At 38.6% G+C, this 66,295-nt stretch overlaps 1 long non-coding RNA gene across 1 annotated transcript; it reads left to right on the forward strand.

Annotated features, from left to right (window-relative positions):
• Positions 1-36,873: 36,873 nt before the first annotated feature.
• LOC118163388 lies at positions 36,874-39,903 on the forward strand. The gene is made up of 3 exons (XR_004749018.1): positions 36,874-37,000; positions 37,533-37,672; positions 38,144-39,903. It is a non-coding gene; the product is annotated as an uncharacterized LOC118163388 (long non-coding RNA).
• Positions 39,904-66,295: the final 26,392 nt, after the last annotated feature.

Raw genomic sequence — 66,295 nt, forward strand, 5'->3', positions numbered from 1 at the left:
ACTTTTTTCTGAGATTGAGCACACCCCATCCTCTCCTATCTTCTATTACTAACTTGGGTGTAGGCAGCGCTTGCTGGGAGGAAGTGAGCAAGACTTTCCCTGAAACTGCTTCTCTTGGAAGCATTGAAATACATCAGTGACATCTGCTCTAGTTGGATGCTGAAGTTACAGATTTACCTGTGGTTTTCAGTGTTCTCACTGCTGCTGTCAGGAGAAGAAGAAGCATATGGGAAAGAAATGCAGTTTGAATGCAGAGCTGAGGAGAGAGAGAAAGAAAACAAATAGAGCATGAGCTTAGGGGAAATTTAGTCAGGATGTGGAACAAGTGGTTCCAGAAGCGTGGGTGAGAATGGGAGGTTTGAGCAGAATGGGACAGGCAGTTGAGGAGAATGGGATGTAACCATAGAAGAAGCATTTTGCAGACCCCAGAACTGAGAAGATTCAGTTAAAGTCTGCCTGTCCCTGAGGCAAGCTTATTCCTTCTTCTTTCATTTCCTCTGAACACTTTATAGTGTTCCAAATTACCCAAATTACCAAATTACTGGCTGACTTTTTTTTTTTTTTTTCCCAAGTAAAGTTTTTGTCATTAAAGAAGAAAATCATTTGCATCTAACATTTAACAGGCTCATTGGATCATTTTTTGGATAGCTGGTAAATTTTTATGTGGTTTTGGAGGAAATATCAGCTTAAAATTTACATAGAGTGATTTGCATCCATATGACATTACTGTTCAAACAAATACCTACAAAAAAACATCCAAAATTGTTTTTATTTTGGTGATTCTTATGTTGAGAAAATTTGTTTCTTCCTGGTATTCTTTTAAAAATTATTTTACTAGGTTTATGAACTATGGTGTAAGTATATCCTCTCTTTCTTCAAAGGGGTGCTGAGAAGAAAGAACTTCTCAGTTGTTTCCAGTAGCAGCATGACCATGTATAAAACTATTTTCTCTCCATCACAGTCAATGACATGTTCATGCATTTCTTGCATATGCATTTCTTTGTCTCTGCTTACATTTTTGAGCAGTTCCTTTGCTATGTTGACTCATAAGAGGCACGTTACCTTTGCCTTAATGTTAAGATACAAGTTAGGCTTCTCCTTTGCATCAGCCAGTGCCTGGTTAAGCCACATAATGCTGCTGCCACTGCTTCATCTTCATACAGCACAGCTTCCCTTACTGCAACTGTTCTGTTCACACCCCAACACAGGATTATCCTGCCTCTGGTACTGCACCGTGGGGATTATGAAGTGAATGTGAAAAACACACAGCATGCAAGATCCACCCCCTTCCCACATCACTACTTGATCAAGGGGTTTATTATACTGTGTAGGGAGTTTGCTTAGTGGATAGCCACACCTGCAGTACTATTGCTGTAAGCAACCTTCAAGGGCTTGGGTGACCTAACATATGCTGCTTTTTTGAGAGTCTCATTAACTTTTCTCTGCAGTGGCACATTGTAAATCAAATTCACTATTTTTCTTCTCACTCATTTTGCTGTCAGGTTCACCTAAGAAGTAAATAGAGAGTGAAGTCTTCAACTGGCTTGCTTCATGCAGGCTAATATAATTTTCTTCTTTAGCCTGTGGTCAGGCATATATGTGGGTCATACAAACAGGACAGTGAATCATAGTCTAGGAAGTCAGCTGACAAATCCAGCTGAGTGCTTTGGGCTTTTTGCCTGCATGTAGGCACTTAGCTGAATCAGGACCTGGGGTAAGAGCCTCGGATCTCAGCAGGAGGAAGAGCTATGTTTCGGTGCTTGGCTTTTAGCTATGGTTTTTTATTTTTTATTTTTTTTAGGCTGAAGTTAATTTGATTTTAAGTTAATATTCACACTTTTAAAATCAGATATTAGGGCTTGGATAGCTCTACTAATGTGTTTTGTAAACTCCATTTGCACCTTGCAAATCTTAGTGGGAGTTCAGTGTTCACTGTGAAGCATAAAATGTTTGGCTAGCTTGCTCACTAATTTTTGTGCTTTGCCAGAGGCACTTTAAACCCAAACAAAGCTCCAGAAAAATACCCAGAAAGTGTTTTTGTTCCTCTTAGTGCTGCTTTCCAGTGGCTTACCATCTTCTCCCTGTAGAGTGGAGAATAAAAAGGACTGTGCATATAATATTCTTCTTGTCCTTGACTGACCTCCAAGGTTCTCTTATTTTGATCACTAACAGCTGAAGCAGGTAGATGAGCTCTTGGCTAAATTGTGTTATGGCAGAGTGTAAATTGTAGACATGCTGTCTTCTGTGTCAGACATTTTGGGTGTTTGTGGCTGGCTTAAAGAAAATTTCAGGTGTCACAATGATGCTGTGCAGTTTCTTTCATCTGGGTTTAGATTTGTTCCAGAAACATTTGATCTGTAGTAAGCTTTTCCTTGCATAAATGTCTGTTGATATTCTAGAGGGCACAAAATGTCTCATAATTTCTCATGAGGTGCCTAAGATATTTTGTTTAATGTATCTTATGCATGCATGTGATTTAGAGCATGCAGAGTGGCATGAAGATACAGGAAGAACTGTGAATCCTCTGCACCTGTTGTCACAGGTAAGGGCCAGCTGGAAAATGTCTCATGTGCTCAAGGACATGTGTCCTCTTGATCTTAAAAAAAATGAAGTTTCACTCTCCTTTGGGAATGCCAAGGATTGATATGCAGACAGCAATGGAGTGTCCATCTCGGTATGTTTACCTATAGGCACCATTTCAGCGTAAGCTGGACACAGATGTCTTCAGGCTTTACAGATTTTGCTCTTGTAGGTAGCAACAGGGAAACGGGACCTGTTTTCTGAGAAGCTCCTTTGTTTTCCTAAACATTATTTTTAGATAAATTCAAATGTCTAAGTTGGAACTATTTGTTTTGTGAAAGAAACAGTGCAGGCCATGGATGAACTCTAGGAGTATGTGCTTGGAAAGTGATGGCCTGTGCTACTCCCCTGGGCTCTCCTGCTCGTAGCGGTTTTGATAAACAGTCTGTCAAAATTGTAGTGGTAGTACAAGAAGTGGAGTTGAATAAGCCAGGAAGATTGCTGGCTTGCACCAAGGCTGTATTGATTGTTTCTCCAAGGTCATGAGATGTTTCCATCTCACCTCTGAACTATCCTCCAGGGCTACATGAGCAGTAAATACTTCCCAGCAAATTGGGTAACTCTTTCTGAGCTCATACCCAGAGCTGCTGCTGTTAAGAGGAACAAGACTGGAGATGCTGCTTCTCTAAGTAGCTCATGAACTGTTAAGAGCTGCATCTACCTCAGAGTCAATGATCCATTATCTAAGTTAGTGTAAGAGCGTGCAGATTCCCTTGGCTGCCAAGGTTAGGGCACGCAAACAATGTTGCAAAGATCTGGAAATTGTCTCTTTATGTGATCACCCCCACTGTTTTTTTAAACACTAACAAATAATAACTTTCAGCAATTAATTCCAAGACCAGGCAAATGCAATAATTGTCATTCCGGAGGCCAGGCAAGAGCATGACTTCACATTAACATTTGACTGGTTCCCCCTCACCTAGACACAGATAGTTACGGGGAGACCAGGCTAAGATCTCCAGTCTTTTTCCTTGTGCTCTTAAGTTGTTTGCTGCCAGGGTGAATTTTCAGATTGTTCACTGTCTCCTCCTCCACTGAACTATTTCAACAGTTGAAAACCTATTTGCTGGGAGAGCTTAATGAAGACTGTCCAGCGTGTGCCATGGAAAGCTGATGCAGCTGATGCTGAGGATGCTGTAAAGCAGCTGTAAAGCAGCTGGGTGGCTGCTGTTTGCAGGGGCTCACATCACAGGCTCTCATGATTGTACCAAAATAAGCCTTTCCCTAATGAAAAATACTACAGTTAGACCGAAAATCACAGATTTTTGCAATATCTTTTGAGCTGGCACTGGTAAAATGCAAATTTTCTTCTGAGTATTTTATACTAAATTACAGTTACCTGCATACATGCTGTTCTAATTCCTGTGGTTGCCCTTAAAACAAGGTGCAGAATGCCTTTAGATAAGATTTTTCACTGTTCTGTATAGCATATATTTCCACACAGATAAAAAGGTATATGGACATCAAATAAAAATATCTTTCAGAAAGATTTATTAAGGAGAAGAAATCTGGATAAAATTTTACTATCAAATCTTCTTGTATTTGATTTTACACTGTGTTAGCAATAGCTAAATGATTATTTTGAAACTTCACATTTATATGGATTCTCGAATACAATCTGACTTATGCTGCTGATGGTTAACCAAAACAACAACAACAACAACAACAACAACAACAAAAATCAGATGTCTGTTGAGTATTCTAGACCTCTGGTTTGGTTACTGCTATGTTACTGATTATGTTACTGCTATGTTACTGATTATGTAATGGTCCCTGCTGTTTTTCCTATTTTCAGGTAAACAGTAATGTAGTATAGTGGTAAAAATGTCCTGGTTTGATCTCATTTTCCAAGACGAATTATTTTTTCTGTTTAGAACAGAAGTGTTCTGCAAGAGAATCAAAACAACCACATTTCTTTAATTAAAAGTAATATATTCACAGAATTTCCCAGGCACCCTTCAGCTGAAATGACAGAAAGTTAAAAGGTGAAATTTGTCATGGAAAACTCCAATCTGTATTAATTTCCTCAAGCAGATCGTTACAAAGACGTAAGGCTTGTTTGCATTAAAAAAAAATCAACTCAATTAAATAAAACAAATTATTAGGCACCTGAATTCAGCTAGGAATATTTTCTTGAAGCAGGAATGTTAATGAAATCCTTCACTGTTTTTTCATACCAAGCTGACTTTCAAACTCATCCACCTCACAGCGTAGCCACATTAGTGCAAGTCCAAATTCTGGTATCATGTTTGGCTTTGCAGATAGACCACTTAATTACCACCTGAGAATATTTCACAGAATCACAGAATCACAGAATAGTCTAGGTTGGAAGAGACCTCCAAGATCACCGAGTCCAACCTCTGACCTAACACTAACAAGTCCTCCACTAAACCATATCGCTAAGCTCTACATCTAAACGTCTTTTAAAGACCTCCAGGGATGGTGACTCAACCACTTCCCTGGGCAGCCTATTCCAGTGACTATTTATATCAATTCAGACTTTGTTCACACAAAGAGAACTCTGCTTTAATCTGTGCTTTGCATGATTATATATAAAGTTTTCCAAAAGTTTTAAGTTATCCAAAAGATTTAAAACTTTCATAGCACAGATGATGCGATTTCTTAATTTGTATCTTGTTTGTAACTTAGTTAAACTGTTTATGTGTTTTCACGCTAATCAGTTCCAGCTCAGGACTCCTTAGTTTATGAAAGAAATAGCTGCTAAATCTGACACAGGTTGTACCAAGTGTCACACAATGTTGTCTTTCGGGACTCAAGCAGCATGTGAGTGACAAGCAGCAAGTGAGTGGCAAGCAGCAGAGTAGACAAACCTGTCAGTGACAGTGATCAGTCAAAGCAAAATATATGGTGTGTATGTGCAGACAGCATATTTTGTTGAGAACTGCCCTTCCCTTTTAGTGCTTTTTGTCCCTTTGATAGCTTCTCCTGAATGGTCACTCATTTTTTTTTGTAACCTGCTGAGACTTTTAAGTCCTCACTTTCATGCTATGTCTGCAGCTCATAGACTTGTTCCATACAAAGCCTCTGAGACATATAGACTTTCCTATCCATTCACACACATGCATTACTAGTGCAGGTTTTCTCCACTTCACATATTTATTCCTGAATTCTCTTTCTCTGACATCTACCTTCTCACCTTGCTCATGTACAAAGAAAATTTCTCTATTAATTATTACACTACTCATTTGAAATCATCAGTCTCTTTGGATTCCTCAGCTGGTGCACCTTTGCTCTCAATAAAACCACTCACTTGTCTTTATTTCCAAGGCCCTTTCTCATCTCTCTTATGATTTCTGATTTACTACTAAAATGCCAGCTTAAATCCTTGATTGGTTGTGATGCCTCAAAGAACTGAACATGGCTGTAGACATGATTTTGGTGTCTTGAATCATCCTTTGATTTCCACGTATGTATTGCAAAATGCTATTGCAACATGAGCATATTTGTAGGCTCTCTCTCTCTCTCTCTAATTCAGCAGTTACCTTGGGTTATGGAAGTTACCTGTGGGTTATGGAAGCAGAAAAATATCCACTGTAAGTAAATCCAATACAGTTTTCCTTATTCCAATGAAGACACTACAAATTCAAAGACCAAGAAGCTGATGCAAGAGAGGCCTGAACTCAGGTGTCTAATGACTGGCTGGGGTGTGAATCTCTCTCAGGTCCTCATCTTAACAGCAGCCTGCTATTCCCACAGACTGGATCACATTTTTCCTCAGTCATTTTAGGGCCCAATTGGCAGCTGTGATGGGTCATAAACCGTCTGTGTCCCCCCTTCCTTCTTAACCTCAAGTCAGAGAGAACAATCCAGCCCAAGCCTCCACCACTGCACCAACCAGCGCATTTGCTTTCCAAACCAGCAGGAATGCACTTGCTAATTTAATCTTTTAAAAATGATTTATTCTGTAGAGCTGTCTGCTTTAATTACTATTTGAGCTTTTTAGAACCACAGGACTGGCTAATTATTTTCATTGCCTCCCTTTGGTTGCTTGTGCTGTACAGATCTGCAGTTTAATGAGTCACTCGGAGGCCAGAAGGCACGCTGAATTCCTGAAGTATGCCGTGTCTAGACAACAGTGCAAAGGCACATATTTCCACTGTAAGCAACGGGATGGTGTTTGTTTGTGATAAAGGGGTTCTGAATCATTTATTTCTAAGCTTGAGGTATAGAGATGAGAGAGGGGGAAAAGGAACATGATGATGGGGTGTGTGTGATTTCATCCATTCATTTAATTATCATTATTTATAATGCCCTGACTGAGAGCAGAGCCCCACTGTGTCAGATACAGCAAGCATATAGTAACAGACAGTTGCTGCAGTTTAGCTTCTAAGCAGGTCAGCAATGGCAAAGTTAACATTTAATCTTTGCCAAAATTTATACATGTATGCACTCTTCTCAGATAATCATATTTGGCACGGGCTTTTAAAACAAGATATTGGCTGCAGTTTTTACAAAATGTTTGTATGACGAGCTGCTGATTACCACTTCCCACTGCAAACACAGTCAACACAATTATCTGTGCAGGATTTCCTTGGTTTGTGGATCACGCACGGGGCACCGTGCTGGCTCTCCGTGTGTGCAGCCAGCCATAGCCTCGGGCGCGATGCTGCCCGAGCAGCACGGCCGTGCTGTGCCCAGGGCTGGCTGAGGGGCAGCACGAGGAGCCCTGTGCCAAGGGGACTGACAGTTCCTGACATTGGCAGCAGCAGGCTCGGGGCAGCCCTGACTGGGCACCCGCTGAGCTGCATCCTTCCTATGCCTCGCAGCCTGGGGAACATTTTATATAGATAAACTGCAGCGACTGCCAGCATAAGAAGAAGAAATAATCTGGAACTAGGTTGCTGCTAATAAATTCTTCTGTACAGGAGAGTCTCTGAGCTGTTGCTGCACTCTGTCCTTTAGAGCTTCCCTTGAACCTAAGATTTCTACTTTTTTTTTTTTTTTTTTTCCAATAATATTTCATCCATCTGTTCTCTCAGATAGTGTAGGATTTGCTAAATGTCTGACTAGGAAATAGTTTTTTTTGTTCTGTAGAAATTTTCCCTGCTGCTTCTGTCTGATAGACTGATTTTTTTTGAAAGGTTGGCCCAAAATTATTTCACTGTTTCCAAGAGTCAGGTTAGGGGAAAGTGGCATCTCTTATTGACACCAAATACCTTCCTCATTGTATTTATTTGAATAAAGTATTTAGAAGGGGTCTCTGATTGAGGGACTTTGATGAAGTGTTGATGTCATGGTTGGAGATAAAATGATAATGTGTTTCATGGTTTTGGGAAGAAACAGAAGAGAGGAATTGAAATGGCAGGCCTGTGCATTTTATGCAGGTCTACATATTTTGTGTAGCTACTGTACAAAAAGAGTAGTGTTTGTAGGCACTGAGCTCTATACTGACTGAGCAATGCTTACTAAAAGGAAGATAAATACATAAGTAAGAAAAATAGTTTATTATTCTCCCATCACCTGTGGATACTTTCCCCCCTCTCCGGTGTCAGGCCTTGTATTCTAAAGTGTGTCTCTTCTCTGGTAGTTAAAATAATCTCTTTTATCATGTGCCATGAAATGATAGCTCATTCTCTTGCCTCTAAGCTATCACACACACTTAAAGAGAAACTCATCAATATAAATGTTTGTGTCTATGTCTGATTGGTTTCTCATGTTTAAAAAGGAGGAAAAGGGAGATTGATTGCAGAGGCCATAAAAGTAATGATGCATTTAATGAAAACATACATTTTATAGGCAAAACACGCTTAAAAATTACTTGAAGCTGCTGCATTTGCGTTAATGAAATTAAATGACCTTCAAAATTTTGCTAATTTGACCTCGGGTTATCCCTTTGAGCCTTCAGCCAGTTTTACATTTATTTGCACATATGGCAATTGTTTTTGTGTATTTGGTCTTTCTCTAGAACTCATCTCAGTGCTCCTTGCCACATACTGTAGCTACACAGCCATGCTGTAATGGTTGCACAGTGTGAAAACCAGGCTGCTGGCTCTGGGGTTGTCCCTGAAGAGACAGCTGCCCTTCCTTCCCCTGATCCTTCACTTGCCCTCTAAACTGTTGCTTCATATCAGAACCAAACTACGACCGACTCCAGACTGTTATGTGTCTGCATAGCTTACTTTCCTATGGGAAATAATGTTAGAAATCTTTATGGGGGCGGATAAGGCATCATTCCACCTCCTATTTAGTTGAACAACATTTTTATTCAGATTACATCCATTGTTCAGCTACTCTACCTCTCTGAAGTGGTGCTCTTCATGGGATATATTAGAGAGATATGAAGTGCAGAGTATGGCCATATCTACGTCATATCTGGTCATGCTGATGGCATCCAACCTAATGACCAGTCTCGTGTCAAGTGATACTGAAGGGCTGATGTCCATGTTGCTCAGGACTATTCTTGGCAATAAATTGATCATTTCAACTCTGCCTAGCACTTTGACAACATGATTATCATGTTATTCTCAGTTGTAGGTGTCATAAGCAGAGAGAGGGCTGTGTTGCCAGAAAGGTGTTTCTGTAGCGTGACTTCCCAGAGACATTTGTGCGCCCTAAGTTGTGACTGAGATCAGATACAGCTGGGGGACTGTGTGAGGCACAGTGATGTGCATACTGTACAGAAAACAGTCCCTAGAAAGTATTATCTCCTCAGCTTTGTTTGCTTTTCTTCTCAAAAGGCTTTTTTCTCAAAGTGACCTAGAGCCCAAAAAATGAGGTAACACATGCATAATGTAAATAAGCAAAGCCAGGAGGGCACAGCGGGGAGCAGGCGTAACCCTTCTATCTCACAGTGCTGTGAGAGCTTCCACGGATCCTGCCTTGCCCTGCTGGTGCAAGCGGCTGTCTGTGTGCATTGTCTATCGAGTGGGATGGATGTTGTGTGAGGTGTGGCACCGGGGTGGGTGGTCTCCTTCTCAAAACAAAGGCTGTGTTGTTGCTATCTGTTTTGCTGGTGTCCCACCCCCTTGCATCTGAAGATCTTCCTCATTCAGTTTTGCTTGAAAGCACTCACATTCCTATTTTGAGATCAAATTAAATTTACAAGCAGCTGAAAATTTTCCAGATCACATTGTTTGCATGCTTTTCGTAGACAGATTTCCTGCATCAGTGTGAGGCAGCATATTTTTAAGATGACTCTGGTAACTTGTCAGAGCTATGTTCATTTCCTAAGGAAATAAAATAAAATTTCTGGATTATTTTGTGTCAGCTACAGAACTGAGCACTTGGCCTTTAGTATTTTTGTGAGTAATTGGAAGGACATTACAGACCAAAAATCCCTCTACCCAAGGGAGAGGTCTTGACTGAAGATTCAGTTAGATATCTCTGCCACCATAACTTTGGGAAGGTAAAACTGGTTATTTACAGATGCATATGAGAAAAAGCTGCAGTCATCCTGAAACCTTGACACAGCTGTAGGCACTTATGAGCTGAGGTATCCTGCACTTTCCTCTGGCCATGGCAACATCCCCAAATACCACAGTATATTTGCCCCAACAGGACATCTTGCTGGGAATAGCAAAGAAACAGTTCACTCTGTCACCCTCTCACCTAACTTTGAGCAATTGCCTCTCTCAAATCTGCAGAAAATATGCAAAGGATCTGGAGCAGAAGATGGCAGCTATCTCATTCACTTTTTTCTACCCCTCAGGGCTTTATGCGGCCAAAATTGTGTACAGCTCTGTGAGGCTCTATACCTGGTGCCCTGTGAGGTGCCACCTCACCTGTAAGCTCCTGAATGGAAAAAGAACATGGCATAAAGCCATAAGAATCTGAAACCAGTCCACTGGTCACACAGAAGGAACTAGCAGGCATTTAAGGGAAAGTGCAAGAATGAAGCACATGTCCCAAACTCCTTCCTTATCATATTCTCCTGGCTTCAGGAAACCAGATTGTATGAAGACAAAGGTAGTGCTGGGCCCTTTGTTTTGCCCCCCCCCCCTCTCCCCCCCTTTTTTTTTTCTTAATTTAAGATAGAGAAAATGGAGTGGAAAACCTTGTTTCATTTCAGCTACTTTTAGTATCTTTGAGTACAATGGAAAACAACAGTTCAGCAGTTTATTTTTCTGTTTCTCTCTCTCTCTTTCTAAGCTTTCTTTATGGAGGAAAACAATAGATTATTTCTTTAAAGTGGGACCATGATACCCGTCCCTTTTTTTAAGATGCATCTTGATCTACTGGGAGAACGCTTTATAGCAGATCAATGGTATTTTACATTGCTCTAAAATTATAGTAAGATTATTTTTTTTCTCTGTATCACTGAAGGCAAACCTTTGCAAGAGTTTATAGAGGGACTATAACGTTTTATGTGTGGTTATAAACCACATGAAAATTTTCAGATTTCTACCACAAATCCCAGTTTATTTGTACTCAACTCTCCCCTCTACTGCTAGCGTAATTAAGAAATAACGGCAGAGGTTGCTGCTGTGGCTGCAGTGTGTTCCCTCACTGCAGCTGGAGATAAATAGTGTACTGTGTCTGGCTGGGATGGAGTTACCTTTCCCTGCAGGTGCTTGTATAGAGCTGTGCACTTGTAGCTAGAGTAATGTTGGTATCACAGCAGTGTTGTGTCAATTGCTGCACAGCGCTGGCACAGCACCAGGGCTGCCTCCAGACCCCCAGAGCCAGCAGGCTGGGGGAGGGCAAGAGGTGGGGAGGGGACATTGCCAGGGCAGCTGGCCTAAAGGGACCAAAGGGATATCCCATGCCATGTGGTGTCACACTCGGCAATAAAAGCTGGGGAAGGGGAAGGAGAGGGGGGATCTCATTGTAGAAGCGTGTGTCCTCCTGAACAACTGCTACATGTACTGAGGCCCTGCTTCCTGGAGCATGGCTGAACATCTCTTCTTGATAGGAATTAGAATTTTTTTTTCTTCTTTCTCTGTGCTTCCACATGGCCTTTGCTTAAATTATCCTTATCTCAACCTGTGAGCCTTTTTTTTTTTTTTTTTAACCTTTCCAGCATATTTTCTTCTTCCCGTCTTCTTCTGAGGAGAGGGAGTGATAGAGTGGTTGTGGTGTAGTTCAGCTGCCCAGCAAGGTAAAGCCACCACACACAGAAATGCTGTTTGTCCTCTGGGAGGTTCAGGTGTCACCTCCGAGCCCAAGGTCCCACCTGTATTTCAGGACGAAGGCAAATGATGCCACTAAACTCAGCGTAGGATGAAGTTGGTGCCCTTGTCATTTGACATCCCGCAGTTGCTCCCTAAAAACTGATTTTCTTTTGTTTCAGTCCCTCTCCTCTCCACCACCTCCCCCACCTCCAAGTGCCTGTGCCCTCCCAGGCAGTTTTGATTTCTGCCTCACTTGCTGGAGTTAAGCTGTGTCCGTGGTGCTTGGGTCCCTTGAGTGCCTTAAGGTGAGCTGAGGGCTTCCGATATTTGTGATCAGTAAATTTCTCTGTGCAAACAAAACTATAAATCTGCAGTGTGTGGGTAGGGTTGGCATATTTCAGAATGGAGCTGCTTTTGTTCCTGAGTTACCTATCGAAAAAGCAGCATGGATTCTCCATTCTCCAGGCTCTTTCATCTTCTGAGAGTGAACTATGGACCCGGAGTATTTTATTCTGGCATCCATAGAATTTACAATGCCTGTTTTGAAGTAGTCTTCCTGATAAGATATAGTGAGAAAACAAGGAAATAAAAGTAGGCAAGATACTTAGTTTAGGCATTTTTCTTCACAGGCTATAAGACTGATACATTTTCCGGCTCGCAGAATAGCACTATTATCCTTTTAAGAAACTTTAGAACAGAAAGAGGCTGAGGCCCATCTAGGTCAATCCCCTTTAAATCTTCAGGCGTTAGGGGATTATTTTTAAAATATGCAAATTGAAACAAATAGTTTGAAAAGTATTAGAAATTTAGCAGAGAGTGTTAGAGAAGAGCTTTTGAGAAGTTTGTGCTTCCAATATACCTGTATCAGTCTTTGCTATTGGTTTCCTCTTTATGTTACCGGGTGCAGACAAACTACTATGTAAAAAGCTGTATAATTATGGGGTAAAATTTGACCGAGAACCTACACAGAAGATTCCATGTTATTACAGAATAGGCACTAGACACTCATTTCTGTCTTCTACACTACAATCTTCTTGTAATGCTGCAAATTATATAGTAATTACAGATGGAATAACATAGTATCTTCAACCATTAGTACTCTGCAATTTGCAGTGGCAAATGACTGGTCATGTTCCACCCAAATGTCAGTGGGATTTCTGGGTCTAGATCAAGTTGTTTGGACTGCATATTAGCAAGAAAGATGGATGTAATAACTTAAACATCAAATGCAAGAACTGTGATGAGTGTCATTTTGTGTATGTTTTGGTGTTTTCCCACATTTGTTTCCAGATATACCTGCAGGGGGTATAACACAGATATTGCCTTTGTAACCTCATCACCAGCAGGTCCTGTGAAAACACATATTTTCTTTCTCTAACATCTATTTAAGAGATTTCTATTTTCTTCTGATATATATATATATATATTTTTTTTTTCACTTTTACTATGATTACCATTTTCTTTCCTGTGCTTGGACCTACACCTTATAAATCAGTCCCATGAATTCTTCCAGATTTGTTCCATCTCCTGCAAAATGCCCGATGCTCCTTTCCAGAGAGCGCTGAGCAGGGGATGTCTGCAGACTGAATATTTAAAAAGAAAGAAAGCAGAGTTACTGCTCTCTTTGCTTCACAGCTGCAGTCAGTCCTCTCTCTGAAGGACTATAAACTGCTAAGTACTGCTCACAAAGAACAAGGTGTAGCGAAAACACTGATGAAAGCACAGGTTATTAAGAAGCATTTAGATATATCTGATAAAATCTAGTTTTGCTTTCCACGTAAGCTACACACAATTAAACAGATTATATTAGGCTGCACTGAGCTCTGGGCTGCCACACCAGGCTGCTTCTGATACCCAAGCTCCTTGTTTAAAGTTAGCTCAGAAATCTCTACATCCTATTGTAGCTTTCAGTCTGCAGTGCATTCCCACAGACTGATAACATTGTCCCTGTGAATAAAACCACACGCAGTCTCTGCTCTTCTCTACAATATGATTAGAAAGTGCTTAAACTGTCCACACAAGGAGAGCTTGCACATGGCTAGCATTATCAGCTTGCCCAGTGAGAAAAGCTTCCCGGCTTTCACAGCTTCACTGAAGCTAGCTAGCATGGTCATCGCTAGGAGGCAGCCAGCCCCAGATGCTAGATGCCCCTACACAAAGTGTATTTCTATGAAAACATAAAAACACCCTGATTTTTCCACTTCTGTGTGACAGAGCTAAGCTTTGTCAACTGCAATCCCTCTGGCAGTTGCTTCTGCCCTATGTGTCATGTTTGCATTGGGCGCCAGCCTGATGCTGGTTTGACCAGCCAGGGAGCTCACTAACTCCCTTGGATGAGGAGGCTTGAGATGGCCAAAAGGCTGCTCCAGATGGCTCGCTGATGCACCTTTTCACAGTATGGAAATGCAGCCAAAGATCCCATGCAGGGAGGTGAGACCCAGCTGCTTTAACGTGCCTTCCAATGCAGGTCCCTGCAAGTTTGTGATACCAGAGTTATATTTTACTTTCTGTCTAATTTGTGGTTTGAACCATTGGAGATTATGACAGTCAAGGCAAATTGTCATAGGCTTTTTCATGAAATGTCTGTAAGACTCACTCCCTGCTGCTGAAAAGCATAGAACAAGGCCAAAAAGATGCAATACCCTCTCTTTCACTCATCTGGGGTGATCCATGAACCTAGAGCTCTCAGGACTCCTGTGCACCCTCTTCATTCTTTCTGGAGGCAGAAAATAAAGAGAACCTATTTTTGTTTAAAGACATGGAGCAGAAATGGTTATGGCTTTCCCTATTTAAAAGCATGTTTGCTCTTTAATTCACTCCTGTCTCTCTCACTGGAACAAATGAAGTCTCTTGGTAGGCAGACAGGATTAGTTTAAATGGGGCAGACTCAGAGTGGTATTTTCTACTAACAGAGTCTCTGCTATGTGCAAAACCAACAGAACAAACAAAAGTAAACCCTCTGGAATGTCTTCAACCAGTAATGACAAGAATGAAAGGATGCAATCAAAACAGCATATAAAAATCAGTATGCTGACTGATGTGGATGTATACATCTAATATATGTATATACACACATTATTCTAGTCCCATAGATTTTTTTTCTTCCCCCTTTTTTTTTCTGGTTTTAGACAGAACAATGAAGAAAAGACATGCAAAGAGTAAAGAATGAGGGACCTAAGAAAGAGGCAAAATATGTTTTATCAAATCAAATCTGTAATTTTGGGCACCCTAGTATTCAAGTATGTTCTTTTAAATTTTCTAAAAGTGCCCGGTTTTCAGAGCATCTATCCTCCCAGAGTGATGGCTTCCTGAAGTGTCAGTGCCAGCCAAGCATCTGACAGCACTCATTATTTTGGGAAATCTAGGCTCCCGGCATTTACCCTCCTTCAGGATGCCATCCTCTTTCAAGGAGTTGGGGAAAGGTTTACATTTAGGCTGTTTTTAGTTGTCTGAATGGCTTTCACATTCTTATCATTGTTTTTCTCAGTGTGAGGTAGTAACAGTCATCCAGATAAAAATAAGAGCTTCATACATTTTAAAAGGGAGTGACATTTAATCATTGATGAAGGTACAATATTCTGAGTAGGTTTTAAAACCATCTAAGGTCAAAGCTGGATTTCTATCCTTCCCCTCTTTTTCTTTATTTTATTTTATTTTATTCTGATGTCTGTACAGCTGAATCTTTGATACTACAACGTAGCTTCATGGATGGAAGACACTGAAAAACAACACCACTTAATGTTCTAGCAGCTCTAAAGGGTTTCTAAACACTTGTTGTTGTTGTTGTTGTTTGTTTTGTTTTGTTTTGTTTTCCTGTAAAGATTTATGATGTGCCCAGAACATGAGTTGATATTTCTTTGCATGACTTGGCAAATCTATAAAACATAATTTGAATCACAAACAGGAGAAATTAAAAGTATATAGTCTTTTTATTTTTAGTTTTTTAAAGGTGGATACAGTAATCAAAACATTTGGAGAGATGCTTCATATTGAATGTTATTTGGGTAATGGTAGCTAAACACAAAACCTCTGTTGGCACAATGATCTTTTAGAAACTCCTCCTATCATAGCAGATTCTGGAATTAGTCTGAAAGGAATATATCCCTTATCCTGCTTTGAATTTACTAGAGAAATACAGACTTGATATACTGTATTGTTTCTGCCTTCTAATTTCAGCCTGTAGCAGCATCCTCTGTGTGTGTGTACAAATATTGTTATCTAGAATAGTTAAGTATGCATTAATATTTGTTAATTCATACAGTTTTGGGTTGTTATGTCTTGCAATTTGTTGAGACATGTTTCAACTCTAAATCAATTCCCAAACAAAAAATAATTGAGGGTACTTAAAAACTAGTTGGAAGTAGATCATCAGACTCTTCAATTAATTAGGAAAGAAATCAAAGGGATGATGCGTTGCAGAATCACAAGTAACTGCACCAAATAAGCTCTAATCAACAAAAGCTAATAAGAAATCACATAATTACCTATGATGTACTGGAATAAAAGAGGAGCACAAAGTATCTACTACTTCCAAAACTGAGGAAGATGAAACAGTAGAAGATATTTGAGTATTCCAGTATGCATCCCCATCAGCAATGAAGCACATCATATGCACGGCTGTGAGGTCAAAACAAAAACTTTCATAAGAATATGCATATTAATTGATTTTAAAAAATCATAATGGTTCTTTTCCTGCACAAAGTCAAGATGACCAGACTGGTATTCAAATGGAGATCGTGCTTAAGTGCTTTTTTGCATGTAGATGTATATGAAGGGGATTGTAGATATGTCAGGTCTGATGGTAAAATTAATTTTTGTGAATGCCAAAACTCACAGCATCTTTCAAGAAAATGATAGCTTTTCCCCAAGGAATAAAGTCCATGGTCATATTTATGTAGAACAAAGGAAGAAGCACGGTCTGAGAAAGAATAAGCTGGCAAAGCTTTTAGGGAATAAGCAGTGATCACCCGCATTTTAACAAACTGTCTGCTCATAAAAAATCTCTCTCATTTTTATTTGGACGGTTAACAGCAATACATCAAGAGGCAATAGCTCTAAGCCCCAAATATAAAATGCAGATCTAGCTCCTATCTGAATGTCTTATCCAATACAACAGCAAGCGAGGAAATAAAATTCCCACTGAAGCATGGGTATAGCAAGGAGAAAAACACCTTCGCTTCACTACATTAGCAACGGTGCACTCCATTGCCTGTAAAGATTCCCAGTGTGGTTAAGTGTCCCTGTTTCTGAAAGCCTTATCAGAAACAATCTCTTGAAATCAGAAAAACATGACAGAGAGTAAAATTAATTATATACATATGTTATTTTTTTCCCTTGCTGGTCTCTAATAGACAACATTTCTGGAGCAGAAGAAAAATGCTTTTGTTTCCATGGCAACAATATCCACCGTTCTTCTTTCTGTCACAAAGCATGGTTTCTGAGCATATTTAGGAAAATTGAAATGTGGCTAACTCAGAATGATAAAGCCAAGTGCAGTAAATTTTCATATAAATAAATATTTGTATTCGTTCTTGTATCCATTGGCTTTGAAAATTTTCAAGGTCAGGGTATTTGTTTACCATGCTGAGCTCCCACTAAACACTCGTTCCTGTTCACAATGAGAAGTCTCATTTAAATGTGTCTTGAGTGTTGCTGATGCCACCCTAAAATAATTGAAATAATTAAAAGGGAAAGGAGCATTTTACAGCATCTTTCAGAATGGCGAAGCACGAGGCTGCAGCACCAGAGGACATAAGAAAACAGCTGTACACAGCACACAAGAATAAATGCTGGAATGCTCAAGTTATTGATTTATAAGAGGCTGGAGGGTTTCTCTCTTTGCTGGGCAATGCTAACTCTGCAGTCAAAGTTCAGCAACAGTCGGCACAGACAAACGTTGAACGAATCTGTTTGGTCTCTGCTTTCTTCTTTTCAATTCCTCCTTGGTACAAACCTCTTGGCTACAGACGCTTTCTTGTCTGCTGGAGTTGCTTCTCTCTGAATAATTTTTTTTTTTTCCACTCATTGGACCAGACTTTCAAGTCTGTGCTCCAGAAATATTTATTTATAGAAAATGAAAAGGTTTTAACATGAGAAACTGAGATCAGAGCTAGAATATACAGGGTGGTAGGACTTGGCTGTATAAAGCTGTATGCAGATGTCAAGCCTCAGCTTCAAAACAGAACTGAAGTGTTTATATCAGAGTCATTTCCACCCGGAGCAAAAATATGGTGGTTGAATTTTCTGATGGGGGAAAAAAACCACAAGAGTGTTGTCAAATTCAAAATATCACTTAAAGGAAATGTAATTCAGTGACCACATTTTCTGATAAAAAAATGTGGACAGAAAATTCTCCAGTAGTTCTCTCCTTAACTTTGATGAAGTGGTTTGAACGGGCAAGCCACAAGCTATTGAAAGGGCTGGGGCTGGAAGATGCTGGATTTTAGGCTTACAGTCCTCCCACCTGCATCACCATTTAGGTTCCTGGTGAGTCAGGAGCAGTGCACACTTGCCGTGCCCTTACTCCAGTGCCACAGTGTTTGCAGGGCTCTTTATGGGGCATGGCAGCTTGATTAACACAGCTGCAGGTGCAAGGTGACAACAGAAACCATGTGGCTTTTGTAACCGGACCTGGCCCCATGGGTTCTGTGCCGAGGGGCAGCAGCTCTGGAAGCACCACGGGTGCTGCAGCTGGGATACACGCATGCAGCTAGTAGGAGAGGTGGATATTTTTCTCTCCTCTGATCAGCCTCAAGCTTTTTTGCTTGTTTGCTTGATTATTTTTTTCAGTTTACATTTTCTTATATAAAAGACATCTTAGTCACCAACCCCAGCACTGAGTTTTAATGAACCACCGTCTAAGGATGTTAAAGCGTGTGCTCAGACAAGGTAACAGATCATCTCAATTGAAGCAAGAAAACAATTGTACTGTTGCAGGTGGGCCCCAGCACCTGCCAGCTTTTAAGGGCAGCTAGCTGCTTTGCATGCTAAGAGGCCTGAGCTGTCTGTGAGGTTGGGCATTAAGCAAAATATGCCAATAAGGCCATTCATTCTTATGAGGGCGGTGATATTTTTTACATGCATGGCTTTTGAGGTTGTTAATGCCTCTTCTATAACAAACTTATTTCTAATGTTTGGAGGGATTGAGATCCTTGATAAGGCTTGTCTTTGTTACCACAAAAGCTGTGTTTTACCTCAGGGTACTATGTATTTCAAGTAGCCTGAGGTAAAAATACAGGGAAGGCAATGCAGAATGTAACTTTGCACAAGGGTACAGACTTTGTCTCGGCTGTGTTTTTAGCTTAGAATAGCTGATGCGTGCTAGCTAGCCTCAGGTGAAAAGGGAAGAGTTGCCAGCAGGATGTTTGAGGCCTTATCCCATTTCTTTTTCAGCACTTGAGAAATGAAAGAAGCTCCACTTGTTCCAATTGCCAGAGTTCTTTAACTGCACCTCTTTTATAATATTTTGTGTTTAGTGCTGAAAGTGAATCAGTAAGAAAAAAAAAGACAATGTGATGGATGCAAAAACTTCACCATTGAGTTGAGGCACTGAATGAAGAATTACAGGTGGATTTTATCTCAAGGCATAAAAGCCCCTGAAAAATGGGGGTTTGTAATGGAAAGGCTATTGCTGACACAACCTTAATTTGAACATTGCCAGAAGTCACACTATCACTTTATACAGCAATTTAATGGCTAGCTTTTGCCTTGCCCGTGGGAATGCAGCCAGTTGAGGTGATTGGGATTGCACACTATAAAACAACTCAACCTTGGAATGCACTGGTGTAAAAGCACTTGTTCTTCATTAGCCAGATTTGAAATAATGGTCTGAAAATAGATGCATGTGACTTGTGTGTTCTATTTACATTGGAGTTAGGTTCACACAACCTCACCTCCTGAGTTTAATGGACTTAATGAACAGTTAAAGTGTTTTAGGCACACAGTGATGGGCAACTGCAATGTCAGTCAACAGCTGAGACAGGCATTTCCTGCTTCTTAGTAACCTATGTGAAGCAGCGCCTGGTCCACAGGAACAACTGCCTTTTATATCTCAGGCAGTGCTCTTCTACTTGCTTACTTTATTTTGCTGATCCATCAGGTCTAAACAAGCCATTGCCTTTTGAAAAGCAATACCTGAACTATAATCAAATGGATTTCCTTTGGTTATTCATCTTCTCCCTGATCTAAAATCATCAGAATCTGGAACTTCACGTCTATAAGCAACTTAGTTAATTTTAAGAGTATTTTCCTGTTCACATGCAAAAAAAAAAAAACAAAAACAAAAAAACAAAAAAACACATAAATAAATAAATAAAATATTGCATCAGGACCATCAGCTTGTGTGACATAGGATCTAACTACACCCCTCAGGGACACCCCACAGGATGCTCCCATCCTATGACTGTTGCAACCTGAGGTGTGTGACTATGCATCATGAGTGCTGGCACACCCACTATGAGAAGTCAGCACCAATTCATTTTTCCTTCTCTTTCATTCATCAAGATTCCAGTGTGGCTTAAGTTTGAAGAACTGTATTAAAAGTGAAAGTAAAAATGAATATAAAAACAAATATATATATATATATATTTCTGTCAAGCATGTGCAAGTGGAGATTTAACTGTATTTATGCAAATGCAGCTTTTAAAGAAGCTTTTCTCTTAGTCTTAATTATGAAAATCCTCTTGAGCCTTTCAGTCCACAGTGAGCTATGTCGCTCTTTTTCATAACTGAGACAATTTGAGTTATCTTGGAAATCTTGAGCTGCCTTCTGCTTGATGCCCATAAGACTTTGTTGCAGCTCTGCTCAGGGTCAGTCATTCCTTAGACTTCTTTGAGACTCTATTCAACATGACAAGCAAATCAATCTTTTCAATTCAGGGGCTGATGAAACTCAACATTTTATAAAACATTGCCATGAGAGTATGAACTGAGTAGATGGCTTTCAGGCCTGTTCAATGTCACTTTACAATACTTTGCTAGGATTTCTATAAATGCAGGACAGTTGAGGTTTTTAAGCACAAATAAACAGATCAAGCCAAATAATAAGATATCCTTTTTATAATGATATGCCTAAGTGACATACTCTTTCTGGCCCCTCTCTCTCCCCTGTTTGCGTATACATTCACACAAACACACTTTGCATTTAAGAACTATCATATGACTCTATATGACTCTATATGACTCCATATGACTGGACATAATTAGTGGATTTGATATGGTGAACAGGTTTGAATGAGATCATGTGATCAATAATTATATCCAGTTAGATGACTGAAAACCATATTATTTTATTAGAAATTTTCCAAATAATAGCATCAGATGGTGATATAAATATATACCCTTGTATTAGTGATGTGAATTTCATCACCTGTCTGTCATTAATACAAAACCCTCTGTGCTTAGTGAAGCGATTTGTTATCACATTTCTGCAAAGAATGTACCTGAGTTATTCTTTCATTACTGATCCCTTTCAATACTCTCTCTCCTGATAAAGTGGTGACTGAAGTTTTGCTTCATCGGGACTACAGACTTTGCAGTGACTGCTTGCTTAAGCTTTGAGGTGTGGGATGTGATGTAATCTCATGCTAACCTGTTTGAGTGGGGTGAAGTAGAACAAGATATCAGAAACATTTTATGATTTTAGGAATGTAGTTTTTGTGCACCCAAAAAAGCAAGAAAATGTTATTTTCTGAAAATTAGACACTCAGGGCATCTCAAGTTGTGCACTGAAAACACCCTGTATGTCCTTAGTTATTTCTGAAAACAGTATTCTGAGGATTTGCACAGTTCTCTTTCCATACATGTGGCCAAACATTATGATCAGCTGTGGACTGAGGATCTTTGAAGAGTATGATGAGCTGAGCCCCTTAGCTGTGGAAGGGTTTCCTTGAGAAGATCTAGGCATTTGGAAAATCTGTCCTAAACCTTGTTAATCCAGAATAACTTTGTTAATCCAGAATAATTTTGTTATAAACCTTGGCATTTGGAAATCTAGGCATTTGGAAAATCTGTCCTAAACCTTGTTAATCCAGAATAACTTTGAAGTTATTCTGGATTGAAACATGGTGGGGTTTGAAATGGACAGGAAATAAATAACCCTGGAAATTTGTGTAGTTTTGAATTAGAGGAAATTAAAATTTCAGCAAAAAAATATCTATTCCCTCCACCAGAGATCCTCTCATCTGTTCATCTGTTCCATTCACCCCAACATGCACCTGAGATTTACTGTTTGGTTTTGGTATTTTTGGATGACATTTTACCCTCCTTTTCTCTGTCGTTAAGTGCTAGCCTCAGGTGATTCCCCTTCTGTTCCTCCCCTATTTCTGTCCTTCCAACTGGCAAAGGTGTTATTTCAGAAGAGAAAAATGCCATGCTGGATGACTGTATTCTCAAGTCTTAAATATTTTGAGAGAGAGATTGAGGGAGAGACAGCAAGTGACTTCACTTGTATTTTTGCAGAGCATAAATGAAACAATAATCCTTTTCAAGAGAGCGATTGCTTCAGTTTGAGACAACACTAAAGTTTATATATTTTCTGTGTTTCACAAATAAGAATATTTTATTTAAAACTGATTAATGTACAGTATTAAAATTACTTGCGACTTTGAGTTCTGCTTAGTTTCATTTTGGAAATAGATTTATCATCAGAAAATATATCTGATGTACTAGCAAATTTCAGATTTTATACTCGCTCTACTAGCCCTCTAGTTAATTAGAACTTCTACTACCCTGTTTTCCGTGTATAATCAAAATTCAGATTAGCTGATTTTACAATAACTTGTAACCAAATTCATGTGAACTATTTGGTCTTATCACAGTTTAGTCCAAATTTTTTTGTTTGTTTGTTTTGTTTTGTTTTGTTTTGTATTTACAATCTTACTGGATTTTTATATAAAAAAAAAAGAAATAGGAACAGGCAACACACAATTAAAATGTAGTATTTTCCAATATTATGTAAAGCTTACAAGGCTATTAAATAAGTTCTTTTTCATAGTGTAAAGGGAAGGTTTCACCCATCAGGAGCAACTCAACAAATGCTAGCACTGGGTCTTAATTAACTTAGTAAATCTGGGTTATTTTTGATTTCCAATAATACTTTGCTACATGATTACCGTCACTAAATATATAACAAAATTCCTAGATTATTGCTAATGGCAAAGTTCAAACTCCTGGTTTTGATATCATATATATATATCGAGAACCATCAGAATCCTACACTGAAAATCCATAATATACTCTTTTTACAATTTATTTATTCCATTAGGTAAGTGTCTTTGACAAAACATGCCTATTGCTGAGTATTCAAACATGGACAACAGTATCAGACCATTAAACTTTGTGGTACAAGATAAGACAGAGGAGAAAATAATTAATCTTCCACAGAGTCTAAAGACCATCAGAATGTTTTCATCTCTTGTGGTACAGACTATGAAAAGGACAGAAAATAGCGCAGACTAAATTAAGCTAATGACAATGATTTTGAGAATGACGACATCGTGAACTTATAATGTTAATATTGCAATATACTAAATTCTCTCAGATATTGAACATTGCAGATAATTAAGATACTGTTTCCTCTTAAGAAAGTTATTGGAAAAAGTGAAGGGATTGTAATATAATACTTGATAGAAAGACTTCTGAATGCACTTAGCTGTAGTAGTTACGTATTCTCAGGTTGTCTTTATCCATATGCTTATAATCTCCTACAAATTTGTCAGGCCCAATAATTCAACTCCCAAAGACGCTTATGCTCAGTATGTGTTTAAATAGATTTATATCTGAATAGGGCTTGAAGCTAATGCTTTGCAGAGAGGTCATTGGAAGGTTTCGGATCAGGTTTTGTTATAAAATTCTGTTTTTATACTTTCATTAATTCCTGTAACATTCACCTTTATGACATAGCTTTCCATGCATGAGAGAGTAGTTGGATTCAGCAGAATCTTTTCAGCAGCCTTTGGGTTACAAAGAATCCTATTTAAATATATGAAGTAAATCATACTTTTTTTTTTTTTTTTTTTTTTTTTTTCCAGATAGAAGGAAAGGGAAATGTTTCAAACCAAACCAAGTTTTACACTTTAAATTGTTCATGCACAATAGGCTCATAATGAGCAGCTGAATCAATCTGAAAAGATTTAAGGAAGTGTTCACATCATCCAGTCTTAGGCAGCGGATATGATCAGCCTATTACCCAAACTCTTCCTATTGTCAGGCTCTTCAGAGAGCTCTGATTTACATGGTCTGAGTCACCTCCAGAGGAAAAAAACAAAAAACAAAAAACAAACAAAAAAAACAACCACTGTTTCTCTCTCTCTGTTGGTCATTGCAAAACTGTAGAGAGAATAATTGTTTAAATTAGATGGCTAAAGCTGGATGGTATGAATACCCTCTTTCATCACAGGGCAGAGATATTGCCAGTCTTTATAACTGTGCCCTGATATTTGCATGAAGTGGAACTGGTCATTCTTTCCCAAGGTTTCACAGAGATAATGTAGAATGCCAGAATGTGGACCTAGAGTTTAGCATTTAGACTGTACTGGATTTGATAATATTGCAGTTTAAAAATGTTGTTCAGGTAGCTGTTCTGATATATTTACAAAGTAAATACATGTCTTTATTCTTGTGGAGTGCCCATCAGAACTGGGCTTGTCAATGAAGCTGAGGAGCTCAACTCTTCTTTCCCTGTCGTATCGCCTGTGGTTGCAGTACTCAGTTGGCATCCCATGGTGAAGGAGCACCTCTACAGCATTATCTTTATTTCGAGGAGTTCTGTAGCTCTGGTACAACCTTATCATTATTTTCCTCCTATTAGATACTGTCCAGTGTTTCTTGGCCATTGTGTTGGTATGATGTTTGTCACGGTCTGTTTAGTTTGTGACAAACACATGGGCATGTTATTAAGAATTTGCCTGTTAGGCTCAATTTGAGCTGAAGAAACTTGAAAAGCAAGCAAGATTCAGTACTCTTGCTTAAAAATATTGTATATAGTATTGTTGTAGGTTATATATGTCAAGTGATTTTAGCCACAGTTTCTATCACAAGGCAAGAAATCTTGACTGAACTAATTACTGGTTTTAGTCTTGCACCATTTTTATACTTTCAAATGATTTTCCTCAAAAATACTTGATTCTTATTTGTTGTTGTTGTGGTTTAACCCAGCTGGCAGCTAAACACCACACAGCCGTTCGCTCACCCTCCTCCCTCCCTCTCTGGGATGGGGGAAAGAAACGAGAAAAAACTGAAGCCTGTGGGTTGAGATAGAGACAGTTTATTAGGACAGAAAATAAAATAATAATAGTAATAATAGCAATATGTACAAACAAGTGATGCACAATGCAATTGCTCACCACCTGCTGACAGATGCCCAGCCCAACCCCGAGCAGCCGGCCCCCCACCCCGGCTAGCCACCCCTAGATATTGTTCAGCATGACATCAGATGGTATGGAATACCCCTTTGGCCAGTTTGGGTCAGCTGTCCTGGGTCTGTCCCCTCCCAGCTCTTGCTGCACCCTCAGCCTGCCTGCTGGCAGGACAGAGCGAGAAGCTGAAAAGTCCTTGGCTTGGTGTAAGCACTGTTCTGCAACAAGTAAAACATCAACGTGTTATCAATATTAGTCTCACCCTAAATCCAAAACATAGCACCCTACCAGCTACTGGGAGGAAAATTAACTCTATCCTAACTAAAACCAGGACAGTTGTTAACTACAGAGACATGTTGATTTGCAAATAAATGTAAACTACATGTTAAACCTATGCAATGCTACTCCTTAATTTAACATTTTATCATTAAATTGTCAAATAACATTTCTTATTTATTGTCTGATACTTTTATTAATCTTTGTGTTAAACTGCTGTGGATGGAAATGGAAATTTTCTTAAATTGGAATGCTATTTAATTGCAGAAATTTCATCTTTTAAATCCCTTTATTAATGGAATAAAATTATTTTAAATAGACTAGGGACATTTTAAAATTAAAACATTTTGTGTTTTGAACTAATTGTTAATCAGAAAGTATTCATTGTAGCAAGTGAATTAAATGGGTATTTATGGTTACAATTTATGGTTACAATCTCTCCAGGACTTTAAAATTATTAACTTTTAGTCTTCCATGGCTTGTTTTTGTTTGTAGTCTGGATGAGGAAGACAAACTCTCATTTTTAGTCCCACTCAGTTTCTATACTTTGAATGAACAAAATACTGTACAAAATTGCTAAACTACAATGAAGGGGAAAAAATCTTCCAGCACTCAAGGAACAGCAGCTAAAAGAGTTTAAAATTTCAGCTTCTTTTTTTTTTTTTTTTTTTTACCCATGATCTAACCTGATGCCCTCCCATCAGCTCCCTGTGTTTTCCTTCTGCAAAAACTTAGTCACAAAAATATTCTGCCAGCATACTATTTTTATATAATTAAAAATAGTATGTAAATAGTATATAAAAATGCTTTTATAACATTTTAATAACCTTACTCATTATTGCAAGTTTAACTTTAGAAATGAAATTCAGCTATTTCAGTCCATTTACTTAAATAATATTCTCTTAAATCTTAGTACCAGAGCATCACCTGAATGTGATACTCACAATATTTTTTTCCTTCTTCAGAGAGTATAAACCAAACCTGAATAACTTACAGGGTAGGTTTCGTGCTGAGGATGTTAGAAAAACAACACAAAGAGATGAAAGCAATTTTGCCCAAACAGTCTAAGGTACAAACCCAGCTCCTCAAGCATGTAATTGAAATTGATTTAATGTGAAATCAATTGAATAGAATTGATTCCTATTGAAATCAGGGAGACTACAGACAAAAGTAAGAATTAACTACTTGAGGCAGAATGTCCAGTCTTTTGCAAATAGTTCCTAGCTACACAGATAGAGAAACTGAGTGCTGTTTCAGAAAAAAAAAAATAAATAAAATAAAATCGCAATATTTCTCCTATTTGAATGCTGAAGTTTCTACAAACAATACGCTTTTGGATAAACTCAGACTATGAAGTCTTAACCATGGGTCCAGCTGCAAAAAATCAAGGTAAGGTACTCAACAGTTCTCTTTATCAGTTTGAGTGCCTAAATTCAGGTTACACTTCAGGTTAAAGATTCCACTCTGAATATAATGAATATGCTGTAAAGGTGTGTACTTAGTTCCCCACACTGTCTGGGATAATGCTTCCTACATCCAGTGAGAGTGTGTGTGTGTGTGTAAACCTATCACAGTTGATTATCATCTTAATTCTTCTCTTTGATCACAAGCAATTTTTAAGAGCATGCAGAGCCAGTGTGCCACTAGATGTTGCTAGTGTCTAACAAAGTAAGACGGCACCCAACAAAAGAAGAACCCAAAAAGCATGCAGTCTCTGATATTTGCATCAATCACCACAATACTCTTTAAAAATAATTCACAGATAAAATCTAAAATCTTTAAAACGAGCTCCAAAATGAAAGAGGAAAAAAACATCATGAACTGCTATTAAAACTTACAGTATCAGGGCTACTGCATTTCTGGGAATAGAATATGAATATGTTATTTTATCAAAAACCTTTGGTTTCTAAGACTTTTTAAAATCTAATTCATGAAGTGCTTTCTGTTAAGTAAATTCCCAACTTTTAAAAAAGCAGAGTGCAAATTCCTTAATCTTTCGGTTCCAAAATCTTAGGCTTGTGCCTACTTGAGGTCAATGTTTAAATGAGTTTCCTGTTCTTGGCTGAAATATCATGGATGCTTCATGGTATTTAGTTCAGTTTATCTTGGCTTACGGACACTTAGAAGTTAAATAGAAGAAATGCTAATTAGGTCAATATGGAAATAAATCTGCAGAGCTGTTAGAAGATGCTTGCACAGTGTCTACTGAAGCAGGTGTAGTTTTCATCTAGGCTTGCAGTATTTCACTTTCAGAAACAAATAGATTAATAAAAGAGCAGGAAAAACCTTTGAAAAGTAAAGACCTGGCTCTTATGGGAATCAGTGAAGGTTGGCACCAAGGTCCTTAGTATGATAATTCAGAATGGGAGGAGGTATGTGTAGAGAAGAGTTTTGCAAGGTAACAGGCTCAAATAGGAGCAGAGCAGATGACACAGCCACGTACTCCCTGGAGTGAATAATCACCTTTGCTTTGGCCTCGCTGAACAGTTTAGCATATGTTTAGCTTTGAGTAGTTACACTGGTTTGATTTCAGAATCTTCTCTTCTATACTTGATTCACCCAAATGAACAACAGAAGGATATGATCAACATCAAATACTTTTTTAGCTTGTTGATTAAATATGAAGTGGCCATTGAGAGGTCATTAACACTGTGAAATGGATTTCTGACTTGTTTAAAAAAGCAGCATGTACTTCTGTCTTTAGCTCTGTGGTGGGTCTTAAGTGAATAATGTCTTTGCTGATCATTTTATTTTTGCATTTGGAGGTGATGTATTCTACCAGTTATGCTCTACAGGAAATGGTTGAAATTAGTTTTCTTTAGTTCATTTATACTGTACTTTTCTGCAGATTGTAGCTTGACCTCAGTTTACCATCAGAATCTGTAAAAACTTTAAGCCAATCATTTTCAAATATGTAATTTAAAAATGAATCTCAGTAAAACAGCATTAAAATAGAATTCTGTTCAAGCCTTCTACACACTGCTGTCCATGTATAATAAAATATTTTAAAATTGTAACTATTTTACAATAGTTTTTTAATCCATAATATATAGAAATAAACATTAATGTTACCTTCTATACATTTTTTTTTCTTCCTTTTCCTTGTGACATATGCACATAGATATGTGCATACACATACTCATTTACCATGAAGCTAATAAAGATGTCAACCACTGCACACTGTTATGAGCTGTGACACATAACACAAAGCACCCTGCCTCCTCCTGATACTGTCATTTTATGTAAGTGCTGGCTTCACTTCTGTTTTTATTAGCTGATGCATCAGCACCCTGTACCCAGGAAGAGATTCAATAAAGCCAGTTAGCTAGGTTACCCTTTTAGGCAGCAAGGAAACTGGAGTACAGGAGCTGTCTAGGACCACAGTCCTGCACAAGTTGCATTATACTTTTCCCAGATAATGCTTTTTGTGGGGTTAACAGAGGCAAAAAAGCATACTGAAGTTCTCAGCTCCTTGCTGGGCTTTTGTAGGAGGATTAGTTTGGGTAACACAGCTGAGCAGCAGGACGTGTTCCTGTGAGCACGCTGACAGATCCACGTGCCTCCTGAGCCCACTGCCATCCACCACAGCGTGCAAGAGGAGGGGGGTGAGGGCTGCCCGCCAGCAAACTGAGCCGAGGGAGAGCCATGCCCCATTTTCCAGAGAAGCAGTGAAAACCACCAAGGAGACTTCTCCATCTGCACAGCTATTACATACCAAAGCCAGTATCTGCATTTTCACTGGATATATAAAGCTACTGTGTTTGATATCTAGCTGGTAAGAATGGGTTTGTCTTCTTTTGGCCTGAGTATGTTAGATGGCTTCCTTTCTCTCTGATTCAGTAACAGCTTCATTCTTTACAAGCAAAACGTGCATATCACTGATGTTGTTCCAAAAAATAGATGGTCCAGGGCCACCTTTGGGGAATGCTCTAAACGGAAGAATCAGAAATGATCGTCTCATGCTGGGTGTTGAAGCACTCTATTTGCATACTGAGAGTGCTGAGGGAGGACCTGGAAAATTCCCTGTGCATGTATTTACACAATAGACTACAGCTGCTTTGAGTCATCAGCATGGTGGTTCAATAATGTTCAGTCTCAAAAGCCTTCAGTATGTATTTACATACTGGAGTTTGCATTGTAAAAGACCTGTAAATGTATGCTGCTTATGGTGAGGAGGTTGGTGCCCTCACAGCTTTGTTGTGTGAGCAGGAATGCAGCTTTGCTTCCATCAGAAATTTCCCCCTAGCTGCCATGTGAGCAAGTATGGAAATCTATTTTGTAGAAATGCTTTCTGCTCCCAAATCTGAATGCAGCAGAAAGGGTGTGTGCTCACACATGTTCTCTGTATACCTCAGAAATGTCAGAGAATTTCTTCTTTTCTCCTTCTAAAAGAGAAGCCCTCCACACAGTGCAGAGGCATAGGATAGATGGGGGTGGATAGATAGATGGGTCATATGGAAAGTACTGTGAAATGATCATGAAAAGGCCAGGAAGCAGCATGGCTTGATCCACATGGCAAAGGCACAGCAGTATGCCCTGGGGGTGCTATCTCTTGTGGGTCAGCCAGAGTGAGGAAAGCAGTCATGCATCCCCTCTGCCCAAAAGTGTTTTGAGAGCAGCAGCAGAGGGGGGACAAGGAGTGGTGTCTGCAGACATGGGGCTTCCATAGAACTGGTGTGTGCCCTACTCAGTCTCTGCCCTGCTCTACCTTGCCCTTATAAAATGAGGAGATGGGGTGGGAAAAAGACCCTTTAGCACTTTGGTAAATCTGCACTTGTGTGTTAGGACCAGGGTCTGATCTTGGAGGACAGATATTGATCTGAGGAGGGCATAATATGAAAGGCAGACTACAAAACCTGCTCTGAGCCCCTGATGGTTCTGCCATATCACTCTCCATGAGGTCTCATACCCTCCTGAAGCCCCCACATCAGGAAACAGCTGCCAGGCAGGGACGGGTCACAAGCAATAGGTTTTTTAAACTAAAAAGACATTTTCTCTTTGGCAACACCTAATTCTAAAGGTGGTTTTTCAACAGGACCAATGTTAGAACTTCAAATGCATAGTTTATAGTAAGAATTTACACTTACTTTTGTGTTTTAAGAATGGCTTGGTGGGGTAAGCACAAGGCTGAACGGGAGATTGGGTGGTTCCTCTTCACTGCTCTGCCCTCCCCATTTTCTTTGTGACCTTGGTGGGACAGATTTCTCTCTTATGCACAAAAATACATCCAGAGCATTTTTGGTGACATATAATATAAGTTATCTGTGGTTATGCATGAATGGAGCTAGAAAAGCGTAGTCATTTGCATTATTTTAAAAACTAATAATTATAACTTAGAAATTCACCCACTGTTACTAGTTTGTATCATCTGTAAGAAGTTATTATGCATTGCAGGTGCTTGTCAGTTACAAAGTAGGATAGGCCCACCATGTAGATAAAATAAATCCATCTCATTTTACGTAGTCAAGTAGACTTCTGATGATAACTCTTGGTCACTGCCAAAGTGAATCAGCCTCAAACCACAGGAGAAAAAGAAAGTTTCTCTTCAGTTCCTATGGATCTGCACTGTGGATGTCTGAAATCAGCTTGCAAATGTGGAGTATTGCTGTAACCCATAGTTCAGTTTATGCATTGCATTGGGTTTATATGTCAAAGATTTGGTAGCAGTGGGCCACAGGGGTGGCATCTGTGAGCAGAGCCAGCTCCAGCTGGCTCCAAAAGGGACCTGCTGCTGGCCAGAGCTGAGCCAGGAAGTGATGCTCTGTGGGCCTCTGGGAGAGCAGATTGAAGAAAGGGGAAAAACCTGCTGTGCAACAGCAGGTGGGAGAGAGGAGTGAGAAGCAGACCTGCAGCCCCCAGGTCAGTGCAGCAGGAGGGCAGGAGGGGCTCCAGGCAGGCAGCAGCAGTTCCCCTGCAGGCTGTGGAGAGGCCCTGGTGGAGCAGGCTGTCCCCCTGCAGCCCATGGGTCCCACACGGAGCAGATCTCCACGCTGCAGCCCGTGGAGGAGCCCCCAGTGGAGCAGGTGGATGTGGCCTGGAGGAGGCTGTAGGGCATGGAGAGCCCCCGCAGGGGCAGGCACCGGGCCGGAGCTGCAGCCCATGGAGAGGAGCCCACACAGGAGCAGGGGCCTGCGGGGAGCTGCCGCCTGTGGGGGACCCGTGCTGGAGCAGTTTGCTCCTGGGGGATGGATGGACCCCATGGTATGGACCTGTATAGGAGCAGTTCTTGAAGAGCTGCTGCCTGTGGGCAGCCCCCACAGGCTCCGTTCAGGAAGGACGGCATCCCGTGGGAGGGACCCCACGTGGAGCAGGGGCAGAGAGGGACTGAGAAGGAATGGTGGAGATGAAGTGTCAGGGACTGACCGCAGCCCCCATTCCCTGTTCCCCTGCACCGCTCAGGGGGAAGAGGTGGAAGAGGGTGAATGGGGGGAAGGTGGTTTTATTTTTATTTTAGTTTCTCACTGTTCTGGTCTGCTAGTGATATACAGTAAATTATATTAATCTCCCTATGCTGAGTGTATTTTGTCCATTACAATAATTGTTGAGGATCTCCCTGTCCTCATCTAAACCCTTGAGCCCCTTTTCATTGTATTTTCTCCCCCGTTTTCCTTTGAGGAGGAGGAGTGAGAGAATGGCTGTGGTAGAGTTCAGCTGCCCAGCTGGGTAAAACCACCACATGCATGCCCTATGTGCCTCTGCAATTCCTGACTATATAGGGAATATCAGAAAGTTTGACTTCAGTATTAGCCATAACTTTAGGGGCATTGTTGATTTTTATAACAGTTGCAAAGCAGATCTAAACAAAGAAAAAAACCCTATATGCTTTACAGTGGATGTTTTTTTTCCATTTGTTCTTTATTGGTACTAGAAACACCTTCAGTTTAAGTTAAAATAAAACAAAAACAGCAAAATAAATAAGCTGGGGGCATTTGGAGGAGAACGGAGGCTGTGTCTTGGTCTGAATACCTTTATTGCTACAGAGCTTTAAGTGTACAGCAGCCTCAGACAGAAAATGTTATAACCAACCTGAACAATGCATCTAGGGCAGGGAGAACCTGGGAAGAGCACAACAGATGGATTAAAATAGGAGTGCAGTAAATATGCATTTAGTTATTTATTACAGAATAAATTATGTATTGACACAAGAAATTACACTGTAATTTTCTGTTTGAAATGTTATAGAAGTAAATGGGTTTCTTTTTAAAGGGTACAGTGGAGCGTTGGTCTTGTGTTTCTGTCATGACATTTAACTCATTAGCATGCAGGTGCACTCCCTGGGTCTCATGCAATAACTGTCTCCTTTCACTGTGTTTACAGATAATCCAGCAAGTTTGCAGGCCAAATGGCTCTCTGAATATGAGTCCACAAAGTGCTGAATGAGACGGCACGCTGCTCTGGGAGATTCCAGCACAGCTAACCAGAAGGTGGGTTTAACAGTGCCATTAAAAGCAAGAAATGGCTTGAAGTTGTTTGTAACTGACCGCTGTGATAATTAATTGCAGGTAATGTTGCAGTCACTCATTCTTCTTCCCTTTCCTTAAAATCAGCTCTCTTGTTTTCAGCCACTGATCCATGGTTAATAGCAGTTAGCACTATGCATCTGAGCTCCTGGCTTTCTACATGTAATGCATTATTCTGCTTCATGGGGAGCCAGCTACGCATTTGATGTCTGGAACAGGGTCTCCTTTGCTGAGAGCTGCAGGCGCCTGAGAGCTCTGGTGGCTGCCGTTTGGGATTGAGCACAGTCCCAGAGGACTCCCTGGCTCCTGTAGCTATGTGGAGCTGAATTTTTGCCCAGTGATGCCAGGGCCAGGAGAAGGGCTTGTAGCTTTGTTGCTAAAAGGGTCTGGGCTCAGGTCTGGGACTAGCACACAACTCAGCTGATGGTGACACCCTTGTGCCTCACCTCTCTGTCAACCAGATAGGTGTGATGTCCCTGTTTCATGTTCTTGTTGGGACCTCTGTTCCCACGAGGACTGGGTATCTAGCTAGTTGTCTGGGTTCCCCCTGTGTTCATTGGAGGGGGAGACATTCACCACAGGTAAAAGAATTGCCTAAGACAGGTAGGAAAATGCTCCTTCTATGTACCTGACACTCACTCTGACTCTGAAGCAAGCCTAAGTAACCAGCTTAGGCTCTAAAAGGAGTTTTAAGTGGTTGAAGTTAAGTGAGGCAGTTCTACCGGCTGCATCTGCCTCTTGTCAGCTCTTAAGACAGAGACCATCTTCTGCCATGATGGGCATTGCTGTATGTCTAACACAGCAAAGCCATCATTGCAGGTGGAGCCCCTGTACGCAGCAATAATACAAAGAATTAATAAAAAGTCTCGTAGAGCTACTGACCAATGCTTAGTAGCCTGACAATGTCACCTTACTCCCTTATAGACAGACAGGTAATGGAAAATCTCTGGATTAATACCCAGCACAGGTTACATAGCCTGGCTCAGACACAAAATCATGCTTTGGCAGTTTAACAAGCTGCTGTGTGTCTACTGAGCAGCTCTTAATATCCCTGTGCTGATCTCACTGATCTCATCCTCATAGTCTTATCTATGCTCATTTGAGAGGTGTGTACACAAATGGATGCCTCAGCCTGATGCAAGGCAGCCTGTTAAGCCATGGTTATCATATGCGGTAGGCCACACAGAGCCCCCACACCATTTTTTATTTTTTATTTTTATTTTTTAACTTGGGCTTCATGCTGACACGGGGGATTTATTAAAATCTACTGTGCAACTATAAAGATTTTTGCTAAATATTCAATAAACATCTTTGTATGTGGTATAGGAAATGGAGCAGAGTGGCTATTAGGAAAAAAGTTTAGCATCTTCATTGAGTTTTCATGCATGATTTGGTAGGTAAAGGTTATCAGAAAAGTCAATACAAGTGAGCTCAGAAAACATAACATCAGTTAAACCTCTTGACAGGTGCATTACAAAGCAGCAGAAGATCATTTGAAACTGACCAGGAAAATTCAGTTGCTCCTGAAAGTAGAAATGCCTTGTCATACTTCTCGGCTGCTTTATGAACCCGCTGGTCTGCTAGGCTGAAAGGCATCACTCTGCTCCCAGATGGTGTGAGCTGCATTTGAAAAGGCAAGCAGGGTCTCTCATCCTGTGATGTGTCAGTCTAGCACTCTTTGAAGGCAGGTGAATGAACAGTGTTTAAAAAGAGGATTTTTATGCTCAGGAAAGATGCCAGCTTTAGACTAATGGAAACTCAAGTCCTTTGCTTACCCATGGAATTTGCACTACATGGGTGCTGGCAATACTCACAGCACCCACATGGACATTTCTCAGCTCTCTTTAGCTGGAAGCCAGAATAACAGGTATCTCAGGATCCAGTTTCCTGCTCTGCAGCATGGAAGAGCAAAAGTGTTAATGCTCTCCAATCTCATGAGAAAATGCTAGGCAGCTGTGAAATGGGGCTAAGAGGCCCTTGCCATGCAGCTATGCCAGCTTGCTAGGAACCCTGTGTTCCCTGTGTTTGGCTTCCAGCGCAAGAGAAGTGCAGATCTATCTGAACACATCTATGTATGTGCAGTGGCAGCTTCCTCCTACCCATTTCTGACCTTGGCTCCCAACTGAGAAGTCTCCTCCCTCCCTATAGTGCTGTATGTTTCTTATTTCTGCTCCTGGCCTTTTCTTTTCCTGCTTTAATACAGCCAATGAGATACTCCTATTTTATATGAACATCACAGCCTTTCATCAGGTAAGTGTCTTGAGTTTGGTCTACCAAACCATTAAAATATCACAGCAAATGATCTGTTCCTTGCTGTATTGATGAGCAGAGCTGAAAACTTGGTTTACTTCGAGTGCGATCTCTTGTCTGAGGCTGCTCCATTCAAAGACATGTCCTGCTACTGTTCTTTTTATGCCACCTAAAACCCTTTCCTCTCGCCTTCCTTATTGCTCATAAATGAATCTGAAAGCAAAAGACAGGTAAAAATCATTCCCTACATTTAAACTGGGATTCATAAATGGTACTCAGATTCTCCCAAACACTGCAGCTGTATTTCAGGCCATTAAACTGCCAGTGAAAAGATTTGTGTACATTTCATTTCAATCCCTGGACAGATCCAATTGCTAGATGTAAAAGTTTTTAATTAGATATTTAGAAATCTTTATAATCTGGTGGGATTACTAAGCAGAAACCCAGCACTGCGAAGGCCACACGGTCTGCTCAGGAAGAAAAATCTTTATAAATAAGCATGCACTGAAAGAAAAAGCAAAATAACCACTACCTCAAGCTATGAATCAATGTGTTCCTGAGACTTTAAGGCCCTGAAACAGAAAAGTCTTTAATAATATCCCTAACTTTATGTGACCCCATTGACTTCAGTTATATATGGATCAGTAGTTTGCTCAATTGGGACTTTCTTTTATGGGTTAGAATAAATTCATTTTTTATTCATGGTATAGAAAAATCATTCACAGGATCTGGAAATGTGGCCCCTATGCAGTATGCACAGTGTCTGGGAAAATATAAAATCAAAGTAGAGAAGTGTGGGAGAAAATTAGTAATACTACCCCCTTAAACTGCTGTTGGAAACTAAGGCTTAAGGACACTTACCTGCTTAAGTAAACTGAGGCTTTATCTAGGGCCATGCAAGCAGTATATGGCAAAGCCAAAGAACAGATCCCAATCTGCCAGGTCCTGCCCTCTATACCTTAATCCTCCAGTGTATATTCTATGGAAATTCCAGCCATCCTATCTCCTACTTTAGACCTCTTGCTAACACGTGCGCAAGTGGAAAGGACAGCAAAGTGAGATCTAGCTAATTCTTTACCTTCTAGGGATCAGGAAATATATCTTCTTCCTGCTCTAATATGTATTTATAGTCTTCAGTATGATCTATTGGTGAAATGAATTTCTGGGTAATAATCTCTGTATGCATTTAAAAAAAAAATGATTTTTTTTTGTCTTATTTATTCAGATAATTGTAATTGATACTATTTTTCTGACCGAGTGCATCAGCCAATCTGTTGCAGCTCACTTCATAGCATCAGAGTGCAAACAGTAAGAAGCAGACTCTCCAAAGCTTGAGTAATTAAATACAAGTAGAGCAGTGGGAATAAAGAGAAAGAAAACACTGGATAAGTTTTCTGAAAAGGAAAAAGGTATAATTACTTCAGCTGAAGGGCAGCAATAAGATAGACATTGACAAAATATAAGGATTTTATGTGCTTATTGACTCAGCCATTCACAAAAAAAGTCATTATTGTAGCAAATGCCACATTACACGATAGTAATCAACTACTGTACTGTACCTCTGAGATACAAAGGACTTTTTTTTGAAAAATCAAAGGCAATTTCTGAACAGGTGAGAGAAGAGCTTTATGGTTGTGTGATGATATGGCCACATGTTTTTCTTTTTGCTTTTCTAACATTTAGCAGTGCTTTTTACTCTCTTTGTTTTATCACAAAATGCTCTGAGGTGCTTCTGCTGGCTTTTGGTAAAGTAGCTGCAGAGTTAGTACAGAAGCTTTGAACATGCCCAGCTGAGGCACATATGACCACCTCAGCTGTGAATGATAAGCTTGCAGTGTGAAAGGAATGAAAAAGATAAAGGTAAGCTTATCTGGAAACCCTAACTCTCCTTTTTTCCATCCATCCTTACTGCTTGCAAGGTGTCTGTTGGACTATTGATAGGGATCCTCTATTTAAGACCAAAGGGATTACCAGGCTGTGGAAGAAGAAACTGATGAATGCTGACAGGGTATCAGAATTTATACTTACTTGTGGGTGATGACCGCAGCATTGAGCAGGGACAGACAGGATGTTTTTAGATAAGCAGTCCTAACCCCATTTTTGGCATCTATAACTGGACAGTAATAATTCAAAACCTTTCGTTGGAAATATTGGTGGCCAGTTATGTTTCCAAAATATAGATATCACAGTCATGAGAAGATACCTCTTCTTAGTGTAGAGTGGGTCAGCCTTTATTTATTTATTTATTTATTTATTTATTCCTTCCTCTCCATTTCTGCTTTTGTATTTTTGGGGACGGATAAATATTGGTATAATTTAACTGAGTATGATCCTTATTTGGTCACTCTGTATGAGGGCTATCTCAGTCTCCTCAGCATAGGAAACTGGGAAATGATCCTCCTGATCACTGGTAGGCTGGGGAACCTGAAAATGCCATCCAAATTCAGAACATTACCTTCATTTGGAAGACTGATATTCCTTCACTTCTTTAGTATTTCTGTTTTTGTCCTAATGACTATAATCATCTCCATCTTAATTAGATTTGGAAAAAAAAAAAACATCCTCTGAAAATTGAGGAAGAACAGAACAAAACACCTCCAGATGCAAAAGGCTGATGTATCAATCTACTACCAGAATATGGATTTCAGGTATCTGAGATGGACTACTTCAGCTCTAGAAAGTCTGTGATGTTTTTAAAATCTGTTCTTGTATTTTTTTTTTTAAAAAAAAAAAAAAAAGCCTTAGATATACTAGTTTACCCAAGAGTGTGGGCCATAAGAAAATAATGTTACCTTGGCTCTGTAACTTCTGTTATAAATCATCTGCAAATACTAAAGCAGCTTTATTTGCTGAGGTACTTTTATTTCTGAGTTGATATGATATGACAGAAAAAATCACAATCTCTAAGTAATTTGGGATGGCCAACGTGATAAAATTGCCTGACTGTAACTGTGCTGTACATTATGTGAATGAAATTGTTATGGGTATATATATTATTTTGGATGTGATGTTACTAATTAGCATCTAGTATGATTATCTATTTCATCAAAAATACCCCTATTTCCACAAGACCTTTTAAGGTGAGGGGCAGGCAGGAAACAAGTTCTTTTTCTGTATCAAGATTAACATCTGCTGTATCTATGGATAACAGGTTCTGAGGTGAACTGCTGAGTGTGTCACAGTACAGCTGGTAGAGTTAAGTGTGGAAAGTCAGTCTGAGCACATGCTGTAATGGATTTGACCTCGAAGAGCACAACAAAGAGAAATTGCAGATAACCATCTGAACTGACTTCAGAAGCCTGTAGCCCTAACTCCCTGGATACCAGGAGAAAAGAGGAGGACTAAATAGATTGGAATGAACAATCAGAAATATAAGAGTGAATAAATGCTTCACTCTTCCAAGAAAACATAGAAGAGCAGTACATTTCCCTACATGATTCCAGTCATATTAAGAAAGTGAAATTCCTTAAAAGACAGCTTTGTAAAAGTAAAATATATATTGAATAGAAGTGAGATGTGAAAGTAGTGTTGGAACAATAAAGACATGCAGCTGAGGAGATCCTAAGCACCTTTTCATGGTGAGCAATTACTGATTAAAAATTCGAAGAAGAAAGGAGAAACTACTCTCATGGAGAGTAAAACTTGCATTCCTCTGATGCAGTATATTTTAAATTCTTAGTCAGCATGGATAAGAAATTCAGGTAGAATTATGTAAGAATATGACACAGATAGATGTTTCTCTGGTCATCGCAAAACATGATTTCCAATTCACAGGACTCAGCTGAATGCTTATATGTGGTTTTGGTCAGAAGTACAAGGAATTTTGCCATGAGCTGCGAGTTCTGGGGGTGTTCCTTCTCCTGGAAACACTGTGCCTCCCATTCAAGATATGCTCCCTGGACCACCATTGTGCCTGCAGCAAGATCTATTACTTGGTCCATCCCAGCAGGACCCAGTTTATGGGTCCTTACAGTTGGCAGTGGTGGATTTTACAGGGCTATGCCTCAAAAGGTCATCAAATGACAGAGCATCTGGGATATAAATACAGCCATTTTTGGATCAAGTTTTTCTGGGCTGAAGTGCTGTACATTTTTGAGCAAACCAAATTCAGAGGCTTCAATTAAAATACACGCTGGTTCCCGGCAGGCAAAGTGTGGGAAAAAATGGCCTTAAGCACGAGAGGTGTAGGTATGCAGAAATGAAAGCAGAGGGTGAAAGCACAACTATTTGATTTATTCAATAGTATAAAAGGGCAAATATCTGCAACTTGAACGATTCCATCAGTTTGACCTTCCTAAAGTTAACTTGAGACTGCAAAAATCACTGTACTGTATGCTTCTGTTCTAAAACAAGTTGATGGAAGATAGAAAAGAAAATGGAGGCTAAGAGAGTCAAAGAACATCTGTGTTTGTTGTCCCAGAAAACATCAAGACAGAACTGGGAATAGAGCCCAGCTCACATTGTATCCACTACTTGTTATAAGGATGGGCTTTCCACTTGGTTATTCTTCATATCACATTTATTAGCAGAAGTAGGATTAGGAGGAGCTTTGTGGATGCTCTGGGACTGGAGACTGCTGTGATCAAGTGCTACTTGTTTTCTGTCTATTGTGTTTAAAAAGGGAGGAAGAGTAAGAAGATAGAAAGTGTGCACATGTTCACTGCTGCATCTACTCTACAAAGCCCCGAGTCAGAGTAAAAATAAGCCTTTGAAGAGAATATAGACAGCAGTGTATTTAGTTTTGATTTATTAAAATAGTTTTCAGACTGCAGTCTTATTTGTCCTGTGAGAACTGTGCTCTCTGGTAATGGGAGCATTGAATTTTCATGTGAAACATTTTAGAGAGCATATTTTTTTTCACGTACAAGAGTGTGACAAGAATTTGTTCTTGTATGATGATGTGCAAGTTATTACAGCTGCTATGCTAAACATGTATTTATGATCACTGCTGGCACGGCTGCTGTGTATTTTGTTTATATTGTTAGAAACCTAGTTGTGACACATTATAAAAAATACATTCTTTTGTGATAGTCTTACACTAAGGCAGAATAAATCATGCCTCCTACCTCTGTTCTTGCTTTTATGATATTGCACCTTTCCTTTTCCCTACCCCAGAGGAGAGAGCGCTTGTGTGATTCTCAGTCCCATACCAGATGATGTCGAAGGCCTCATGAAAGGGTGAAAATAAATGCCTTAATATAGCTGTCAGAAAGATGAGCCCCAAACCTCTGCATGTAGCAGCTATGGTCCTTCAATCAGAATAAGTTGCTTTCATTAAGTGCTAGTTTGGGAGCAGTCTAGAAAAACTTTACACATGTGAGGAACAATGTAATGAATAATTTCAAAATGGGGAAAACAAAGCTTTCAAAATACAGTAGAGTTAGCCAGATCCAATGCTAGGCAAGTATTCCTCATGTCATTCATTTACCCTGTTCTTTAACACTAACATGGATAAAAGATACGACTACCTCCTCTGTGTGCATTTTTTTTTTTTTAAATGAAAGCACAGTCAGATTGCGGCACAATTTAAAAGCTCAAATTTTGGTACTTTTGAATTTGATTTCCTTGTTTCCTTTCATTTACCCAAACTGGATATTTCAGTATTGTCTAACTAGCAGCATTCTAAGAGCGTTTTTGATATCATCATATGCATTGTATATGAATGTCCTTCATAGGCCTCCTTCTGGTTGCCTGTCCATGTTGCCACTGAAATCAGTGATACAAATCAAACCCTATTGTTCTAAGAATCAGTCTTATTGAAGCTTAACTATGTGGATATGTAGTTATACATCAACATATATATATGCAGATGGTTATACCTACAGTGCTGTAGATATTTAAAGGACATGAGTTTATGCAATACCAGTAGAGAAAAATGCAACACTATTTTTTGTTATTTCTAATTCATTCACATACAATTAATTATTTGGAATTTTGATTTATTTTGTTCCTTCTTTTAAAAATGTATGTAACATGTAGCAAATGTTTCACTTACTAATTCTTAAAAAGAGAATTTTATTTTACATTATTAAATGTTTTAGGACTCAATTTCCAAATTATTATCATTATTATTATTATTATTTTTTCACTGGAACATAAGTGAGTACAAATATGAAAAAATGTTATTTTATTCATATTTAATGTGTGAAAAGGATAGCAGGGAAGGAAAAGGTGTCAGAACTTTTTTTCAACAGCTTTGGGTCCAAATGATCGAAACACACTATATACACATCTTATTGTCATGTTTATTGACAGTCTAAATGTGAATAAGAGCCAGGTGACTGAGAGTTATGTAGATGTGTTTGCAAGGCTGGTGTCTTTATTTTTTAATCTGCTTTTATATAACAACAGAAAGCAGTTCCAGACAATATATTTTGGATATTTTATTGTCTTCTCTGAGAGCTGATACTGCTGTGAATGATTCCAAAACAGCTATTACTGAACCCTGAGAAAGAAGTGATGGGAATTTCAGTGGATATTGTAGTAAAGCAAATATTTACTACCCGTTTTCTTAGGTGTTCTTAAGCTTTTCTCTTAACCCAGAAAAGAAATTGTGCCCTTATGTTATGTACCACTGGGCTATGATTTTTGGTCGATGCTCAGCTTTCAATGATGTATATGTACAGACTCTCCAGAAAACAGCTGGTTACAAGGCATTTTGTTTAATTATGTTTTGTTGTTTTGACTCCTGTAGTGTTTATCATCCTGAGGAATGTGGCTGGAAATATAGGTCAATGACCCTTTATACATTACAGTCTTACTGCTCCATGGGGATTAGCTACCTAACTAGAAATTTTATTCATTATTTCTTTTGTGTATGTATTCTAAATCATTTCTTTATAAGGCTACAGGGGTAAAAGGCTGAGGTCAGCAAAATTTTGTTTGGTCAAGTCCTCTTAAATAATTCCTTGCAGTGTAATAAAAGGGTATTTTTCTTACCATGCAGGATATAGGAACCCAGTAAAGAGAAACTACAGGGAAGAAAGAAGCAAAAGACAACTGCAGAGCAGGAAAACTGTTGAACGTTCTCCAATTTCATTTGACATTTCACAGTGACAGAAACCTCTGTGCTAAATATGTTTGTGCTGATCTGCTGTGAAAATTCACTGTTCAATAGCTTCCAGAGTTTCTCATCTCTTACCTAGGGTGAGCAAGTGTAGTGGCTGACCATTGGGCTTCCTTGCTGATTGTGGCTGGCTAGAGTGGCTCAAAGACTTTTAAAGGATTTTGTGAACTGTGTTTCCAAGGTGTGCCTCTACTTTTAATCTCCTTATAACTGGAAATTGTCAGTCCTTGGTGCCTTTGGTGAAAGGCAGTTACTGAACTTTGTGAATCAGCAAATGGATGGAAAAACACTGGGAAATAACAGTACCTGTTGGATCATAAAAACAACTATGCATAACATGCTTTGCTTTAACCCAATTTCATTTTAATTTGAAGTAGCAACATTTGCCAGTGTGGTGAATCCTCTTTCTTAGGTCACACACTGGCTGGTCCAATGACAGAAGGCAAAAGATGCAGAGGTGGAAATGGAGCACAAGGTCATTTAATTTACTATCCTTCATTTTGCTTAGCTGCTTTTTTGAGTAGTCTCATTTTAATACTCTTAGTGATCTCCACTGATTATTTTCTTTGGAGAATATTCACAGCTTAGTATCAATTCCAGGGCATGACACATTTTAAAAGAGAATAGAAGGGGTTAAAATAAAATGCTACTGCAACTTTCTGCTATAAATGTCTGCTAACAGAGGCACATGGTGATGATTACAGTAAATTAATTGCTTGGTTATGCAATCCTCCGTTCTTGTATTCATAGCCTAAGTAACAAATCAATATATCTGTGTATTATTATTCTAATTACAGTCAGGACATAATGATATAGTAGAGTGTAGGGACAATAGTAACAATGGCTATTTTTAGCTGAGGGAGATTCAGAAACCTCTGGATAGCTGAACCTGCCATTCTCTGTGTTTTGGGGAGTTAAAGCTGAAATCTAAAAAAGACCTCTTTCAGACATACATGGCTTGGAATATTGGCACTGTTTGGTTTCACTAATTCTTTGTTTAAAAGGCAAACAAAGCGGGCTTTCTGCCCAATTTAGGAAACCTGTCAAGATGTACCAACAAAGACTAAGCCATAGACAAAGCAGCTTGAGCAAACTGAAGCTGTCTGAAAGCACTGGGGTGTCAGATCTTCAAACTGAGCTGCAATCCACCTCCAAGATCCATTGGAGTGCCCTATAATGTCTCATGTACACATGGAACTATGAAATTAGGTGTTCCAGCACAACATTGGTTAGATTTAACTTTGGGCTTAGTCCCCATTTACTGCACATAAATCAGAGGTTCACTTTGCTGAAGCATCCACAAACAAAAGTTGCTTGCTGATGCTGCACTAAAGTGCCATCCAGCTTGCACTGAAGAAAAAATCCCAGTTAGTTTCCCATGGCTCACTTAGCCATACAAAAGCTGGCTGGGTGGGTTTCACAATTTTTCTTGTGAAAATGGACCATAGAAGTGAGACCAACTGGGTTTCCAGGTTGCTCTTCTGGGGCCTTGACAGACTGAGACTCAGGGCTTTTGGCAGCCCTACCTGCCTTCTAGCCTCTGCAGGGTGAGCAAAACAGTGCTGCCTCTGTGTAGCTCTGCTTTGCATATGTCTCCTTATCATGGTAATCATATGAAAGACACACATGTTTTATTGCAGATTTTTGGCATGCAGACAAAGTGCACAGAGGGGGGATAATTAGGCTTCAGGGTGGAACCTCCCTCTAACATAATAAATCAAAGTTATTTAACAATGAGTACAATAGAATGCCAATAAAAATGCTTGGAAATAGAATTGCAATAGCCAAACTTGTTTTCATTAAGTTGTTTACCATAAGTGAAATAAAGCACAGAAGGAAATGGAAAATGTGGTAACTGCACTGAATGTGTTTGTACAGTTTTCAGATGTCTCTCAGAGTTACCCAAAAGAACCCTTCTACTGTATTTCCTCTTAACATATCTGTGGATTCTCTATGTAAAAGCTCATAGTATTTTCCCTGGATTTTTTTTTCCTTCTCTCTTGGCTAAAACTTTCTGCTAGGATAAAGGAACTTGGCAGTATAGAATACTTCAGACAGTGAAGTAGAATTTTCATCTCCTAGCCCAATTTAAAAATGTGAACAAAATTTTTGATTATTTACTGTGAGTATAAATCAAACTTTTTGGACTTCAACTGACCCCATGTTAACTGCAGAAAGGTAGAGTTTTACCTGTCAGTCAGCCCTAGAGAGCCTGGACTTGGTGCAGTGAAATCCATCAAGGTTGAGGATCAGCATCCTTCCTTTCTACAATCTCTGCACAGCTTTTATGATGACTAGTATACCTTTCTTATCTAAAACCATTAGAGAAAGCTTTCAGCAAGTCAGCAGTGGCAGTCACATGTGAGTGGACATCATCATTTTTTATTTATGTAATATTAACTCTGTGTCATGTCCTCCCTCTGACAGAAAGGCTCTAGATCTGAGACCCACCAGGCCATATTACAACTGAGTATTAGTTCTTAGGGAAAGACTGAGTTGCTAAAGATGCTTTCAGCAACTCTAGGTTTTTGCCAAAATTGCATTCTTTTTTTTTTCCTAGATGATTGCAGTGATAAGACATAATTCTGTGCTGTGGAAATTTATTTGGGGGAAGGACAGATCTTGTTACCTGGCTTGGCAACCACAAAATTCTTTAATTATATTCATAAGGACATTTTTCACCTTGCTTTGGAGAGGCATTGAATTGAACATCCCTTAATACTGAAAAGCAATAATCATAGTACATATTATTATTATTATGTTCTTGTATCTGTTACATAAAACTGCTCAAAAGGAGAAAAATGCTTTCTTCTCAACATTTGAAGTAGACATTGCATTCTTATACTGGACAAATTTCACCAAGGTCAGTGGAGTGCCAGTTGCATAAACAGCATACACGATGAGAGTAGGAGCTTTTCCCTTAAAATGAGTAAGTTTTATGCTCAGTCTCAGGCTCAAATACAGATATTTAGAAACTAACTCTATTACATATGCATATTCTGGCATATCAGGATAAGAATTTTACCCTTTGTTGTCTTCATCCAGGGAAAAGTAGGGGTTGGAAATGGCTTGAAAAAATATGCCATAAGTAGCAGAGAAAATGGGCTTAGTGGAGATGATGGTGTAAAACCCAGGAGGCATATCATTGACTCATGCTGTGCCAAAATTAGATTTTAAAATTGTTTCTGTCATCTTATGAAAGCCCACAAGACTTTGTTCTGAATATCCTAAAGCTCTTATAACTGCTGTTCAAAAGAAGTTGGCTATCGTCATCCTTGTTCCTCCAGACATTGCTACATGCTAAGATGTTGATATAATTTTTGACACATTTCATCTAAATAAATAAATGTCCTTTTTCCTCACCTGCCAGAAGAGAGGCTTCTAAGCCTCGGAGCTGCTACTGGGGCCAATTGAAAAGTACTGCAGAATGCATTGGAACTGTATGAAAAAGTTACCTGTGCTATTGGACTGATTTCTCCATCTGGTGCTGCCAATTAATTTGCCAAAATTAACCTTTTAAAATGTCATCCTTTGCCCCCTCTTAAGGATAACTAACTAATGCATTTGCTTCCCTCCTGGGAAGTAGATGATAATTTTACCCCAGTCAAAGTCACAAATTAATACTTTTAATTACCTCAGAATATAAAAATGTAAGGCACTGAAGACAGAATTATTCAACTGCTGTTTAAAAATGGCTAATGTCTGTGTCCGTGGCATGGCCGTCCTGTTGACATCCTGTTTTAATGAGTATTATGAATTCCTTTTCAGTTTAGAAAAAAAAATCTATCATGCTGATGTGGCTGTAGACCTTGTATTTTTCACAGTTATGAATCTTGTATTATTATGTTAGGAGTGTGTAGCTCTGTTCTTTCTAGAGACATTTCACTCTTAACTGTGATGACCATTTATATTTCATTGAGAGAACTATGAAAAATGCTGATACTAAATGTTTTACAAATAGGCTTTTATTCATCCTATTTGCCATAATGCAGAATGATGTGATTAGTAGTGATTTTTAACTGGCTTCTAAGAAGGTGCCATGTATCAGTTTTGTCATTTAAATTAGTTGTTGTAGTAATGATAATATATCAATTATTCATTGTAAGGTTGAGTTAGATCAATTCTATAATTAATCTGTCTTGTTTCTCAACTTGTTTATTTCCAGTAATTATGAAAATATTGGTGTTACTATAAGCAGTTAATACTTAATTTTTCTGTTCTACAGATAATTTTACAAACAATATTCTATGAAGTATCTTTTTTTTTTTTTTTTTCCTTTTAACTGAGAGTGGGATCATTGTGCTTAGTTCCTAAGTATTTTTAGTATCTTTGCAAAAATCATTCACATTAGGTTGTTTTCTTTAAAAGTGCAAGTTTGTCTGTTGCACAGTAAAGGACTTCTGAACTGAAGGTATTTGCTGAGGGAAATTTCAGAACTGTGACAAGGTACAGGTGTTTCCAATTTTAACTGTAATCTCTAACCATCAGGTGTCAGGTTTTCTGCTCCTGTTTCCCTCCCATTCTTGGCTGCACAATATCCTAACTTTAGGGAAGAATGGAGATAAGTTCTGTTTTTATACCTGTGGTTTTCATTTTTAGTTACGAAGTCCACCTCTGTGCGTCTCTTCTATGCTATGACAGCCCAGGGTTACAACCAGAGGTAAAGGGATCTTTTCCACTTTTGATCTGGGCAATGTAAATCTGCAAGTTTATTACTGCCAGCGTGGAAAACCAGGCTAACAGAGAGGCCCTCTCCTTTATCCAACATTTCTGTGCCACCTCCTCCCTCCAGGAATGTGACTGTGGCTGTTTTGCTGTTTGCTGTGAGCCATCACAGCTCCAGTCATGGCTAGCAGATTGAACACGTCCAGTATTAGGATTAGTTTAAGTATCTCCTTGCCTTGCCCTGTCTCTGAATTAGGATTCAGGCTAGAAGCTACACTTCTACTCAGGTACAAGCACTAAAATTATGACACAATATTGGGTGGTCCAAAGCATAGCAACCAGCTGAATTTGGTTCCATCCTGACTTGACTGTGTTGAGGAGTAAACGTTCTCCAGCATTGCCTATACTTTGCCAACACCAATCTTAAACAAAGGCAGATGATCTGAATCTTTCTGAAAGGGTGTGTAACTGAATTATCTGTGTACACATAGGGCAACTATGTCTATACAAATTTTTCCAAGATAAATCCTGTCCTGATTTTTTCTCCAGAGCAGAATGCAGCAGCTCAGTTTTCTGAAAACAACATGATTTGATTAAGAACATATCTTTTTAGACTTTTAGAAAAGACTGACTATTATTGTAGAATGTTTGATTTAGGAAATATGCAAACTGTAGGATTGTGTTCAGAACAACTTTTTTTTTTTTTTTTTTTTTTTTTTTCCTCCTGGATATTTAAACAGTGTTTTTTTGGATAATGCTTCTGCTAAGTGATATTTTTGTTAAGTTTGTATGTCACTTAATATCTATCAATGATTATTACTATGCAGCACATATAGAATAGTGATTCAAAGGTAGCATTTTATTGGCTCACTAGGAAAAAGCAAATAGCTTCTGGTTAAGGAAATCCCAGTGCACTCTAGTAAGATAGAAGTGAAAACAAATCTGAAGCATCTTATCTCCAGTTGTTATACTACCAGCGTAAAACATGACTGTGGACATGGGAAAGTGACATAACCTTGTGAACCAGGGTTGTTGCCAGCAAATGTTTTTACACTCTTATTTTTGTGGAGAGCTGAATTCACTCTCAATCGCAAGCATATCTGCCAGGCCCAGAAATCATGTGCAAATGTACACCCACAGGCAGATCAAGGTCAATTCCCCATGAAGGCATGGGGCAGACCAAGAGCTGTCTAGGCACAGCAGATCTGTCTTGGTTGTCCTGCACCTCAGGCCACCAGCAGATGTTTGAAACATTTAATGAATACTCTGAGCCACAGCTACAACTGGGCCCAGGAGAGGAATGAAGAGTGTGTAGGTCACAGATTTGGTTGAGCTTTAACTTGCTTTTGACCTTAATTAGCCAAAATGACCAGTTTCCAAGAATGTAAGTGTTTCTGGGAAGCAAAGAGAAAAGCTATGCTATCCAGTCCTTCAGACATCAGGTCTATAAGAATCTTAAATTCCCCAAATTACCCACTGGTAAATCAGCAGATACTGGGCTGTGCTAAAACTTAGTAACTTTTTATCTCTGAAGTCCTTCACAAATAATAAGAAATTTAATATAATCAGCAGTTGAGACTGCTTGTTCCTTACATTAATCAGTAGTTATGATTTTGCAAGAGAAGAGCCAGCGGCAGGGACCCACACTGTACCTGCACATCTAATTGTGGCTATTACCCAAGTGAACATGCCCTTGGGCTCCTACCTACCATGTGATCGTCATGTCACTTCACACTGACAGAAGTGATAACTGCAATGCAAAGCCTCAGAGAAAAGATTAGAAACACCATTACCTTCCCTGCAGTGTTTATAAGGTTCTTCAAAATAATAAGTATCAGAGCACTGTAAGTAGGTCCTCAGCCAATCCATATTCGGTAATTACTAGCATCACTGTACTCTATCACAAATCTATTGTAAATATTTATATATTATCAGTTTTAATCTGACAATTGTGTTAATATTCAATTGTCATTATCTCAATGTCATTTGCAACATGATACTATTTAAAAAATATGAAGTTGTGAGAAATTTTCAAGGGTGTTGCTTTACACTAGTAGCTTCTTTAGTATTGGTGATATATATCTAATAATAAATATTTGGTGCCATTACATGATTTCTCATCAGGGTACTACTAGAAAGTGGGAGTCATTAACTCCTTTTCGCAGATGAGAAAGTTCAGGCCCAGAAGAATAATGTATCTTATGTGGAATCAGTAATCAAACAGGAGCTGGGTTTCTCAGATCATAACACAGGACTATGCTACCATAACCAGGTTATGCTACCATAGCTTAGAAGTGGTACTGATGTTACAATTAAGTACATTTCTGAAGAAAGGCACAATGTATAGGCAAATGTATTGTCAGAGGAGTTCAAAAAGAAATACTTTATGATTGTACAATGGCAAAGAAATAGATGAGGGTCAGCCTTTACCTCCAAGGGCTTGCTTTTATTTTATTGTTGTTTGTTCTGTGTAGAAAAATGATCACCACCTTTATAAAACAGATGTGGTCAAAGCCAACTTCTTCCCTTTCAAAACAGTATTGAAACATAAGTGGAACAAAGAGTGAGTGAATTGCAGTCACAGCTGGGATTCTTAACAGTCCTGTACAAAAAACTGCTTCAAAACTTTTCTTCTTGGTCTCAAAAAAAATCCTTCCCTCTGCCTCCTCTCTCCTCTCTGTCCCTAAAATGGCTGAGGTATTAAAGCTCAAAGTATGGTTGTCTCCAGGCAGAAAACAAATTGAAAAGCTGAGAAAATACTTTAGAATTTCGCAGATATCAAGGGAATGTGGAAAAGGTTGGTTGGTTGGTTGGTTGGTTGGTTGGTTGGCTTGTTTTTTTCAGTCTTAAGGACAGCAGTTAGTTGCTCTAAGATATTGCTATGGGCCCACAGCAGTGTGTATGTTGGTCAGCTCACTTAGGGTGAAACCTCAGAAGTTGTGGTGTGGATACAAGTCAACTTTTTTACCAATTAAAATTTTTTACCAATTAAAAATTACCATTCCAGTCCTCAGTCAAAGCTAGCCAGCAAACAGGGCTGTAACTGGGAATCTCTTTACTCCTTCTTCAGTAAGAGGTGGAGTAGCTTCATATAGACCTGACAGTGAAACAATAAGGAGTTTTACTTCTCTACATGGTTTTGTTTGTATAGTCATCCAGAGCTAACCATGACACAAGGGGAAAACACATTGTAACTCAATATTTTTCTTAATTTTTTTACAGATTGGTATGCTGACAACTCTTAAACCTATGGCTTCCTTTTAACACTTTTTTTTTTTTTTTTTTTTTTGTGTGTGTGTGTGTGTGTGTGTGTGATATTTTTACTCACTAAACAAAAGAAAGGTCTGCCTTTCTTTCTTTCTTTCAAGGAAACCCCTTGGTTTTGCAGTTTTTGATCATTTCATTTCCTCATATATTTGCTTTATGTATGAGAGTGTATTAGGATCTGGAATAGTTTCTTTGTCAAAGATTATTCTAGTCAAGTGTTGACATGAAGAAATAGCTTCTCAAATTAAAAAAAAAAAAAAAAAAAAGATAAAAAAGATGCTTGTTGTCTCTCATAAAGAACTTTCAATCTCAATTGTCTCAACTAAAGGAAGAACCAGGTCCCATCCAGATGATAAATGAGTCTGATGTGTTTCCTACTGCCCACATGAAAATGGATGCTAAGAAAAAATTGAAGTTAAATCCATCAGCTGCACACAAATTGTTTCCACTTTAGACTTCAGAAATATTGGCTTTGGGGATTTTCAAAAGGATATGCAATCAGTTGTCCTCTTGAGCCCCCTTCAACAGCAAATGGTAGTGCCACAGTGTTTGCTTGGTTTCTTGATCTACCAAGTTAACTCCTTGAAAGCCAAAAAAGCCGAAGTGTCCATCTCACAGGAATCTTAAGTTCAATTTTAGAATAGTACCACTTATACTAGAAAAATGCCATATAAAATATATGAGATTTTTTAGATCTTTTTGTTGGTCATGAGCTAACGACAGATTTTTGCTATTTGATGACTGCTTGAAGGCAATGAGACAAGATTGTGATGGAACAGCTTCAGTGTTGGTTGGTAACTGAGAGTCCTTATACTTTGCTGAATGGGAGATGACAGTCTGAAAATGCTTTAGGGACAGGTACTGCAGATGTAGTGAAAGATATCCTCTTCAGGATGGTCCTCAGAATAAGAAGGCAGAGCAGTGTAAGAGTTCATCTACCTTACTTTATGAGTGTGTAGAAGAAAGTTTCTGATTCATCCACCAAACACCGAATCTGGGAAATGCTGTAGGAAGAATGAATAGAAAGGAGAAGAATATGATTAATGTGACATAAAAAAAATTATGGGGTTTTCTATCACTGCAACCAAGTTCAATTAGGCTAAAAGAGAGCAGTATTTGCCCCAGTAAGATAATTAAATTTCTTTTTCAAACAGCCACAATGAAGTCAGAGATAGAAAATTTATACAATATCTGAAATCTCTGGAATCAGGTGGAATAGCTGAGGGTTCAGATTTCCTTCAAAACGATCTTTTTAAATAAAAAATTTGGAGTCACCTTTAAAGGTTTGTTGCTTATATTTAATGTGAATTCTATGAATGAAGTACTCCTTTCTTCTAGAAAACTTTAAATTGCTGTAAAGTTGTACAGATGTACAGTTTAAAAACTGTAAATTGCTCTGCTTTTCTAGAGTCTAGGCATGAGTTAATAAGTGGATTATAAACAGCTGTAATACTAAATACATCAATACAAACCCAATCAAGACAAAATATCCTTAAGGAGCATATACCCAAAAAACTCACATCCACTGTGCTGTATCAAGTGGGCTTGCCCTTACAGCTGAACTAATTTCTCTCTGTTAAAGCCAGTGCTAGATGCTTCTCCTTCCTCCTGGAGTGTAACTCTCCTTTTCCTTTTAACTTAGAAGTAAATGGTTTTCAAAATGAGCACTGTAACTTCCTTTTAAATAAAATTTCTGAAGTTTTTACTAGTAAACAATTTAGAAACCAGGAAGAGTCTTCAAATGTTTCCTGCAGCATGAAGTGGCTGTAAAACTACTTTGTAGGGCACAGCTGAGGATTTCCAAGATATAGCAATAAAGCTGATTTAGTTCCTATCCACTCCTTCACATAAGGAGTTTTTCAAAGGTACAAGAGGCAAAAAAGATCACAGTCTATTTTTAAATCCTGGCAAAGGTTGACTTGGTAGCTGTCACTTACATACCTGACGCTTGGTTGTTGTCAGGTAATTTTAAGGCATTTTGGCACTCCATTTAGAATCATTTTGGCCATCCAGTAACTTAGTGGGGGGCAAAGACTAGTAAGAATTTTTTACCTAAAGCCCAAAATATGAACATCTATCTCTATTCATTTAAAACAGACACATCATTGCTTAAGCTTCTTAGTACCCAGGACTTCAGGAGAGAGCTGAAACTTGCAAGGCATCCCATCAGAAATGTTGTCAGCTTCCTCGTCTTGGGGACATAATGCTAATTTCTCAGTGGCTATGCAGCTTTTCTGCTTCTAGACTGTATTTTTGCATTAGGCTGTCTTTTTTTTGGGGGGGGGGGGGGGGGGAGAGAAGAGAGAAAGAAATAATTAATCTGAAGGTGTTGTTTGTAACAGCATTTGAACTGCTTTTGTGTATTTAAAATTTTCAGGGAAAGCTTGTGCTGGTTCTTGTTCTAGGTTAATTATCCTTAAAAGTTTCATAGTTTAATTTTTCTCTTAGTGTTGTGTTTTATTAGATTAACTCAAGATTTTATTAGTGTTCTGGGACAAAGCACAACACTGTAGCCAATATTGCAGAATTATATGTTCTGGTCTTTAATGCGCATTTTAGTAACATCTGAAAGTTTTCCATTTGTGTTTTTAGTATTAATTCAGTTTTTCTTTGTAGACTTTATGCTTCAGATCTTTCCATTTATCTTTCCAGTCCCTCCACATGCTGATTGCAGTGATTCTCAGTGGTTCTTCCAGGATATGTTGGCTATTCCCTTGATAACAGATTGTTTAATCCTTGACTAGTCTTGCTGCACTAAATCTAGCAGACTTTACAGCAATGAATCTGAATGCTGATGTAACCCCCAGACAGTTCCATTTATATTAGGAGTGTGCACAATGCTAATCTTAGCTCTTTCTATCTAGGCTGAGGCAGTTTGTGCATGTAACTCGTTCAGATTCACAAATAAGCTTTAACAGACTGGAAAATAATAGGACATGCTATTTGTGACTGATTTGGGTTCTAACAGTGCTGAAACTGGACTGACTGTGAGAGGTATTGTCTAGGAGCTGAAGCTTAGAGGTTGAAGGTTAGAGGTTGAGAGATATGCTTTTTTTTTTTTTTTTTTTTTTTTTTTAATCCCTGTAAGTTTATGGTATATACTAAATGAAAAATCTTTTGACATTGAATTTATTTTCATATTTCTCCTAAAAGATGATCTAATATTAAAGTATTCAAAAGTGTGTAAATATGACAACTTGTACCATCCTTGCTGTAAGTTCTTTAATGACTTTCCAGAAAAGAAAGATTTCTAATCCACAAATTTTAATCAATAATATGTATATATTACAGTGTCTTAGTTGTCCTTCCTGAAGTCCCAGTAGTTTTTATTATTTTTTTTCTTTAATGAGTTATTGACTTTTCAGTCCCAGTTGCATCTGGTAAATATTTGATACTAAACCAGCACAAACAATATTTCATTTAAAAATAAGCTTACATGGCTATATTTTTATACCTAAATATTTGTATAATTATTTTGTTGTCTGCAATTTGTGGCAAAAATTTGCCATATCAAACAATATCCTGAGATTTGCTGCCTTAGTTTATTAACCAGACTTGCTCAATAACTTTCATTATTACATGGGGATTGAAATCAGAGTTAGATTGATCCCTGCATACAAACAATTAACTAGCAGCTAGGTTCTTCCATCTAAATGAAATATATCAGGCCACCAAGATAGTTCCAAGTGTTGTTCTGAAAAAAGTCATTGATTTATTCATCAAAACAATAACTTCCTGCAACAGTAATTTCTGCTAGCTGTCTTCTCCATAATGACTTACTAGACAAAACAAAATGTATTTGATTTAATGGCACTCTGAAGGCCAGATGTATTCTCCTGTTCCTTTATGAAAAACAATGCAGCTGCTCTTGAATAGAGATTCTCTGCTTGGGAGGGCATGCTCATAATGCTACTCTTCCTTTAAGATTCAACGCCTGGCTGGAAGTTTTGGAAGCTAATGCATCTGCCAAGATCCACCCAAAGCAACTATGCCCACTCTTTTGACCAAGATTGCATGGACTTTCAAGACACTGAAGTGTTGTACCTCTGTTGTCAGAGCAATTCCATGAGTCCAAGATAAGGAATAAGAACTAAAGTCTTAACCCAATGTTGGCCTACAGAAATGCTACAAATTCAGATATATATGTCTATTTCTGGTATATCTAGCTTGACAGAAATCTCTCAGAATACTTGTTATAAATTCCTTGAGGGGATATACTTCTAATATTGATAGAAGTACTCACTAGTGTCCATTGTACAATGCATCTCTAAGTAGTCTTTAAGTGGCTTATATAAATACTTGATTAAGCTAATGCTTCTCCTTAATAATCACTGTTTTGAGAACAGACTGATGGCTTTTTATCTGTTGAAGTATAGTTAAGACTTACTTTGAAATAATTGCTTGTATCTCCACTTATCTAGGTGTTACATCTTGCTGATATGAAGCTGATGTTTCTGTATTACCATGCGAAAGGCTTCTTTCAGACCTAAAGTCGTATGTGTAAATCAAAAAATCTACACATAGTTATCAGAGGTAAGAATTTAAAATTTACTTAAAAAAATACAGAAAGGTTTAGGCTGAAAAGAACTCCTAGAGGTCATCTAATCTACCCACAGTGTAAGGAATTATCAATGAAAATATGCTATATTCTCTGCATTGAGTAAAGAAAAAAGTTTTTATTTTTATTTTTTTTATTTTTTATTTCTTTTTCCTATAACTAGAACTGGATTTGTCTATCCAGATGGTCAGAAGGTCAAAATGGTTTGATAGGCATTTGAGCTTTCTAATAAATACATTTGTGACTCTTGCATGATTTCAGTTTCTATGAACAGTCATGCAAGCAATTAGCCTGCAATGAACATTTACAGAAACCATATGTTAGTCTCCTATGCTAATTTTCTGCATATGGATATTTGAATTGGAGGCAAGTTACAAAGCCCATTGTAATCACCCAAAAAGAAGCCCACTGACTTCAGTAAACTTCCTTGTATTTTATTTTTCTATTTTTTATTTTTGTTCTAATTTTTGATGTATTAACCTAATTCTTCATTCAGGGAAAAGAAGATTTTTTTTTTTTTTTTTGAAAATCTGACTAACCATAACTGTTTCAGAAATATATAACATTATCTGAAAGTCATTTGATAATTTTTTGAGTTCAGAGTTGTAATTTCTTGTGTAGAAGAAAATGAATGAAGAATTGTCTTAATTCTCCACTGGCAGACTGGATCCACATTCACAGCTACAATTTCTTTTAGAATGATTTATGTAGTAGGAGGCTCAAGACCTATTTCCTAGAGCTAGAATGGTCTTTTATTCTTAAGAAATATTATAAACATTCTGACACTTTTTTTTTTTTTTTACATTAATGGTCTTTTATTTTCGATTGTTTTCAAGAGTAGAACTGCTTTCATTTTCCTGCCTTTTCTGATTCTTCTTTGAACATGCCCAGATAATGTTATTGTACTAATTCTCACTCAAATTACACAGAATTACAGAATGATAGAATGGTTGAGGTTGGAAGGGACCTCTGGTGATCATCTTGTCCAACTCCCCTGCCAAGCAGAGCCACCTCGACCATGCTGCAGGATCTCATCCAGGCAGGTTTTGAATATCTCCAGAGAAAGAGACTCCACAGCCTCTCTGGACAACCTGTATTATGAGTTTGTGCTGTGAATGATACAGCTGTCTTCAATAAGATGTTGAGAATAACAACCCACTGTCAGCGGCTGGCATGAAAATAACTGGAATCTGCTGTCCTCCAAAATGGTGACTCTAATCTGTCATCTAGATTAATCATTATAGCTTTTCTTCCAGTGCTGCTGCTTCCAGCTGTACAGCGTGACTTTACTACAGTATCCTCTCACATGGACTGGGTGATGGGGCAAAGGTATTTAAGTCAATATCTTTGTACTCTTACTTATTCTCTCCAAATATGAGAAATTAGTTTCTTAAACACACCAACAAGGGAATAGCAATGTTCTGTTTATATGGAATATCTTTGTTTACTTGTCAAATTAACCGATCTACTTCTAGCTTAATTCCTATGCTGGGGTAGAACAGACTATGAGTGTGTTAAACTTACATGGAAACAACAATTAGTTGCCTTAAAATAAAGAAGCTGTTGCCAATGATGACATTTTCCTGCAACACTTCCTTTGTATTTAATACAATGTGTCCTTCCCAGCTCTCTTGCCAGGTGTATTATTACTATACCCATTATTTTCCATCAAGGATTAAATCATTTTCCTGCAAGGACTCATAATATTGTATGTAGACATTTAAGAGCCAATCAGATAGATACAAAATCAATATCCCCAGAACTCAATGGATTTTTTTTTCTTCTACTTCCATAACTGATTAGAATAAAATAATCCTGAAAAATCAATATTGTAGAAGCTTTCTACAAAAGACACAAAATAGTTTTGGTTTCCAGTTAGTACATAACTGAATGTATTTTTCATTAAAGGGCAATATTTTTTTTCATGATAAATAATTATAGAAAATATTTTACTCTCAACATTGCTAGTTGCCCTGCACAATGTTCCATTCAGCTGCACTAACGTTAGAAGTATTTCTGGAGCAATTCCACCTAGGAATGGAAAACTAGAAAACAATTATCTCCAAAGGGGTAAAAGTTCATAGTTAGAAACAGCTATGGGGGAATGGGGCCTTTAATGGCTTGTGGTTTAACCCCGTCAGGCAGCTCAGTCCCACACAGCCACTCACCCACTGCCCCCAGCTGGGATGGGGAGAGAATTGGAGAGGTAAAAGGGCCAGACCTCATGCACTGAGACCAAGACAGCTCTCTAGGCAAAGCAAAAGCTGCACACAAGCACAGCAGAACAAGGAATGCACTCACTGCTTCCCATCAGCAGGCAGGGGTTCAGCCACCTCCAGGAGAGCAGGGCTCACCCCACGGCACGGCTCCTTGGGAAGACAAATGCCATCACCCCAACATCCCCCCTGCCTCCCCCTTTCCCCCAGCTGCTATTGCTGAGCACAGCACCACAGGGTGTGGGACATCCCTTTGGGCAGCCTGGGCCAGCTGTCCTGGCCATGTCCCCTCCCAGCTCCTGGGGCACCCCCAGCCTCCTCGCTGGCTGGGCAGCACCAGGAGCAGGAGAGACCTCGGCTCTGTGCGAGCACTGCTCTGCAGTGACTGAAACATCCCCGTGTTATCACCCCTATTTTCATCACAAATCTGAAGCACAGCACTGTGTGAGCCCCTATGAAAAAAATTAACTCTGTCCCAGCCAAAACCATGACATTTCTTATCATGGTGTTCCAGGTCTATGACTTCTGTGTGTAACTTCTGTCTTGGAATCATAGAACCATAGGCTTCCATCTGGGTTGGAAAAGGCTTTAAAGAGTGCCAAGTCCAATCATGCTAGTTGATCTGAAAAGTTCAAAACTTTCTTGAGGTGAATGCTTCATATTTGGTGTGAAAAGCATAGCTTTTTTTTGCATGCTTTCATATTCTTTCCTAAACATGTAAGGGGGAAAAATCCTTTCCTCTTTCAAATGCACACACTGATAAAGCAAGAAGCTATAGATGGAGGATAAATATTTTTAAAAGCTTCCTGAACTGACTTAAACAGAATAGCAGACCTCTTCACTAATTATTTAGTATTTAAATAAACTTATACCTTTTAAAATGCATTTATCTAATAGTTTGTATTGTAAGAACTGAATCCTGAAAACATATTTCATCTTGCTAAATCCTCAAGAATAGGATTTTTGTAATAGTTTTATCCATTAGCTTTTTATCTGATTCCACTATAAAGGAAGCTAAACCTGACGAAATGGAGGCTTTCTACTCAGAAATGATTCTTACTCTGTTTGTTTATTTAAATATTTTTATTAATTAGAATTCAAAATTAGGAAGAAAAGGTTTTGATAACTTCTATCTGAACTTCATTAAACCACATAAATCAATGGCACTGGGGCTTTAGCGGAAGGACACTGAGTTCACGAAATAGAACTGTTTACTCCTTTACCTGCCAAAAGTCTTGCCATTGTGCAGTTAATAATTAAGCAAATGTATAGCGCACACACGTCTAAAATAAAATAATATCCCGAAGTGGGTACTGTTGACCACTCTCCTCCATGCACTTCATGTTTAAGTCAGCTTGATGGGTGTCTCCATGGATTCTGTGGGGGCAGAACTGTGGTTTCCACTTTTGTTTACAGTGACGCTACCCAGTGCTCTCCAGCCTGTTTCAGAAAAACATGGTACATAGAAGTTCTGTGAATGTACTTGTTACAAAACATTTGTACAAAAAGAACACTCAAAACACATGAAGTTACTGTTTTGAAGAGCACAGCTTGCAAAGTAAAATCCAACAGAAATTGGACTCTAAATGTGGATATTTTTACATGCATTCAATGGTACTGCATAAAGACAGAATTATAGGAAATGTCCTTTTTAGCCAGGTTTGATAGCTGAGCTGAGGTTATAGACCTTCTATTTAATCACTTGGATTTTCTGGGGGTCCTTTTCAGTTTTCATATCAACTCAGGCTCCTCTGAAGACCAACTTGCTTTCACTTGTTCTAGCTATTTGACAACAGCTCTTAGGAAGAAGTGAGGCACATCGAAAGTGCCACAGGATGAGCCATGCAACAAATTATGGCTGTAGAAATGACCACTTTCTACTTTTTATTTATTTATTTTTTTGTTTGTTTCTCCTTGCCCCATAAACCAGGGATTCTGGCTTACGCCAGGTAGGAGCAAAGCCAGCATCTCTATTCCCTGGCTGGTACAAGGGCTTGTACTGAGAACCGTGCTGAGAAAAGGACATGCTTTTTGATTCATGCTCCCCTTCTGTTTTTGTGTAATAAAGGCAATTTTCTCCTCATATAACATTCAATATAACTTATCTGTTGCATTGGAAAACATTTTTTTTCCCTATTCATTATGAGTTCTTGCGAAAACAAACAATCAAACTCAGTGTTCGCCATGGTAATTTTGGGAAGCTATATTCCCTATTTTTCTAGCAATAGTATTTCAGATAGGGTAACTCTGACACTCTTCTATAAAGTGCCACAAGCTACTCTCATCAACTAGACAATGCACAAGAGGAAGAGAGCCTAAAGGAGAGAACATGTCTTTGTAGGACCTCTCTTTTGCTGAATTCCAAGGGAGCAAAAAGTGCTGTTATTTATCTGCATTAAGTATATTTATCTGGGCACTGGACAACTTCAAGTGTGCTGTAATTATGGGCACAAAGGAGTCCATGCAGCAAGCTGGACTCCCAAGAGCCTGGAGCCTTGGTCCTTGTGTCAAAGGGGAGTACCATGGTAGCCTGACTGCTGTCCAGGCTTTCCAATATACTGGGACTTCTCAGTCTGCTGCCTAATTTGACAATGACATGGAAAGTCATTGTAACAGGGCCAAGGAGCTGCCACTTTGCATGTAAACAATATCCTTTCCTATTGATCTAGTGTGCCAATTGTTAAGCAGAGCAGAATTTTGGTGAAGATTATGAAAAACAGGAATGTAGGAGGCTGATGCCAGACACAGCCCATGGGAGATCAGAGAAATGATTTATATATCCAATTCCATTACTTTAAGTTTATACATAAATAAAAATATGTATTATTTACATTTATACAGATAATGCATCTTTTTAACAACTGAGCTAGTCAATAGCTGTGTCCTCATTGATGATGAGGTACCTTTCTGTGTCTACATATCCTTAATCACACATGAATGTAGCCTATGAATCACAGACTAGGTTAAAGACTTTATTTTATTTAGCTGTAATCTGTGTTCAGTCTGTGGGACTCAAAACAGAAGCTGTTTAGATTGCAAAGCAGAATGGCATGCAGTTCTGATCATGGCCGAAATCACTGTAACTTTCTTCAGGATTATAGAACTGCATTCACCTTTGAAAAGACAAGATGAAACCCAGCCCTGGACTTGACTTTTATAAAAATACAGCACCCTGCTTCATGATATTGGACAGACTTGGTAAATTTATTACTAGGTGACCCAGCATATCATTTGCTTCTTTTTCTTATACCCAAGTACAGATTTTCTCTCCTTATGCTTCTCTCTCATGCTACTTTAGAGACAATTTCAACTGTCTTTAGCTGCAATTCATAACTTGTGCACAGAGAACACTATGTTTAATTTCAAGATATAAGTTTTGCTTGGACTTTAGAGTATTCAGATTATATCTGAATTTCATGTTCAAATTCAGACCCAACCTTTTTATCCCTCCTTGATTAGTTTAGCTTATGGTCTTGCTTAGCAGCAGGAGATTAATTCAGGTGTCTTCTCGTACTCAAGTGAAGATACAGTTCAGACCTGCTTTTGCTCTCCTTTCTTCATTCCCTTGAGTCTGCATTTTATTTCAAAGCTTTTTTAGGCTGAAAATTCTGTGAAGCTCTTCTATCAGTCCAGGGGTAAATGAGCCTGAAAATAAATCTTTCAGCAGATATGGGAAGTTCTATTACTGGCTTTGACTTCATACAAATAACAGGGCTATTTTGCTAAGCATGCATTTAACAATGCTTTTGCAATGATAATTTTTACTATTGAAATACAATGCTTTATGAAGTTTGAAGAGACCTTAGGTTTCCTGATTCTTATAAAATGCTGTACAAAATAAATGGAAGTGAACAGTTTTGTCATTACAACATGAAGACTCTCAGAAAGTCCTGATCATGTCTTACATTCAGCTCTTTGACTTCCTGTGTGTGTCACACTGCATGCTCATTTTGATGTATAGTATGTGTATGATTCCTGTTTAGATTCAGCAACACTCACAGAGAAGTAGGTATGCAGGAAGGGGAGGATATTTAAGTACAGTACCTCAGAGCATGTGTCCACTGCCATCTGAGAAACCTTGCTGGTGTCTAGCTTTTGCTCCAGAAGTGCACAGGGCACCTGTGGATCACAGAATCACAGAATCATCTAGGTTGTAAGAGACCTCCAAGATCACCTAGTCCCACCTCTGACCTAACACTAACAAGTCCTCCACTAAACCATATCATTAAGCTCTACATCTAAATGTCTTTTAAAGACTTCCAGGGATGGTGACTCAACCACTACCCTGGACAGCCTATTCCAATGCCTAACAACCCTTTCAGTAAAGAAAGATCCTGAGTCACATCTGTCAACCTTGCTTTGATGAAATATACATATAAAATTACTACAAAATGATCATCAACTGCAATTATATTTGCTATGCTTTTGAAATGTATTTGTCATGGAAAGGGTTTCTTTGGTCTGTAGATAGTGAATCTCTATGTTGGACATGGACATATTCCCAAGAAGACTGCTGAAGAGCACTGTGACTTCCACATGCCTTGCATTTTGCCCTTTGCATTAGTTCCATATGCTGGTGGGGATTACAACAGGAGGAGAGAATTATTGTCTTCTTCCCCAGATGTCTTTCAAATTTTAGATGAGTTTGCATCTTTACTTCAGCTGCAACAGGCACCTGGGACAAAACCTAGAATTGCCAGTAATTAATTTTCTTTTTAGCTTTCACCAGAAAATAAAGCAATCATTTTTCTTCCTTGAATCACCAGATAAATTGCTTGGTATTCTATACATACAGCCTGTGCAGTAGCATGATACAGCTGAATTGCGTTTCTTGAAAAGTAAAAGTATCTGAAAGTATGAGAACATTTATCCAAAAAATAAATAAATAAATAAATAAATCCACAAGTATTTTATTTTCTTATTTATTTTATTTTATTTTTTTTTATTTTATTTAATTTATTTTATTTTCCTACAAGTCTAAAAGTTTAGCTATGAAAACAGTGATGTGTTCTGGGAGATGTTAGTATTATGACTCCAGGATCTTTGGCTCCAGAGGAGCAGTCTGGTCTTATTTCAAGCTGTCTAAAGAGCAGCATTAGCATTGATTGCAGAACTAGCCTGGAGCCTTTTGCCCTTCCTTCCAGCTAACAGAGAGTAACAGTATCTACCTAAGCACAATAAAGAAAACAATAAGTAAAATATTGTGAAGTATGTAACAAAATGTTTTTCTTTTACAATGCATAGACAGGAAAAATGAGATAAGTATGACAATATGCTCTTTATGCAAGTCAAGTTCAAAGTAATGTTTCCACCTACACCTTTTCATCGGTTTAGTTTCTTAGAAGGAGTACAAAGCATTCATTTCATTATGTGCTATGACAAATTTACTGAGTTCAAAGATACCATCTGCATTAAAACCTATATAGATTGAGAAATGTCTTTGGATCACCCTTAATTGTACAAAATTGACCTGATCTCCCATGAATAAACTTTCCTGTGAATTTTTAAATGCTTCCTTGCTTAGAAAAATGACTCTGGAAGGTGTTTTATTTTTGTAGTACACATTGCTTTGGGCCAGGTTGTGTACAAAATGTGAGCAGAGTAGCAGTATGTGAACCTGTTATGAAGTTCAGAAAGGATTCTGCTTCCACGACTACAAAGATTCAAGTCATTCTGTGTAACTGAGCTAAATGAAACCCTAATGTTAGTCGTGTATTTTATAAAAGACTCATATTTCTGTGACTGAAGGACCATCAGTATGTTTACATAGCATGTGTGGTGTCAGTAACATCACCCAGTATCTCAATGATCTGCAGTAGTAGTTATAGGATGCTTTTTAACCAATTATAAAGATTTTAGAAGTTTTCATGCAGCAAAACGTTAGCAAAAGGCTGGAGAATTTAAGTCAGTCAAGTCAGAGGATATTCTCTTTTGCCTTCAAATACTATAGAACAGAGCCATAAAGAGCACAAGTATCAATGAGATAATTAAACTCAGCTGTGTGACAATCCACAACCTGCTGCCATTCTTACTATATACTTTTGTATAGCTCACACCATGTATGTTCCTGTAGGGAAAAAGTAAGAAGTAGTTGTATGGCTCTTGCTTTGGTTTGTGACATGAAATCTAGAAGAATCTGGGAAGAAAACACTGAAGCATATTTAGGCAGAAAGGCTCCACTAGGCTCCACTAAAATCTACTATCTTGAAGGAACATATCCTGAATATTTTCAGAAAAAAATTATGGAAGAATATTCTGCCTAGATACTTGCATCATGCTTGCCACAACTAAAACTGAGGTGACTGTAGTCTGCCCATCGGAAGGGGGCCTTTGATATACCAGGGATTCAAACACTGGGGGTCTCCCCGATGTGTTCTTCCTCCTAGACCTGGGCTCTTTCTTGCCTCTTCTCAGCTTCATACTTCGTCAGTCCTAGCTACAAATTTGTCCAGTTTCAATAGAAGGAATGTCCATTGCTCTAGTGCTTTAGGTGTGTAGCTTGGAGGTGAATTGTGCAGCTTGTTCAGTGAAGAACTGGCCGGAAGGCTGTAAACAAAAAATCATAGTGAATGGAGATCTATATACTTGGTGTCTGCTCACAAGTGGCATTCCCCAGGGCTCAGTTTTGTTTAATATTTTTATCAATGAACTGGATTAGGGGATCAAGTGTACCCTCAGTAAGTCTGCAGATAATAATATCAAGGTATGTGGGACTGTTGATTTGCTTGAATGAAGAAAGGCCTTACAGAGGGAACTGAATAGGCTAGAGCAATGGGCTGCATCCAGTTGTATGGCATTCAGCAAGGGTAAGTACTGGGTCCTGCACTTGGGTCAAACAACCCCAGAAAGTGGTACAGGTTTGGGGAAGAGTGGCTGGAAAGCTGCAAGTGAGCTGGGGGTGCTGGATGACAACCAGATGAACCTGATCCAGCAGTGTGCCCAGGTGGCCATGAAGAACAATGGCATCCTGGCCTGCACCAGAAATAATGTGGCCTGCAGGACCAGGGAAGCAATTGTCCCCTTGTACGCAGCACAAGGCCCTCACTACAAGAAGGATAGATATTAAGTTGCTTGAGCATCTGCAAAGAAGAGCAGCAAAACTGCTGAAGGGACTACAAAATAAGAATTATGAGGAATGCCTGAGGAAATAGGAGTTGTTTAGTGTGGAGAAGAGGGGAAGACCTCATTACTCTCTGCTGCTATATTATGCTCTTTGGTAGTCAAAGAACACAACTACTTTCAAGATAGTGTTTTCTCTGAGAAGCTGAGGGGAACTGTACATATTCTAAAGATGCTTAGGTGCTCCGGTTCAAGTTATCAAGTTAACTGGCAAGAGTCAGATAAAAAGGTCTCTAAAGAAAATGTGGTAGTTTGGGAAGAACTGCATCTTTTGGATACAGGCACTGCAAAATTGACTGGATAGTTAGATGTGCAGCTCACAAATTGCCTTTTTTTTTTTTTTCTTTCTTTCTTTTTTTTTTTTTTTTGTGAAGCTTGATAAATGGCTTTTGTATCTTTAAGAAGATAGTTTTTTTCTTTTAGAGGAAATGTTAAGAGTACCAAATTTATTCTAATAATCAAAATGTCTATATTTTGTGGCCATGCATGTATTTAAGCACTGATTAACTGAACACTAGTGATGGATAATTCTTTCTTGAGAGAAAACATTTCCAAAAGTTTACCATCAAAATTGATGTGAGAATTTTAGTGTGTGGCTCACACAACTGTGAGTGCCATAACTATATGGAGATGTAACTATATGGAGGTGTATCATAACTATATGGAGACATTTTAGCAACCTGTTCATTATTATTTTATCTGCTGCACTGACCTGAGCCCATGTATCTGCAATATGAAAATGTTTGAAATATATTGGGTTTCTTATTTCTCTTATTTAACATAACTAGTTAATAACTTATCATAATGTATATTTACACACATTCTCACACAAAGTCCTCTTCTCCTTCCTTTCAAGAGATTACATGAAAAGATAGAAGACAAAAAGATCTTACTAATTCCTCTGAGGATGCTTCAGGGGTAGTTTGTGTTGCATTTTGTGCAATATTCTGTCAAGGTGATTTCTATGGTAACCTCTATTTGCATTCTTTCAAATGATGGTAAATTCTGACACTTTCCATTAAATATTGATAGCAGTGTTTCATCTGCTGGAAATCCACATGGGAATATTTAATTTTATCTACTGTCTGTGACTATTCTCTTGTGGTATTGAAGCAGCAAGCTTTTTACAGTTAAAATGTTAATTAGATTTTTATAACCATTTTTATCGTTCTGCTCTTCATCTAGATTGCTCCAAACATGTTTATTTACAATTCCAAAATGCTTCCATTAATATTCCACATCTTCTTACTCAGAGATTAGCTTAATAGCAAACCTTAAAAATGCACTTAATGGCATGTGAAACACCTACAGAATCATAATGCTGCAATTTTTTTTTCAGCAAGCAGGCTAATAACCAAATGATCCATAAGATCAGCTTTTAAGGAAAAGAGACAAGCCTGAAAGAGTAAATGTCATAATTAGTTTCAAAATGACTTGGTTTCTGAAACATAAAATGGTGTTGAAATTGTTTACCTAACGGATTTTTTATTGGTGGTGTGGGGGAAACAAAGCTAAGAAGAATACAGTGTAGGTTTAGAAACAGTTTCAGCTTCATGAATGTCTCATTAAATACCTCCTTTTTTATGATTTTTTTTAAAAAATCTTCTGGCAAAATAACCTTCCATTGCATTAAGAATTATGTTTTCATTTTATATAAAACATAGGCCAGGGATCTAACTTTTTTTTTTTTTTTTTTTTTTTTTTTTTTTTTTTTATGAAGAAATTAGCAAACATGAATTTGTGGCAGAGGCTAGGGTTCTGAACCGCTATGGTTATGCCTTGCATTGCTGCTTACACATCTGAACAATAAATACACACTGGATTTAAAGCACCACTAAGTAAAGAAGACAACACTGATGCTTACTAGCATGTGGCTGAACAATATGCCAGCATCTGAACAGGTGGCAACAAAAGTTTAAATTGCAATGACCTTTTATTTGATCTGCTGGCCTACAGGTGGAAAATGCTGCACATTAATGATTAACTTCTGACCTATTTTGCTCTTCTGGGTAGGTTCTGTGCAGCAATGTAATTATAAGAGATACTTTTGGAAAAGTGGCGCTAATATCAAGGTTTTCTGAGTTCCATTATGGCTTGGAAGTTAGAAATCCTTGTGCTGAGACAGAAAATGGAAAATGCTTATACTAAGATCAGATTCATGAAGAGAAGCAACACTAGACATGATTCTGTGCTGTGAGACTGCAATTCTTTTAAACTCTTCACTTCTTGCATTCCCAACTCCCAAACCATCTCAATTACGGATGCACAGCTAGTGGGAATTATCTGTTCGCAGATCTTGTACAACATAGTGCAATGCAGAGATCATGCACTACTATCTTTGAGATCGTTGAGATCTTTCTCTCTTTTTCTTTCTTTCTTTCTTTCTTTCTTTCTTTCTTTCTTTCTTTCTTT

This window comes from Oxyura jamaicensis, chromosome 3 (assembly GCF_011077185.1).
Source record: "Oxyura jamaicensis isolate SHBP4307 breed ruddy duck chromosome 3, BPBGC_Ojam_1.0, whole genome shotgun sequence".
Taxonomy (NCBI): Eukaryota; Metazoa; Chordata; class Aves; order Anseriformes; family Anatidae; genus Oxyura; species Oxyura jamaicensis.